The sequence below is a fragment of the Pocillopora verrucosa genome, chromosome 12 (assembly GCF_036669915.1).
Source record: "Pocillopora verrucosa isolate sample1 chromosome 12, ASM3666991v2, whole genome shotgun sequence".
NCBI classification, from domain to species: Eukaryota; Metazoa; Cnidaria; class Anthozoa; order Scleractinia; family Pocilloporidae; genus Pocillopora; species Pocillopora verrucosa.
The window spans coordinates 12,468,662-12,540,750 of NC_089323.1; the positions used below are offsets into that span (position 1 = coordinate 12,468,662).

General features: G+C 37.1%; 3 protein-coding genes and 2 long non-coding RNA genes across 7 annotated transcripts in view; 1 reads left to right on the forward strand and 4 right to left on the reverse strand.

Annotated features, from left to right (window-relative positions):
- Window positions 1–228: 228 nt before the first annotated feature.
- Window positions 229–11,096, reverse strand: LOC131778652 (uncharacterized). The gene is made up of 4 exons (XR_009339731.2): window positions 11,004–11,096; window positions 1,743–1,781; window positions 1,537–1,586; window positions 229–298 (listed from the first exon to the last, which is right to left on the reverse strand). It is a non-coding gene; the product is annotated as an uncharacterized lncRNA (long non-coding RNA).
- On the forward strand, window positions 2,648–9,447 carry LOC131778653 (uncharacterized). Its single transcript, XR_009339732.2, has 3 exons — window positions 2,648–2,684; window positions 8,820–8,886; window positions 9,362–9,447. It is a non-coding gene; the product is annotated as an uncharacterized lncRNA (long non-coding RNA).
- Window positions 11,097–20,927: 9,831 nt separating the features above from the next.
- LOC131800223 (angiopoietin-related protein 7-like) lies at window positions 20,928–25,373 on the reverse strand. Of its 2 annotated transcripts, none has more exons than XM_059117923.2 (4): window positions 25,227–25,373; window positions 22,438–22,593; window positions 21,936–22,316; window positions 20,928–21,373 (listed from the first exon to the last, which is right to left on the reverse strand). In XM_059117923.2, exons 1-4 carry the CDS (start codon window positions 25,249–25,251, stop codon window positions 21,096–21,098), a joined length of 840 nt encoding a protein of 279 aa, XP_058973906.2. In that variant the 5' UTR covers window positions 25,252–25,373; the 3' UTR covers window positions 20,928–21,095. The 2 variants fall into 2 exon arrangements, with proteins under 2 accessions (XP_058973906.2, XP_058973905.2); XM_059117922.2 differs by having other exon boundaries at window positions 20,928–21,376.
- A 19,348-nt stretch (window positions 25,374–44,721) lies between these two features.
- Window positions 44,722–51,436, reverse strand: LOC131787749 (angiopoietin-related protein 7-like). Its single transcript, XM_059104822.2, has 4 exons — window positions 51,334–51,436; window positions 46,459–46,614; window positions 45,957–46,337; window positions 44,722–45,397 (listed from the first exon to the last, which is right to left on the reverse strand). Exons 1-4 carry the CDS (start codon window positions 51,434–51,436, stop codon window positions 45,117–45,119), a joined length of 921 nt encoding a protein of 306 aa, XP_058960805.2. The 3' UTR covers window positions 44,722–45,116.
- Window positions 51,437–64,246: 12,810 nt separating this feature from the next.
- Window positions 64,247–72,089, reverse strand: part of LOC131800222 (microfibril-associated glycoprotein 4-like) — an 8,019-nt gene continuing 176 nt past the window's right edge. Inside the window, exons 2-4 of one of the 2 annotated variants that reach the window (XM_059117921.2) lie at window positions 65,935–66,111; window positions 65,433–65,813; window positions 64,247–64,879 (exon numbers count right to left, since the gene is read on the reverse strand). In XM_059117921.2, the coding sequence (XP_058973904.2) occupies window positions 64,569–64,879; window positions 65,433–65,813; window positions 65,935–66,111 (869 nt within the window). In that variant the 3' untranslated portion in view covers window positions 64,247–64,568. Of the gene's footprint in view, window positions 64,883–65,432; window positions 65,814–65,934; window positions 66,112–72,089 lie in introns of both variants that reach the window. The other variant, XM_059117920.2, reaches the window with a different exon arrangement.

Genomic DNA, 72,089 nt, shown 5'->3' on the forward strand with positions numbered 1-72,089 from the left:
TGACCTGAATAATGCCGTCATAAATGACATTTAGGCTCAAGGGGTGGCTTTTTATTCAGAGGAGGGGGCATTTATTAGGGCATGGGCACTTAATCAAGGAAATGCAGTAACCAAACACCAAAAATGATATTAAGCTTTTACATAAATTGTGTAGATCGCAAGCTAGTTTTACCATTAGGAGGAAATTAAATGATTTTTTTTCTGTTTCTAGCCATGCAGGCACTTGGTGGCCAAACTCTTGGTGCACCTCAGATTATTCTGTGTACACCATCCATGGGGGGGTCAAGCCAACCCACACCTGTGGAGAGATATGCAGGTAAAAAATTCAATTGAGTTTTGCTTTACTCTAAGATAACTTCTATTCTGGAAAAGCCTCAGCCATTAACTGAAAATTTGAAGGTTACTGTAGGAACTCTCTTGATGCAAAAGTATGGGTATTTCCTCATAGTGCATACAAAACAAGAAAATCAAAGCTAAAGCTATTATAATTAACTTTCTTTTTTGTTATTTTTACAGGGAGCTTTTTTGACTTTTCCCAAATAAGTGAGGCGGTGCAAAGGGCAGCAGAAGCCGTGGAAATTGCACATGCCAACTGGTAATAGATCTTTCTGGAGTCCCTTTCTTGTTGGATAAAGCTTTAATTTTATGTGCACCATGATATTCCAATATGGTACAATTTTGTCTGATACATGGGCAAAATTGATTAAAGACCTCATGTAATCAAAATAGTGCTCAAAAAATTGTTGTCAACAGTACTGAGCAACTAACTGGACATATTTTAATAGCCCAGGCTTGCATAATTGTCAGGCTGAAAAAAGTGTTCATTTTGCCTAAAAATGGCCATAACTTGGATCAAGTTGTAATCAAATAAATTAAACCAAGCTTGCATCGCAGAAAAAACTGTTAAGTCCTGAAATCAACTATACCTGTCACTCTGATGAAGGGCTAACACTCAAAAGGCAAGCGTAGAAACTCTTTACAGTGTCCAATTTGCATTTATTTAAGATTATCTTATTTTACCCTATAATGTGTCAATTGTCTCTAAACATATTTGATTACTGCTAGGAGGAAGATTTTGGAATCATGAGCTTTGCAGAATGAACAAGATGAGGTGTGCCATGCAGCTCAGGAAGCAGATGCTTCTAAAGTATGGTTATTTCAACAGATTTTTACCTTAAAACAAGGAGATTTCTTTAGCCTTCTTCTGCCTTAACCTTCATTATTACAGTGGTTGATACAGCCTTTATTTTCATACATACAAGTTATAGATTGATTGGCTAGTGGGCAACAGGTTAAATGTTTTTTGATAATTATATGCACCAAACTAGTCAGCAAGAAGGGGAAAAGGACTGAATGGTAATTTAGAATTTGATTGCATCAACCATTACAAATCATTTGAGGAAATTCATCATTCCAAATGATGAAAAAATTGATTTCTTTTTAGAACCAGCTGCAAACAAATATTTCTGTCAATAACACTTAAAGTTAGAGACTTAAATTTGGTATCAGCTACATCTTAATTATAAATGTTCTTACTTAACAACAGAGGAACCAACAACAAGGTGCAGCAAGGCCAACATTTCAACCTACAGAAAGAAAAGACAGAGAATTAAGCCTCCCCGTAAATGATATGGTAAGTGCTTCATATCTGAAATAATTAAGACTGTATTTGTGTTGTTTTAAAATGCTCTTTCACATAATGCAAACCCTTTTGCAGCTTACTTAAATGGGGTTATACATACATTTCAACTCTCACAGCCAGCAAACATGCTCAATGAGATCTGGAAAAACATAATTATAAGAAGAAATAGATAAAATATTTCAAAGGTATACATTTTCCATCATTATGTTGTCTTTTTCAAGATACAAGTAGCTCTTAAGATTTAATGAATGGAAAACAAATATGTTTCTGACACAGGCCGAAGAAATACGCAATTTGCGAGAAAATCGGATGAGAAAAGGACCAAAAGATGGTGTAAAGATTAAAGTTTACACACCCAGTTGTTTGTTCAAAAGAACGTTTCACAGAGGAGGTTGCTATCAAGTAAGTATGCATGATAACCTTGAAAGCAAATACAGCTTTAAAATAATGTACACAATAATCCAAATGTTTTGATATTTTAAGAAATTATAAGTGTTATAATAGCACCACAACATGAGAAAGGAGATTTGCTTTTAAAAAGTGCTGCTGCACATCCCCTCATGTAGCTCATATTATGCAATTTTTTATTAACTACTTGTAGGAGGTGTATGACTGGCTTGGGAGTAGCCAGATGCAGCCATTGTTCTTTTCCCTGGAGACACAGGAAAACAGGACAGTATTTCCAACAGAGGCTATTAAACCTCCTGGAGAGGTGCTGCGGCTAGTAGAAAAGGTATTGAATCAATTAACCAATTCAAGTATTGGTGTGTGGTATTTTTAACCCTTGAATTAGGTTCAAACCCCATGTTTCTTTTTTTGCAATCAAAAACTGCAGGTTATTTGATAATGCCATTCGGAGAACTTTGTTATCTTGTGAGCAATATTCAGTTTTCATCAATCACTGTATGTTGGGCAACACTCTAAAATGAACTACATGTTTGAACATTCTTTGCCAGTCAGACTAGAACTGAGTTGAAGTTTTTTTCTTTACTTTCAGTCTGAAGAGGAAATGGAAAAACTCATGTCAGAGTCCCCAGAAAAAGTAAGTACACATGTTGTACTTACAAGTTGAGGCTTTTTAACACTCTATTTCATCTCTCCTGACTTTTCATACTGCTTCATCCACATGGCCACATTTATCATAACATGTACCAGAACACCTCCATATGTGTGTATCATCTGTTGCCTGCAGATTGCAATTCTTTCTGTCTGTGTAATTTTAGCCAGACATATTCCAGTTTTTTTTTGTCTGGTTAAATGTTGGGATTAGGTGATATAGGAAACCTTAGCTAGGGTTAGATTTGCCAGCAGCTGCTTGGCTACAGATGCTTACACACACAAGCCTGGTTAATTTGATGACCATTATCTTGGTTATATTGTTAGTCACTAATTCCATATGTTCTCATCAAGATAATATAATTGAACATCATTATTATAAAATACTATTATAATAGATTACTTTTACTTTATAAGATCCTTTTAATGCCTATAATGTACATCCCTTGATATTTTGAAAGGTTATAGTGAACATTCATGTTATATTAAAGCATCTACAGTTAGTAATGAATTTCCTGAACACCTATGATGATAAAAAAAGACCCTGTCCTTGCTTAAATGACAGAAAACACAAGGGATGTTTTCAGAAAGTGTATAAAAGTGTTTAAGTATGAGATTGAACGTAAAGATTTTGCATTTAAGATTAAGTGGATTGGAGAAATTTAGCACGTTTAGTTATTTTTAATGCCCCAGTCTTCTATGTTTTTAACTTTTTTAAGTGCAAATTTTTTTTTCTTCTGGTCATTTTTCCCCCCTTCACACAGTTTTCAAAGTTTACGTGGTTAGTCTTTTAATGCATTTGGTGATTAAATTTTAATTTACTGTTGAGAACATCTACAGTGTTTTCTGTCAATGCCAAATCCAAGAGCAATTTTGCGAGCATTGCTTTAATAATAGGTTCACATGCACACATTTATAGATAACTGAAAAGGAAATAGGGAGGGCATTGACATCTGTCCCTTTACGTACTTTTGCAACTAGAGAAAAACACACCTGAAATTCCTCAACTCAATGTATTTCAGAAAATCTTACAGCTAGATTTAGTGTTGGAAGGTGCTTTTGTACCTGGAACTTGCAACCTGTACTATAGAGGTGGATGGTGTGTTTCTTTGCAAGGTCTCACCTAGAGCTCTATTGCTAGATTTGACAGCGGAAGGTGCTTTTGTACTCTGGAGCTTGCAACTTCTACTATAGAGGCCAAAGGTGTATTTGTCTGTAACGGCACAACTAGGGCAGGGGTTCACCTGGTGTTCTATTACTAGATTTAGCAGTGGAAGGTGCTCAAGTACTCTGGAGCTTGCTATTTCTACTATAGAGGCAGAAGGCGTGTTCCTCTGCGAGGTTTCACCTGGAGTTCTATGACTGGATTTAGCAACGGAAGGTGCTTTTGTACTCTGGAGCTTGCAACTTCTACTATAGAGGCAAAGGTGTGTTCCTCTGCAGCCCTGGGTGAGGACTCACCTGAAGTTCTATAGGTAGATTTTGTGGCGGAAGGTGCATAAGTACTCTGGAGCTTGCAACTTTGACTATAGAGACGGAAGGTGTATTCCCCTTGCGAAATGGCTTTTGGAATTCCTAGGAATTCCTAGGAAAATCCTAGGAATTCCTAGGAATAAAGGTGTGAATTTTCACGGTAAATTCGGACTGGGAATTCCTAGGAATTCTTAGGAATTCCCAACCATAGCAAGTCTGGTTCTAAAAACCTAGAAATTCCTAGAAATTCCCAGAAATTCCCAGAAATTCCCAGAAATTCCCAGAAATTCCAAGTTTATAGCCAACAGGACTTGGAATTCCTAGGAATTCCCAGGAATTCCATGGAATTCCTACTCAGAGAACCAATGACTTTCCCTGAAAAGCTGTAAATCTAAAAAATTCCTGGGAATTTCTGGGAATTTTTGGGAATTTTTGGGAATTTTTAGGAATGTTTAAGAATTACAGGGAATTTTAAGCAAAAATTTGAGGCTAATGATATAAAATAAATACTTTAAATTAAAAAAACCCAGCTAAAAATTCAAGTATTCAATGAAATTTATTTAGAAGCTTAATTAAGGCTTACATGTAAAATATTTTTGATTAATTATTAACATCAATGTGTGGTAATATTAGGATGGAATTTGATTTATTTTTCTTTTCTTGAAAATTTCATACGGATTAATCCTCAATTACAGCTATTCATATAAAATAGTTCTAATCAATCATTAAATTTGGTTTGACACAAATTTTGAATAAAATCTGTTGATTCTTTTCCATAAAATACAATATCTTAAGTTATATTTATATAGTTATATTCTTGGGAGTGAAGGGGCTAATTACAGACAAATAAAATTGATTTTTTGATTAAAATCTTGTTGTAACTGTAACAATAAATTAGAATGAAGTTATCCTAAACTGCAAACTTAGCTGCTGTTTGTACTGTTTGTATTTTTTTTCCTGGGCTCACAACGAGTTGGCCTTTTATATTGGAGTTAGTACATCTCTCTCATGGATTTTACTAAAAAAGGGCTGAATACATTATTGTGTTTTTACCAAGGAGGGCTTCTTTATGTACTAAGGTTTGTTATGAATCTTGAATGTTCCCAAACGTGACTAGAGGAATCTTGAAACCTTACTGATAGGTTTGTTTCATTGTAAAGCATAAGCTTAAGAAACTGCGGCATGCAAGTGACCGATTCGATTCTCAGAATTATTCTAGTTTCAGTTGCGCCGAGCGTTATGTAAGCTTAATTCAACCCGCTACATCTATTCTTTTATAAGATTTTGATCACAACGAATATCGCAATTTTTACTCACCACAAACTTTCAAAATCGTAGCTTTACAGATGGCCACTCGACCCTTGTTTGTACCGGTCCATATGTCAACTGTTGTCCCTTCTTCTAACTCCACGGCGCCAACGACTTTCTTCTCTTTTACAACACTCACGCTATTCTCGTTTTCCCATTGAACCACAATAAAAGCTATCTTTATAAATGTTATATCAAGCAAAACAGTTGAGAAAAGCGATCAACCGATGAAAAGTACATTCAAAGATGAGCGCCAAATGGAGTCTTCTTTGTTTCCGATCACGGGCATGATCACGTTGATCTTTTAGGACTTGTCATTGGCTAGCAAAGTGAATCCGCTGGCTTGCCGATTGCAGTGTTAAGAGAAGCGCCCAACATTATTCTGACTTCTCCGACCGGTTCTCTGCTTCTAGAAGATGGATAGCTTGGTGATATAAATAAAGATGTGAGCTCACTCTATGTAGAAATAATCGACAAGAATCGATCGTATTACAAATGCACGATTTGTGGCCGAAAGTTGTCGAGGAAACAAAGACTCGAAACTCACTTGAGTTGTGTTAATGGCAAAGGTGAGAAATAACACAAGCCAATCACAGTTTTGAATGCGACTACAAATCGTCTTTTACCCTCATATTTATAAAAGAAGGATACCACATTCGGAAGTGTAAGAGATACATAGATGATCCCAGTGTACCAGTACCTAAATCTACAAAGCTTGACCGTAACAAGCGTTCAGCAACACGTTCCAACACCGCCATCTCGATTCCTCAGTCAGTCGTTTCCACTGAACTTAAAGCAGTATTGATAACAGAGTAGAGTGCGTCTTACAAAGGAGAAACATTTGTACAAGAGACAGGAGTAGCTATATGCGATTACAGAGGTGCGTTGGAACTCTGGTCCACAAATAGTTATGCACTGCCCGAAGTAGAAAACAATTTTGTTGATAGCTGACAGATAGAGAAGAACAACAAGTAAACTTAAGAGCTGTTATTATTGAAGTGTGACTAGCACTTTTCATTTTTATATAAAGAAGGACTTGTAATTTGCATCAAAAATAAAAAGATGTAATATTTTTTTGGGAGATCCAGTGATTGGGACATTTAAGAAATTAAGTTATGAAAGGAAACTTGGTTGGTACTTCTCACTACTAACAAGTCTTGTTGACAAATATTTTCAGATCAGAGTTTCAAATAAAGTAAATTGAAGACGTCATATAAAAGGTGTTTTTCCTCAAAGGGTACATTGACTACCTCTGTCTTGTCTGCATGCCAAATGTTTGCAAAGTGTGTGGATGATCCACAAGTATTGGAACTCTTACAAAAATGTTTTGTAAGAATAAAAACAGCAAAACAAATTACAGCAATTAGTCATGAAAATAGAGCAAAAAACTGAAAAAAAAGCAGCAACAACAATCATGAAAAAAGAAAGATTAATTAGGTGTTGAATTTGTTTGTCTAAGGCATGAAATTTCTACTAAAAGTATTGTCAACAAAAAGTCTCTGACAGTGTTTGAGGCAACTGAGCTTGACTGTTCCAAGGTTTTCTAACAAAGGCAACCAGTAATGTAGGTTAGGGAAGTAAGATAACAATGTAATTATTGTTAATTATTGTGGAAGTTGGCAATTTCCATTTAACATAACTGACAGCTGGTTCATGAGAAAATCCATATTAATGTAAAGATTTACTAAAACTTAGTTTGAGTACTAAATTTCATGATCTTTAAGTTATAATCATGTACATGTATGTATATCTCTTGGTAAGTTTTGTATAGCATACCTTTTATTGAGCCAAAGTTTTAAGCCTCTGAAATTACTCTTTTTCTTAAAACCTTCACATTCAAGGTATTGAGAATTTCTTAGAATTTATGTGGACCTCAGGGTATTAAAATTGCCTCAAATTCAATTCCCAGAAATTCCACACTTCTTAAATTATAGGTAGTTTGTAAAACTGAGAATTCCTAGGAATTCCTAGGGATTCCAAGTCCTCACAAAACTGGAGTCTTCCTTTCCCAGAAATTCCCAGTAATTCCAAGCTTTTTAAATCAGAGTTAATTTGCATAGTTGGGAATTTTTGAGAATTCCTAGGAATTCCCAGAAATTCCCAGAAAACTGGGAATTCAGTTTGCAAGGGTCATTTGCATAATTGGAAATTTTTGAGAATTCCTAGGAATTCCTAGAAATTCCTAGGAATTCCCAGAAAACTGGGAATTCAGTTCGCAAGGGTCCTCTGTGGTGCTACAACTAGGGCGAGGTTTTACCTAAAGTTGAATAACTAGATTTGGTGGCGAAAGGTGCTTTTGTACTCTGGAGCTTGCAACTTCTACTATAGAGGCAATAGGTGTGTTCCTCTACAAGGTCTCACCTGGAGTTCTATAGCTAGATTTAGCAGCAGAAGGTGCTCAAGTACTCATTAGCTTACAAATTCTACTATAGAAGCGGAAGGTATTTCCTCTGTGGCACCGCAACTAGTGCGAGGTCTCACTTGGAGTTCTATCACTAGATTTGGCGGCAGAAGGTGCTTTTGTACTCTGGAGCTTGCAACTTCTACTATAGAGGCAAAGGGTGTGTTCCTCCGCAGCCCTGGGCGAGGACTCACCTGTAGTTCTATGGGTAGATTTTGTGGCGGAAGGTGCTCAAGTACTCTGGAGCTTGCAACTTCTACTATAGAGACGGAAGGTGTATTCCTCTGTGTCGGTACAAGTAGGGAGAGGTCTCACCTCAAGCTCTATCAGCAGATTTGGCGGTGGAAGGTGCTTAAGTACTCTAGAGCTTGCAACTTCTACTATAGAGGCAAAAGGTGTGTTCCTTTGCAAGGTCTCACCTGGAGTTCTATTGCTAGATTTGGCAGCAGAAGGTGCTTTTGTACTCTGGAACTTGCAACTTCTACTATAGAGGCTGAAGGTGTGTTCCTGTGCGGTAGTGTGACAAGAGCAAGGTCTCACCTGCAGTTCCAAGATTTGGTAGTGAAAGGTGTATTTGTACTCTGGAGCTTGCAACTTCTATTTCAGGGTTGCAAGGTGTTTTCCTTGGTAGGGGCTCTGCCATTGTCACTGTTAGTCCAGATTTACCCTTGTTTCATTGAATTAGGAATAAAGGGGTGTTTTTCTCACTTAAGTATCCTTATCAGTTGTAGTATTGTATCATTTCAAAGATATTTTATTTTAATATTAAAATAGAATTAAGGAACTGAAAGAAATGCTGAGAAGTCTTAACTTCCCATTTTTTAGACAAAACTTGGACGTTAAATTCTCCTAGAGAAAGACAAATGAAGATAATCTATTTCTGTAATCAATGATTCTTTGAGCCAGGGATGCTTCTACTCTTCTCCTATTTCCTTCCAGGTGTCATTCAAAGGAACTGGCCCTTTACAAACTGACAAAGATCTTAATTCAACCATTGAGACCAGAGGTATGTTTTGATTGGTTTTTGTTCTAGCCTTGCAAGTGCTTTTCACCTCTTATCTAACTTGAATGCTTTAGAGTAATGCAAACAACACCATTACTACTGAAAGTAAAGTAACCCGGAAAGTTTGTATACTAAATTAAATTAATAAAATTGTACACTAAAATGGTGTTAATGACCCATTTTTCATCTTTTTTAAAAAGAGTGAAAAATAGATGTGCTCCACCATTATAATTGGATAGTTACAAGTAGATGTACACAGAAAATATTAAGATTTTTTCCCAATATTGGAATATTATTTGACTTTGGTATACATTAAAGAATGTCCTCATCATTAAGAAGTTCAGGTCATCAGTTTTTCAAACTTCTATAATCAGGGTGACCACAAAAATAGTGTGGTCAATAGCCAGGACTTGATTGAAGAAATACAAGTAAATAACATTACATATTAGTTTAACAATACTTTAAAAGTTCAATTTAGCAGATGATAGTAACAAGAGCATTGGAAAGAAAGTTAAGAAGATGAACAAGAGAATAAAAGAACTGGACAAAAAGGCAACAAAAGGGGAATCAAAAGACACAGATGACAAAAAGAGGAAAAGAAAGAGAAAACCAGAAGACAATAACAAGTCAAACTTAAATGCAAAAAAAATGAAAGCCAAAGAAGATGACATTGAAATGAACAAAATAAGTAGACGTCAAATGAGAAGGCTAAGAGCTAAAGAAAAAAAGAAAAGTAAAACTAATAAGTAGGAAAATCTATGTTAGGTTTTATTGCAAGTGACCATCTATATATATGTATTTCCATTAAAACATTTTTTAGCTATTTTTCTCTAAAGTAAACTTGAAAAAAGGAAACTTTGTATGGACCTTAGCTAGTTGTACAACACAAATGTGAGAGAACGAGTCGTACTGCGACTTGCTCCCTCACATTTTGGCTACAACATTTAATGAACTGAAATCAAGAGTCTTAACCCTTTAAATCCCAAGATCTGATAGTTAATTTTCCCCTCTAGCTGCTACTCATTTCCTCGCTAATTAGTTATGAGAACTTGCTGCTAGATCAAGATAGCAGCTTCAACCTGACAATATTGAATATTCACATTATCTGTTTGCTGAATAATGTATGGATATTGTAGGGAGAAGTTTTGTGTTAATCACTTCCAGGAGTTAAAGGGTTAATGCATTGTTTTTATATCTCACTCGTAGGGAATTAATTTATTATCACCTCTCTAAAATACTGAATGTCATTGTACAATTTGTTTAGTTTGATTTCAAAGCAACAGGTGTAAATTAAGATTTTTTCACTGATGATGATGTTTAATGTCGTTCTTTTTATTTAAGATTTTTACCTGATGTCCGCTGAATTGTACTCTGTTTGCAAGACAACTTTTTGCTTTAAATACACAACCATTAATACAAAAGAAAGAGAGCCCATAACATGTCATTAACCTTGCTGTTTTAAAATAAAAGATGGGCTTTATACATTGAATTCCAGTTGAGTGGTTACTGATCCCTTGCTTAGTTTGAGCTGGTCAAGTGGTTAACCCTTTACACTCTTACATTGTCAGTCATATTCTGTACCCTGTCTTCTTTGCATCCCTTGGATCCCATTTCTTATAGTACAGACAAGGAGAATTTGTTTGACAATCAGGAGCTTCTTAAATTGGAGTTAATTTCCACCATTGTCTTGACTTTTACATTTGATCCAAGGGTGATACTGTAAGCAGAAAGGAGAAGCCAGTCGCAATTTGGGGGTTTTAAGGGTTCACTGATGGAAACAGTGAATGATAACCGAAATTTAGCATTTTCGTAGACCGTGCTTGAGATAGTGCTGTCAAATTACGCATTTACTGAGCAACAGCAACTGCATAATATTTAGTTTGACGTTCATTGAGCCGTAGAAGGCTAGATTTGTGAAAAATACGACAATTTTTTTGGTTTAAAACTAATGTACAAGCACACAATATTCGTACATTTTATGTGTTTCGGCTTTCAATTATCAGCTTATGTAACCGCGTGTGCCAGGTACACAAAGTTCAAGAGTTTGCTACACAAAGGTATAACATAACTAGTGGCTAGATTCTATGTGCATACTACGAGTAGAGATTTCATAACCCTACCTCAACAGTCATAACCTCCAAATCAGTGCTTGCTTCAACACTTGCGAAGAAGTGGTGCTTATCGTTTTTTGTAAACTAAGTGAACAACTACCCCTAGCCAACGGTGTACCGTGGGAGGTCTGGGACGGAGTCAACCCTGGATAATCCGACTCGTGATTGAGGAATTAATCAAACTCGATCAAACACTCGATTAGTGATGTAGGTTATTATAGGCCTCGATTCTCGATAAGTCTTAATATAAAGCACGGTGATAAGTCGAAATCCATTTAAATAGTAAATACAGACATGGGAAATAATATCAGACACGGAAAATAGCAGACAATGAGTAGGTCTGAAAGTGGCCAACAATAACGGACCCTGTTAATTGATTTCCGACACGAAAATTAATTTTTCGATAGGGAAAATACCCTGACTGAATTTTGAACGGTATGTTACGCCATAGATTATAAATCAGCTTTGATAAAGCGAGAGTGGATATCTTGTGACGATATATCATGGCTTACTCAGATTCTCATGGAGCGTATAAAATGAGTTTGACTCATTGATAGTCAGGCGGCCAAGCAGTCACATCATCAATCACTACTCACTCACCTACTCACTCACTCACTCACTCACTCGCCCAATTCATCAATCAATCAATCAATGGATAGGTCCAGAGATACGTTACACCCATTGAATATCACATTTGTGACCGCAGGGAAATTCACCGGCGGATTTGTGTGCGTGTTATCGGAAATACAATGTTATGACGCGATTGACGAAGGGCTAACGCTCGAAACGTCAGCTTTTTTACCCTTTACGGTGGCTAATTTACGTTTTCAACTCAGTTGTTAACACTAAATTACCTGCTATACTCTCCCACCGACCCAGCACCACAGTTTCTTTAGAAACTGACCTCTTTATTCATTTAGCTAATCAGTTGAGTATGATTTAATCCTTTCATGTATGAATTCGAATTCCGAAGTTATTTAGGTTTAAACTGGCGGGATGAGTTTCCGACTTCTGACAGCCTCGTCTAACTTCTTTAGGTGGATGTGCTTACTTTGAGTACTGACCTTGCATTGGACCTACACGAAAGTTCATGTTTTGGCTAACGCAATCAGAGGTTGATTCTGTTGAGCCGGCGTAAACATTGTGATTAAATACTTTGTTGTTCATTTCGAAAGTCTCGTGAAATTTTTTAGTCTAGTGTTCTAACAAAAAATGTTCAATCTCCCAGGGTCAGCTGGCATACCCGACCATATCTGTCAGTAGTGACTATTAAAGCTTGTTCTTTCTAGCTTACTTAGGAGAGTAGAGAGAAGAGAGAGGAAAGCTGACTGGAAGAATGTAGACAGTCTGCAAAATAGTAGAGTAAAACTTGCTTGGTTGAAGAAGAAGTGTGTCAAGATGTGAGAGCCGTAGAGATTAACAAAAGGGTCACACAGAATGAAATAAGCTTGAATGTTAGTAGAATTGTGTATTAGATCCAGAGAACTGAGTAATTAAAGTGCCTATGACACGAATTTTTAACAAACTCTATTGAGAGTTGTGATACATCGTATTCAAGTAGTAGATAAGAAATGGAAGTTGCGAGTACGAAGATTTCGACGAAAACCGACAAAGACAGTTTCTCGCCTGCGGTGTTCAGGTCAAGATTAGAACAAAAAATTCCATAGCATTTTATTCCTTCGCGCTCGGTCATTTCTCTAGAGTTTCGTTGCTGTAGGGAAATTCCTTTAATAAACCAAAAGCTAACTTTTGACGAAATAGTTAGCCGTATCTCGAGGCACCCAAAGTTTTCACCGAGAAGTCATCTGGTAGTTTCACTGCTAGTCGCTTCTTTCCTCAGAGATTGCAAAGGCAGAGGCTATTCTGGCGATTATCGAGCCGGCCTAACCAAACTGAAAACAAGTGAGTTTATAGTCATCTGATTCAAGTTAATGTCAAATAGGGATTGTTGAAAATCTATCAAAACATGTTTTATTTCAATCTGTCAAACGAGGAAGCGCCTACAGTTGGCTTTCTCTCCCAGCGGAGATAAAACCAGTTACTCTCGATTAACATTAAAGCCAACGATTTACACTAGGTAACAAAACTTAATTCTTGTTACCAAGCTTGTTCGGTCAAGATGGCAAGATATTAGCTTGGGTCTGTTGTTGTTGTTGTTTTTACGTTTTTATGGACCATCATAAACATGTTTGCGTTTTTATGGACTATCATGACTGTGGCAACCAATTAAGCGACCAATGCATCCCACATGAATGCCTTTGTAGGCCTTTTTACAATGCACGAGTCGTTAATAAAGAGATCCCAGTATTTTAGAAAGGATTTTTGGGATCGCCACTGGGTAAACATTGTGAGTTACCACAATTAAGGAAATACACGGGGAGAGGATGTTTCAACGTCCAGAGAGATAATATATGTTTTACCCACCCGCTTTTTCCAAAATGGATTAAGACAATAGCTATACGAGGGTATAGTGTGACCCCGAAAAATTCAAAGTGAGAAATGATTTTACCGACTCCTGTAAAACACGATTTTTTATGAGTGCGTTTTCGTTGGCCGATAGGTGAGTTTTAATTGAGAAGTCATGCCTTCTTCACTTGTCGTATGATATTTGAATCGTGAAAGAAAAGATAGAAAACTCTCAACGACCAAGTGCTTGAGGCACTCGCGGAGAAGGATAAAAACGTCTGCATACCCGCCTTAATGACTCATAGTAAAAAAATACAACAAATCACTAGGATTAAAATTGAACGTCTTCATTTACATTATTATTGTGCAATAGCATCCCATTTCGACATTCCTCTCCTAGCAGTACTCGGAGTTCTTTTTCCATTAATGCCTATGTAAATCACTGAAGAATATCATCTTGAAAAAAAAGAAAAAAAAAAAAAAACAGCAGATAACCTTTTCGGGCATCTATGAGTCGAGTCTTATAACTAACGCAAGTGCATTTTACTATTAGCAAGCATTTTCGCCCAGAACCTGCCTCCGAGGCTGGTGACAAAAGGCCAAATCTCATTATTCGCCATTTAAATCTTAATTGTTTCTAATTTCACATTCATTCAACCTATCGCACTTAACTTTACCCTACTCTAATCTCTGCATGCCGCTCATGCCTAAGTTAATCTTGACACTATCTGCGCGTTAAGGACTCGAAATCCTAATGACGGAAGATTGTAGTTACTCACGGTCCACTTTCTAATGCTCAATAGATTCTTTAGTGCAGTGATAGCCGTGATAATCCTTTTATCGGCCTTTTTCTCTCAAGATCTCATAAGAAATTCTCCTTACTGGCTGCCGTTCAATTATTATGATGTTATTTTGGGAAATTTTGTATTGGATCCTGCAATAAATAATTCCCTTATTGATATTTCTCGATATTGTCAACATTCGACTGGTATATATTGTGTTGATGCTGTTAGAAGAAATTCTACCTTGAAGCGACTTGAAGGTGGCAGTAACCCGTTTACGTAATTGATCAGTTATTCAACGACTTTATTATGGCAGCATTTCAATTCACAAAGGCGGTCCGACCGACAGGTTAAATCTAATAAACATGACAATCAAGATTTATGAAAGATTGCTTAAACTGTCTCAATTTCTTTCAACACGAAAGAGGTTGGGCAATAAAAAGTGAAAACAAAGTGTTTCTGCGCATTTTTAAACTAAACTATTGGCTTTGTATTTTAGAGATTTTAAATTGAGAGGGAAACAAATAATTTTGTATTGTATCAACTTCAGTATATAATTTCCTTATTGATATTTCTCGATATTCTAAAAACTCTAGTCTGCCTGATGTTGTGTTGATGCTGTTAGAAGAAATTTTGCCTTGAAGCGACTTAAAAGTGGCAGCAACCCGTTTACGCAATGGATTGGAAATTCAACGACTTCATTCTGGCCGCAGGTCAACCCGCAAAGGCGATCCGACCGAAAGGTTAAATGACATGACAGTTAAGATTTATCGAAGATTCTTTAAACTGTTTCGATTTCTCTCAACATGAATGACGTTAGTCAATTATAAGAAACGAAAAAAAGTGTTTCTGCGCATTTTTTAAACAAAACTATTGGATTTGTATTCTATAGATTTTAAATTGAGAGGGAAACAAATAAAAAACCTTACTTCAGTGTCTCTAAGTAGCTTAATGATCAGTCGCCATCTTTTTTGAAGAGTCCGACCACATAACACTTTGTGTAAGATTTATGACGAGTTTTCCATGTTCGGTATTCGCTATTCGTATCGCTTTTCCGTCTCTGCGTGCTCTCAGCAAGAACTGATAAAGGTTTGTGCGTAATGACGTTCTTTTAAATGTTTGCCAAAAGAAAAAAAATTATTAGACAAATTTCTATTATTTTAAGTCCTACGTGGGACTATAGACTTCCGCAATTATTTAAGTCTTATTAATTTTGCGGAAAATGCTCTACGTACTACGACCATCCTATTCCCTGGCTTGGTCTTGCTCTGAGTTCGTGCAAACTCGCCCGGAATCTGTCATGGTTAATTGCGGCGTCGTTGCAGGTAGTCTCTGTTCGGAGGTTCGAAGCATCAAAATAAGGTTATAATAGATATTTCCTGATGTTAAATATCATAAATGATATTCTGACCAGCGAATGAAAGGCTAATTAAGAAATGATTCTTGCACGTGGGATGCGATTAGAGAACCCGACGGAATTCAAACTCGTGGTGGTACCAAGATCCAAGCTAAGTAGCCACTGAAATGGTGGGAGAGACCAGTGTATGGCTGCATAGCAAATATTTTAAAGCAGTCATCACATGATAAGTCAATGGCCCAGGAATGACAAATCTTCTTTCGTTAGTTACACGATTAATGTCATGCGACTTATTGATAAATTTTTCCTCCTAGTGCGGTACGTTATTGTAGTAAATGGAAGCGATACACATTCTCTAAACTAATCGTATTAGTTTTTTTTTAACAATTTTGGACTACAAACTCTTGAATGCAGATGATTCAGCAAATAGCAAACGGCAGAAATCTTGTTAGAACTATCGCTTTGCTCGCCTTACGTCAAAGGAACTATTTCCAAAAATCACCGTTTGAGTGCGATTCGACAGTCGAATTCACTATTATTCCAAAGCAAGGAATGAATTTGCTGTTTTTGTAAAGTTTTTAAAACTTGACGAACAGATTTGGAATCTGGCACCTTGACAGCCTTTCAGCGGAGTATACAAGAGTGTAAAGAAGTTCGTAAAGACGCGTAAAGAGGATCTTAACGCTTACTTTACGCCATCTTTTATGGATTCGTAAATTTATAATTTCACGCTGTGGTAGACGACGGCAAAGGAAACAAACCAAACCATCCGGATTAAACTGTTTTGATTCAAAGCTGGATGTTTAATTACTTTTAAACTTGGATTTTGAAAAATCAAGCCATTTTAGTCACTCTTTGGCATTTAGTCTTTATTGGAATTTATTTCGTCCGGGGAAGTAGGTGTAAATTTCTGCTTTAAATCAAATCAAACGAGACTTTTGACGTTCACTTATCATTTTTGAAAGTCTATCGAAACATGTTATATTTCAATTTGTCAAAACGAGAAAGCGCCTTCACAGTTGGTTTTCTCTTCCAGCGGAGGTAAAACCAGTTACTCTTGATTAATGCTGAAACCAAAGATTTATTCTGGATAACAAAAATTAATCCTTTTTTACCAAGGTTGTTCGGTCAAGATGGCATTAATACAATGCTACGTCCAATGTAAACATATTTTCTTATTTACAACATATATCTTATTTACAAGTTCTCGCCGATCACCTGCTTCCCTGGCTACCTAGTTAATAAACCTATTGGCCAAAGGTCCAACCTCATCAGTTGAATTATAAATCTTCTTGTTCTTTTTTATTACACATCGACTAAATCCATCTTAACTTTATCTTTCTTTATCTTACTCTATTCTCTCCCTGTCGCCCACACCCAGGTTAATCCCGATATTGATTACTCGTCGAGGACTCGAAATATTCATTACAAATTAGAAGATTAGCTAGATTTATTTCACAGTCCACTTTCTCAATAGATTCTTCAGTTCAGCGTAAGCTTGCTTCCCGTTTTGTAATGGATCGGAAATTCGACATCTTTTTATCTAACGATGTTCAGCTCCTGAGGACACTATATGGAAAGGTTTTGTCCAATAAAACATGATCGTGCATGATTACTCTTAAAACGCAACGAAGTTAGTTAAAATAATTAAGTAAAAAGCTTCTTGTGGCTCTAATGCCAGCCGATTGTTAAACAACAACACGGAACACTGTGACAACTTTTTGACAGTAAATGTTTCCATTTTTAAATCTCTACTGACGAGAGTATTCTCACCTAACTATATTGAAAAATGCAACCCCATTATAGTTAATCCCGTCGTGAAAATGCGACCCAATCCAGCGAAAAAAGCCCGATTAGCCTCTCACTATGAAGTATTAACCCTCCGCCCCACGGGCATGCACACCGCAAGAAATGATACTGGCGGGTCTTGTCAAGCACAGCTTCCGCGCGATGACGTACTTCAAATTTCTAAAACGTTTATTTATCTCCTCGTTGCTTAGTCGCCACATAATCCTAGCCCTTGAGTATCAGAACAAACTTAATCTGGGAGTCCCAGTCAGTTCATTTTCACTCGAAAGGCTGTAACAATAACAGCCTAAGTTCCTCATATAGAAATAAGAAAATGCTTTTTAGATAATTGTATTTTGAAAACGTTGCAGAATTAAAGTTCTTTAAATTTTTGTTTTGTTTTTTTCTTTCCTTCTTTGGGTGGCATTGAGAGGCATTCTACAATAGTATATATCCTCCCACACCTCACCGGGCGGATATTGCAAAAGATCAGATATTAGATAGACAAACGGAAACTCGGATGATAACGGTAAAGACAAAACCCATAATCTTCCATTAGATCAGAAAAAAGATGTTTTTAGAGAACCAATAAAGCTATTGTTGTTTAATTAACGAAACGTTTATATGTAAATCGATTTTGTACTGTCTCTGTTGACCTCTAACTTTTGAAGAGCTCAACTTCTTTCTCAGTTCGGTCGGCCACTTCCTAATCCTCGTCGTCTACCAACTATGGGTCGTTTTTATACTTCCTATTTGCTTCTGGTAGGGCCTGAATCGTCGGTGCAGCACCAGAAAGAAAAATGACTGCTACAAACAACAGAATGTTCGAACGGCTCGACGAAATCGGCTATTTTCACTTGAACAAATTTCACAAATTGTCGCTTCAAATTAGCGTCATTTTGAAATATTTGCATTGTATGCCCAGTTTTGTTTCAATCAGTACAAAACTGGACGACACAAAACTTTACCATTATGAAAAAATTGAACGTACTGAAGCAAACCGTAAGTAAGAAAATCATGACGAGACCGGCAAACAACGGCTGTGGAAAAGACTCCTTCGTGTCTCACGCGATTATAAAACGAGACTTTGGAGGTTCCACCCGTGACGTCACAGGAAAGATAGCGCCATTCAAGATGGCGAATGTCTCGAATTTGGAAGAGCTTTTACAAATTGAAAATGGACTTTTGAAAAAAAAAAAACGAATGGTACCTTTAGTGTACTTGATATATTTACTAAAAATCTATGTGAAAATAAAATGATTGTTTTTTGGATTTACATGCCCTTTAAACAACTCAGCCTGTCACGAGTCTCCAGAAAATCTGAAAATCCGACTCGGAGTTCTTTTTCCACTAATGACTGTGTCAATTACTGATTTCTGGTTTCTGTCATTAATGATGTTACGCTCCTATGGACCACAATATTTGTCTGTGAACTAAGTGAATACATCTTGTAACTTGTAGCAAGATAGAATTCCGTGAGCTACATTGTTGCAGTCGCTGCGCGCTGGATAGAATCTTTGAAATTTACACTTTCGATCGCTGTCCACATGAGTGGTCTGGCCAAAAATGATTATTGGCTTGTGGCGACGCAAAAACAGAGAATTGGAGAACAACTAAACTATTTTTGAAACATGTGTCCTAAATCCTTTTCATGGGCAAAAAGTAAAATAAATCTTTTTTCCGACGGGAAGTCGAGAGGACCGCACTTAGCGAAGGCGTCACTTGACTTTATTCCATTCTATCCTCCACATCCTGCTCCTGCCTAAGCTAATCTTGTATTATTCGCGCGTTAAGGACTCGAAATCCTAATGACGGAAGATGGGAGTTGCTCACGGCCCACTTTCTAATGCTCGATAGATTCTTTAGTGCAGTGATAGCCGTGATAACCCCTTCACCGGCTTTTTACTCTCAAGATCTCATAAGAAATTCTCCTTACTGGCTGCCATTCTATTTTTATGGTGTTATTTTGGGAAATTTTGTATTGGATCCTGCAATAAATAATTCCCTTATTGATATTTCTCGATATTGTCAACATTCAACTGCTTGATATTGTGTTGATGCTGTGAGAAGAAATTCTACCTTGAAGCGACTTGAAGGTGGCAGTAACCCGTTTACGTAATTGATCAGTTATTCAACGACTTTATTCTGGCAGCATTTTAATTCACAAAGGCGGTCCGACCGACAGGTTAAATCCAATAAACATGACAATCAAGATGTATGAAAGATTACTTAAACTGTCTCAATTTCTTTCAACACGAAAAAGGTTAGGCAATAAAAAGTGAAAACAAAGTGTTTCTGCGCATTTTTAAACTAAACTATTGGCTTTGTATTTTAGAGATTTTAAATTGAGAGGGAAACAAATAAAAAAACATTATTTTAGTGTCTTGGACTTTTCATTCACAGAACGATAGCTAAGTAGCTTAATGATCTGTCTCCATCCATTTTGAAGATTCCGCCCATGTGACAGTTTGAGCAAAATTTATGGCGAATTTTCCAAGTTTGGTATTTGCTATTCATGCTACTCCGTGACTTTGGGAGAGAAATTTAAGACATTTTCATCGTTCATTTTGATCAATTTGCAGCTTCATCATCAGATGTTAGAACAATGCAGACAATTAAGGGTCAAAGTACGCTCATTTCCTTGCCATACCGTGACCGAAATCATATTTTAATCCTTCTTTATCCAGGGCTTCACTGACAATTCATAAGAGATTACAAATAGCGTTTTCCGTTCGTATCTATCCTAGTTTGTTTTGGTTAGTTTTTTTGTATTATCAAGATATGCAAAATAAAGTACTTGTGAAGTTGTTTACCAATTTGTGATAAAATTAGGTTCCCAACTTACACCCCATACCTTTACAGTCTTTACAGTCAATCGTGTGTAAGAAACTTCACTGGCAAATACGAAAATGAATAATCATTGAGGGCTTGAAAATCCTCGAGTATAGTAGGTTTGAAGCCTATTGGGTTATCATGACAACGCTATCGCATGGCTATTGACGTAAATGCATAAATAATGTACCACAGTCTTTATTTCTTCACACGGTAAAACTCACATATCCTAAGTTACATATTTTGTTATAATCTTAAATCGCTTGATTGATAGCTCTAAGATAGTGAAGCTTAAAAAATCATCAGAAAACGTAAACTCTATAGAAATAAGTAAAAACATTTAGGAACTCTAGCTAATAGCTTAGAACGTTCCATAAATATAAATCCTTCTGAATTAATCTTGATGTGATGAAAAGATTCTTTTCTGAAATCGCATTTCATCAACTCTATATGGTTGTGTATAATTTGGTCATTTCTTCTAATCTGCGTATTCTAAGCATTTTAAAATCTGCAATTAAAAGGCGTTGAAAAAAATACACGTTTTATTTCTTGTCGTGCAAATTACCTCTTAAAGTTTAAAAACAGCATCGATTGGTCCGGATTTATTTCTTTGTCGGATATTCAAAAACTGAATTCACAGATATTTTGGTTTAGTTTCGACAGCAAGCGAACTAATTTTCAATTGCAGCGTTTTCAAATCAACAATGAATAGTTCGTAAAAAAGAATCAAAATCACCATGCATGCAAATAAATGCACTTGATGCCTGATCGCGAGGGAAACAGTTAACGATGATGTTCCCTTGGCGAAATTCATTCAAATTCAAGGACAGCCACTCGATCACTAATCTGCCAGTCACAATTGTAATAAAAGCGAAGTCGACCGATCAGAGTACGCAGAAATCACTATATACATGAACACTTTACCGTCAGAAAATTTTAAAAAAGATCCACTGGTCTAATTTTCATTTCAGTTGATGTGGGGGCGCTGCCCTCGGGACTGTTTGGATCTAATTTTCCCCAATGGATATCGGCCCAGGTTTCCTTTCGACAATGCGGATAAATTCCGTTGAGATTCGACCAAACAGCACAAGCACTACTCTTGCCATACCACCAGCCTCCGCCTCTTTTTTGAGCACAATGGGCAGGATCTCTATCCCAGGTACCAAAAATGAGATCTTTGTGAGGATTGAGGGAGTCAGAGGAAACAGTTGAATCTGCTTAAAAAAAATAATAATAACAAATACCAAAATTCCATAATATTAGGATCAAGATAACACCTCAAACTCGATAGCTACGAATAGACGAAGTAGGGCAGATATCCAAATACAAAAACACCTGGCAAAATAATAAATACTCAAATTTTATGATTTTGCTAAAGCCGAGGTCAATGAATTTTCTATCTCAAGCAGCTTAGGAAAACTATCCAAGGAGGAGCGCGGACTCAACTTGGTATGGGCAGAATTAACAGCAAAACACAGTCAAACGGGCATACACTAGAACGAACCATTCTTTGCAGGTTACGTGGAGTTGGGAGAAGGGATTGAATTAAAAACCAGTTTTTCATAGGATTCAAGTTGTCACTAACTTGTTAATTTGCTAAATTTGCTCAGTTTAAAATGGACATACATCAGTCTAAGCAGCCTCTCTGAAGAAACACATTTTAAATGGTTTTAGCAAAACAGCTCTTAAGCTTTGGTGTGAATGGGGCGGTAGACGTCGATAGGGAAGTAACACATAAAATCGAACGATGAATGTTTAAAAAGACGGCTTACTTACTTGTCATATTGCCAATGTACAGGCGGTAGTCAGCTGTCGCATTCCCAATCCCAAACCATTCATACTCAGCGTGAACAGTTTGGCCCGTAGTTACCCCCAGATCTATTCGAAGCATGTTCTTTGTTTTGTTTTGTGTCAGACGGTTTATCTTGTCCAGTCCGAGCCAAAATTCACCGAGCAAGTTACCGAAGCCATATTTGTAGTTATTCCAGGTGCGGTTAAAATCAACGGAGCCATCCATTCTCTTCTGAAAGACTGTCCATCCCCCACCGGAAGTAGTTTGGTCACAATAGACATTAAAGGAACCTGAGCCATCTGGGTCGATTGTGTAAACACCGCTGATCCTTTGACCGGAATAGTAGAGCTCAACACAGTTCTTAGCTGTTGATAAAATACAAGGGAATAACAGTTTGTATTCTCTTGAAAAATAATAATAAAAATATAAATTAATAGATTTTAATAAAGGTAGTAACACACATGAACGAAGAGGAATCGTGCTTACATTTCGCCAATGTTTTGTTCTCCTGAACTTGAGTGACGTCCTTCGTTATTTTTTCTAAACAGACTGCAGTGTTCTTTTGGCAATCTATTGGGAATGCCCGCGTTGATGGTAGAATTTGATAAGTCACAGAGAGTGCCAGAAAAAGTAGAGCAGAACCTGAAGGATAGAAATCTTATTACATGATGTGAGTTCACTGCTTAGCGCCGATCGAGGATTGGTAAGGGGGGTCGGATTAATATTCGCTGAATAAATAAAGTCCTTGGAGGGGTAAATAGATAGCATGCTCCTCAGAAATTGTTGAAATTTAGATGGTCAGAAAGGTGATTTTTGGCGTTTTTAAGGATAACAGTCAAAAACTGCACTTTCTTGAAAAGTTTTTCATGGATGATAGAAGATGAAGGTAAAAGATGATAGAAAAAGGGAGATGAAGATGGTTGAAGGTGAATGACGGTAGATGAGGGGAGAATAAGGTAAGTGAACGGAAATTAGGGTAGATAAGGGTAGATGATGGTAAATAAAGTTAAATAAACGCAAAGTCTTGTACATTCAGGAAAATAAAATTAGATGAAGGTGCTTGAAGGTAGAATAGGGCCAATGAAGGTAAATGATGGTATATTTAGGAGATGAAAGTAAGTGAAGGGAGTTGAGGGTTAATTCATTCGAAGTTAGATAAAGTTAGAAGAAGGTAAATAAAGGTAGATGAAGATAAATGATGGTAAAAGAAGGAAAATGAAAGTGAAGTTAAGTGAAGGTAGATAAAGGTAAATGAAGATAGATGAAGGTGAATGAAGGTATAAAATGGTAGATAAGACATACGAAGGTAGCTGAAGGAAGATGAAGTTATCTGAAGGTGAATGTTGGCAGATGAAAATGGATGTAGGTAGATGAAGATAAAATATATAAGCTGAAGGAAGATGAGGATAGATGAAAGTAGCTGAAGAACAATGAGGGAAATAAAAGGAGAATGAAGATAGATCAGGGTATATAAAGACAGACATACAAAGGCAAATGAAGGTCTGAAAGTAAAGAATGGCAGATGAAAGTAGACCACGGTAGATAAAGGTAGATGAAAGGAGAGGCAGATAGATGAAGATCAATGATTGTAATTTTAGGTTGATGAAGGTAGATGAGGCCAAAAGAAGATAGATGAAGGACAAGGAAGAACAACGAAGGATATAAAGGTAAATGAGATAATAACATGGTAGATGAAGTGAGATGAAGACAATTAAGGTAGATTAGGGTAGATGAAGGTAAATAAAGGCAAAGGACATGGATAAAGGACAATGAGGCATAGTATGGCAAAAATTAAATATATATATAAATATATATATAAATATTTTAATTATTCATTGCATGATACGTTAGAGGCCTAAGAGTAAACTATTTAATTTTTTCAGTTGCATGAAAAGCTATGAATATATATATATATATATATATATATATATATATATATATATATATGTATTCCATACCCACACCAAAAACAAAGATATTTGACTCTGGTCCCAGTGAGACCAAATCCCCTTACTGCTGGTTTCTCCTTTTGGCAAATAAGATGAGTTGACGGACAGTGAATAGTTTTAGAATTAATTTTTAACCTTGTTCTGTTACATGCGAACATCTTTTGTCAGTGGCCAGCCCTAACAACAATTTTTTTTTAAATTGTGCATGTGTTTTCCTCAAATGACTAACTGACTCCGTCATCAAAAAACGACCAGAGATTCGTTTACATCATTCAATTAACTCGTACGATAGTGAGGTAAAACTTTCATTCAAAAGACTTAACAATCTGTAAATTACTTAAACAGCGTGTCTTCACGTATCCGCCATTAAGCAAATGCCGTAAGCCCTTTAGTGATCTCTTTGGCTTAAAAGAGATGTCCTTCGTTGATTTTTTTCAAAGAAACCTTATGCCTTTTTTACTCGATTATAAATCAGCTTTGATAAAGCGAGAGCGGATATCTTGTGGATATCAATAGACTGAAAAACTTAAACTACCAGGAAAACAAGATAAAAATACAACAATTTTGTAGATCCCCTTTTAAGCAGGTACTTTTGCTAGGGGGCAGTTCATCCGTGAAGTCAGTCCGAGGGAATCGAATTATGTTGATTGTCGACCATTTAATATAGTATATCCCCTACTCATAAAAATGCTATTTTGTGCTAAAAGCCCTGTTTGTGCTTATTTTCAGTTGCACTAAAAGTAAAAGATCCCACGAAAGCTGTTCAAACTGCCCAAGACACTTCGTTCTTCTTGTTTATAACGATTCTTTAGGTTTTATACTTAATGGCCAAGGATGTTTCTGTTTGTTGTGCGAAGCTACAAGAGTGGCTCCAAACTTTGCTCCCCATATTCCTTTGATACCTATCTCCTTAAAAATGCATCGATTCTGAGGCAAACAAAGAATGCAATAGTCTATCTCACATTAGGGTCTATTTAAGAGCCGAATACGAAAGAAATAGATGTTTAAGTTGTTTCCACCGAGTGTGGACAAATTCATTTTCAATTCTTGGAAAAGAAGAATTTTGGCACGACCGACGATAAATCAGCTAAAAGCTCAGGCATAATTCTAACTTGTTAGGGAGATATTGTCAAAAACTAAACGTAGCCGTCCACCGTGCCATTGACTCGACATTGGCAATCCATTTCCAGGGCAGCCAACTTGAAACTAAACCTTTATAAAAGGAGGTCATTCTATGTACTACGAAAATGTTTACGTTTGAAAAAGTAAGCATTAGTTCTAAGCTCTCCTTTTTACCTAAGTTTATATGCATCAGATGTTACATACCTATTCCTCGGCGATTGCCACTCATTGTAAATCCTCGAACAACTATTTGCTAACAAACAGTTAGTAAATAGACTATTAAAACCTCAACCTCTAAGTACTGTTAAGTGCACTTGCCTCTCCAATTTGATTGCTTTTCTGTCTCCTGTGTGCTCCTTGCAGGAAATGATCAAAGTTTGTGCATAATGACGGTCTTTTAAATCATTGTTAGAAGAAAAAACAAATTACCAAACAAATATCCTTTATTTTATGTCCTAGGTGGGACTTTAGACTTCCGAAGTTATTAAAGACTTACTAATTTGGCGGAAAATGCTCGTGTCAATACGTGCTACGACCCTATTATCCTTTTGGTTGGTCTTGCACAGATTTCGTGGAAACTGGCACGGAATCTGTCATGGTTAATGATTAAGGCGTCGTCTCAAGTAGTCTCTGTTCAGAGCGGCAAAGCAAGGTTATAATAGATATTTCCTGATGTTAAATATCATAAATGATATTCTGACCAGCGAATAAAAGGCTAATTAAGAAATGATTCTTGCACGTGGACTTCGATTAGAGAACTCGACGGAATTCAAACTCGGTACTAAGATCCAAGCTAAGAAGCCGGATGTTGGCAGAGACCAGCGTTTGGCTGCATAGCAAATATGGCCCAAAAATGACAGATTTCCTTTCGTCAGTTGCACGAATAATGTCATGCAACATACTGATAAATTTTCCCTTCTAGTACATTACGTTATTGCGGTAAACACGAGCGATACACACTCTCTGAACAAATCTCATTTGTTTTTTGCATTTCTGGACTAAAAACTCTTGAATGCAGGTAATTTGCAAATAACAAACGCCGGAAACCTTGTAACCCCTCTGCTCGCCTTACCTCAAACGTAAATAGCATCCAGGGGAAGAGTTTTAAACTCTGAAAGGAAGTTTTGAGTGTAAGACGCCGACAAGCTTATAGTAGACGACGGCAAAAGAAACAAACCAAATGATCGGATTGTACTGTTTTGATTCAAAGCTGGATGTTGAATTACTTTTAAATTTTGATTTTGAAAATCAAGCTATTTTGACCACTCTGGCCGTTTTTAAAAGTCTTTTATTAGCATTTATCTCGTCCGAAGAGATTAAATTTACTTTTTAGGTCTCCGTAAAAGTAGATGTAAATTTCTGCTTTAAATCATAGCAAGCGAGACTTTTGACGCCGGTTCAATTATCATTGTTGCAAATCTATCAAAACAGGTTATATTTCAATTTGTCAAAACACGAAAGCGCTTTCACAGTTGGCTTTCTCTCCCAGTGAGATAGATAAAACCAGTTACTCTTGATTAATATTAAATCCAAAGATTTATACTGGATAACAAAAATTAATCCTTCTTTACTAAGCATGTTCGGTCAAGATGGCTAGATATTAGCTTGGGTTTTGTTATTGCTGTTGCTGTTGCTGTTTTTTATAGCGTTTTTATGGACTATCATAAACATTTTTGCGTTTTTATAGACCATCATGAACATCATGACTGTGGCAACCGATTAAGGGATCAATGCATTCCATATGAATGCCTTTGTAGGTCTTTTTACAATGCACGAGTCGTCAGTAAAGCGATCCACGTATTTGAGAAAGGATTTCTTGGATCGCCATTGAGTAAACATTGCGAGTTGCCGCAAGGAAATAGACGGCGAGAGGCTATTTCAAAGTCCAGAGAGATAATACATGTTTTACCGCCCCTCCCCCCGCCCCCGCTTTTTCCGAAATGGATTAAGACAATATCTATACGAGAGTAAAGTGTGACCTCAAAAAATTCAAAGTGAGAAATGATTCTGCCGGTCTCTGTAGAACACGGTTTCCGCACATTAATATACTCATCATTTTTGAAATGTTTTATTATCTCCTTGTTGCTTAGTGGCCACCAAATCCTTGCCTGAGGCAATTACGCACCAAAGCTACAGAGAATTCCTTGAAAATCTGAGAAAAATTTATGAAAAAGTCCCAGTTAAGTCTTTTGCTCTCGAGAGGCTGTGAGAATCACGGTCAAGCAATAATTGGAAAATGCTAAAGAGATCATTTGCTAATATTGCTTAGTTCGTGGTCTACTGTTCACTGTATCTTACTTGAATTACCCTGACTTCTTAAGAAAAGATATATTTGTAAAAACTCATCTTTAAATTCAGTTTTTCTCAAAAAAAGAAATCATCAAAATGATAGATATACTTATACTGTTGGTTTTGTAACGTGATATTAACTCAGTTCTTGTCGCAGGAACTTACCATACCGTAGATGTTATCAAGTAATTGTCACTTTCGTGCACGGTCCTACTTACTTATTCAATCTGCCGTGGTTGACCAACCCTCTGCTGCTATTTCTGTTATAGGAAATTGTTATTGTCGCCAGGTTTGGCTTGCGTGTTCTTTGATTAGATATTTTCACGAGAGCAGGCTTGGCGTGTGTGTTCTTTGATTAGATACATTTACGAGGTTTTACCCGGTTAGTTCAGTTCTACTCGACATTGGGCCATAGTTTCTCTCTACACTGTTACTCATCTATTCTATCAAGTCAAATTCAGTGCGTGTGCAAACCAAGCAAGTAATCGATTCCTTGTTTTCGGGCTTAGTTCCTGGGCTTTTTCTATTGTTATTCGTTTCAGTTAAGTCTCACTTTATCGCCTATCAAATGGCCTATATCGTTACTAGATAGCTTAGTTATTTTTTTCTTTGTACGCTCGGAATCGTGCATGATTAGGTCCATATCTCCAATATAATATAAGGTTATTAAACATAAGGGTATCGTCCGAGTTAAACAACGTGTAGCTTATTAATCGTTTTCTTGCCTTCCTTACGTTCAATAAAGGTGCCGACTATATTTGACACTTTCATGTTACGGTCGTTATTGCAATGTTAGCGATAGTTCCTTCATTTGCATTATTTGAACTTCGATATGTTATTTACGTTAGCTTCTATTTTGGTTTTTGTATTTCAGTTCGAACTGGCATACGGTTGACATGATACGATTTACTACTACGCTTACAGCACGCGGTTCATTTTAACTGATTTTGCATCTGTCAGCATCGTAGTCAGAAATTCTTGTCGAGTTCGTTTAACACTAGGCACTATTCAACGCATGTGATTACTTGGATTTTGTCTGCCACATTCTATCCTTGTAATATACAATACGGACCGGACAGATTTTTAGAACGGCAGACTTAAACTTTTTTTTTCTTTTCAATTTGTAAGAGAGTACAAATAGCTTTTTCTGTTCGTATCTCTGATATCCTAGTTTGGGACACATATGCTTTTTCTTTTGTTATGTTTTGATTTGGTTAGTTTTTTTGTATTATCAAGATATGCAAAATAAAGTACTTGCGAAGTTCTTTCCCAATTCGTGATAAAATTAGGTTCCCAACTTACACCTCTATACCTCTACAGTCTTAAATGCTTGTTTATCGTGCGTAAGAAGCTTCACTAGCAAATATGAAAATGAATAACCATTGTAGGCTTGAAAACCCTCGAGTATGATAGGTTTTCGAATGACAACGCTATCGCATAGCTATTGACGTAAGTGCATAAATGATGTACCACAGTCTTTATTTCTTCACACGGTAAAACTTGCATATCCTAAGTTACATATTTTGATATAATCTTAAATCGCTTGATTGATAGCCCTAAGATAGTGAAGCTTTATAAAACATCAGAAAGCGTAAAAACTGTAGAAATAAGTGAAAACATTTAGGAACTGCAGCTAGTAGCTTAGAACGTTCCATAGATATAAATTCTTCTGAATTAATTTCGATGTGATGAAAAGATTATTTTCTAAAATCGCATTTGATCAACTACATATGGTCGAGTGTATAATTTGATAATTTCCTCTAATCTGCGAATTCTTAGCATTTTAAAATATAGAATTAAAAGGCGTTGAAAATAATACACGTTTTATTTCTTGTCGTGCAAATTACTTCTTAACGTTGCCAGCCGATTGTTAAACAACAAGACGGAACACTGTGACAACTTTTTGACAGTAAATGTTTCCATTTTTAAATCTCTACTGACGAGAGTATTCTCACCTAACTATATTGAAAAATGCAACCCCATTATAGTTAATCCCGTCGTGAAAATGCGACCCAATCCAGCGAAAAAAGCCCGATTAGCCTCTCACTATGAAGTATTAAACCTCCGCCCCACGGGCATGCACACCGCAAGAAATGATACTGGCGGGTCTTGTCAAGAACAGCTTCCGCGCGATGACTTACTTCAAATTTCTAAAACGTTTATTTATCTCCTCGTTGCTTAGTCGCCACATAATCCTAGCCCTTGAGTATCGGAACAAACTTAATCTGGGAGTCCCGGTCAGTTCATTTTCACTCGAAAGGCTGTAACAATAACAGCCTAAGTTCCTCATATAGAAATAAGAAAATGCTTTTTAGATAATTGTATTTTGAAAACGTTGCAGAATTAAAATTCTTTAAAGTTTTGTTTTGTTTTTTTCTTTCCTTCTTTGGGTGGCATTGAGAGGCATTCTACAATAGTATATATCCTCCCACACCTCACCGGGCGGATATTGCAAAAGATCAGATATTAGATAGACAAACGGAAACTCGGATGATAACGGTAAAGACAAAACCCATAATCTTCCATTAGATCAGAAAAAAAGATGTTTTTAGAGAACCAATAAAGCTATTGTTGTTTAATTAACGATACGTTTATATGTAAATCGATTTTGTACTGTTTCTGTTGACCTCTAACTTTTGAAGAGCTCAACTTCTTTCTCAGTTCGGTCGGCCACTTCCTAATCCTCGTCATCTACCAACTATGGGTCGTTATATACTTCTTATTTGCTTCTGGTAGGGTCTGAATCGTCGGTGCAGCACCAGAAAAAAAAATGACTGCTACAAACAACAGAATGTTCGAACGGCTCGACGAAATCGGCTATTTTCACTTGAACAAATTTCACAAATTGTCGCTTCAAATTAGCGTCATTTTGAAATATTTGCATTGTATGCCCAGTTTTGTTTCAATCAATACAAAACTGGACGACACAAAACTTTACCATTATGAAAAAATTGAATGTAGTGAAGCAAACCGTAAGTAAGAAAATCATGACGAGACCGGCAAACAACGGCTGTGGAAAAGACTCCTTCGTGTCTCACGCGATTATAAAACGAGACTTTGGAGGTTCCACCCGTGACGTCAGAGGAAAGATAGTGCCATTCAAGATGGCGAATGTCTCGAATTTGGAAGAGCTTTTACAAATTGAAAATGGACTTTTGAAAAAAAAAAAAAACCAATGGTACCTTTTAGTGTACTTGATATATTTACTAAAAATCTATGTGAAAATAAAATGAATGTTTTCTGGATTTACATGCCCTTTAAACAACTCAGCCTGTCACGAGTCTCCAGAAAATCTGAAAATCCGACTCGGAGTTCTTTTTCCACTAATGACTGTGTCAATTACTGATTTCTGGTTTCTGTCATTAATGATGTTACGCTCTTATGGACCACAACGGTTTGAGCGACAAGTCGACATTTCCCTGCGACCATCGAAATCAACTGGACTGTAATATTTCAGCTGAAGTTTCCATATTTGTCTGTGAACTAAGTGAATACATCTTGTAACTTGTAGCAAGAAAGAATTCCGTGAGCTACATTGTTGCAGTCGCTGCGCGCTGGATAGAATCTTTGAAATTTACACTTTCGATCGCTGTCCACATGAGTGGTCTGGCCAAAAATGATTTTTGGCTTGTGGCGACGCAAAAACAGAGAATTGGAGAACAACTAAACTATTTTTGAGACATGTGTCCTAAATCCTTTTCATGGGCAAAAAGTAAAATAAATCTTTTTTCCGACGGGAAGTCGAGAGGACCGCACTTAGCGAAGGCGTCACTTAACTTTATCCCATTCTATCCTCCTCATCCCGCTCCTGCCTAAGCTAATCTTGTATTATTCCCGCGTTAAGGACTCGAAATCCTAATGACGGAAGATGGGAGTTGGTCACGGTCCACTTTCTAATGCTCGATAGATTCTTTAGTGCAGTGATAGCCGTGATAACCCCTTCACCGGCTTTTTACTCTCAAGATCTCATAAGAAATTCTCCTTACTAGCTGCCATTCTATTTTTATGGTGTTATTTTGGGAAATTTTGTATTGGATCCTGCAATAAATAATTCCCTTATTAATATTTCTCGATATTGTCAACATTCGACTGCTTGATATTGTGTTGATGCTGTGAGAAAAAATTCTACCTTGAAGCGACTTGAAGGTGGCAGTAACCCGTTTAAGTAATTGATCAGTTATTCAACGACTTTATTCTGGCAGCATTTCACTTCACAAAGGCGGTCCGACCGACAGGTTAAATCCAATAAACATGACAATCAAGATTTATGAAAGATTACTTAAACTGTCTCAATTTCTTTCAACACGAAAGAGGTTAGGCAATAAAAAATGAAAACAAAGTGTTTCTGCGCATTTTTAAACTAAACTCTTGGCTTTGTATTTTAGAGATTTTAAATTGAGAGGGAAACAAATAAAAAAAACATTATTTTAGTGTCTTGGACTTTTCATTCACAGAACGATAGCTAAGTAGCTTAATGATCTGTCTCCATCCATTTTGAAGATTCCGACCATGTGACAGTTTGAGCAAAATTTATGGCGAATTTTCCAAGTTTGGTATTTGCTATTCATACTACTCCGTGACTTTGGGAGAGAAATTTAAGACATTTTCATCGTTCATTTTGATCAATTTGCAGTTTCATCAGATGTTAGAACAGTGCAGACAATTAAGGGTCAAAGTACGCTCATTTCCTTGCCACACCGTGACCGAAATCATATTTTAATCCTTCTTTATCCAGGGCTTCACTGAAAATTCATAAGAGATTACAAATAGCGTTTTCCGTTCGTATCTATCCTAGTTTGTTTTGGTTAGTTTTTTTGTATTATCAAGATATGCAAAATAAAGTACTTGTGAAGTTGTTTACCAATTTGTGATAAAATTAGGTTCCCAACTTACACCTCCATACCTTTACAGTCTTTACAGTCAATCGTGTGTAAGAAACTTCACTGGCAAATACGAAAATGAATAATCATTGAGGGCTTGAAAATCCTCGAGTAGAGTATGTTTGCAGCCTATTAGGTTATCATGACAACGCTATCGCATAGCTATTGACGTAAATGCATAAATAATGTACCACAGTCTTTATTTCTTCACCTTCTTTATTTCTTCTTCTGACCGCAAAATGGACCGGGGAGGTCACCGCGGCCTATTTTGTAATGATTACTGCAATATGATTTGGATTGAGGTATTCAATATTATACTATTATGAAGAGAAAATTGCTGACGTGTGTCTCTTTATAACTTTGGTTGCGACACGCACAAAAAAATCTAGCATGTTATTCCAATAAATTTGAAGAGTTTGGCTAGATGATAATTACTTCGTCATTTAGTTAATCAGGTTAGTCAGCGTCAGAGCGATTGACGAAGGGCTAACGCTCGAAACGTCAACTTTTTTACCCTTTACGGTGGCTAATTTACGTTTTCAACTCAGTTGTTAACACTAAATTACCTGCTATACTCTCCCACCGACGCAGCACCACAGTTTCTTTAGAAACTGACCTCTTTATTCATTTAACTAATCAGTTGAGTATGATTTAAGCCTTTCATGTATGAATTCGGATTCCGAAGTTATTTAGGTTTAAGTTGGCGGGATGAGTTTCCGACTTCTGACAGCCTCGTCTAACTTCTTTAGGTGGATGTGCTTACTTTGAGTACTGACCTTGCTTTGGACCTACACGAAAGTTCATGTTTTGGCTAACGCAATCAGAGGTTGATTCTGTTGAACCGGCGTAAACATTGTGATTAAATACTTTGTTGTTCATTTCGAAAGTCTCGTGAAATTTTTTGGTCTAGTGTTCTAACAAAAAATGTTCAATCTCCCAGGGTCAGCTGGCATACCCAACCATATCTGTCAGTTGTGACTATTAAAGCTTGTTCTTTCTAGCTTACTTAGGAGAGTAGAGGGAAGAGAGAGGAAAGCTGACTGGAAGAATGTAGACAGTCTGCAAAATAGTAGAGTAAAACTTTCTCGGTTGAAGAAGAAGTGAGTATCAAGATGTGAGAGCCGTAGAGTTTAATAAAAGGGTCACACAGAATGAAATAAGCTTGAATGTTAGTAGAATTGTGTATTAGATCCAGAGAACTGAGTAATTCAATTGCCTATGACACGAATTTTCAAACTCTATTGAGAGTTGTGATACATCGTATTCTGCGGTGTTCAGGTCAAGATTAGAGCAAAAAATTCCATAGCATTTTATTCCTTTGCACTATGTGCGGCGAAGGTTCCCTTCGGTCATTGTTCTAGAGTTTTTTAACGAAAGAATTAGCTGTGTCACGAGGCATCCTAAGTTTTCACCAAGAAGTCATCGGGTGGTTTCACTGCAAGTCGCTCCTTTCCCCAGAGATTGCAAAGGCAGAGGCTATCGTCACGATTGTCAAGCTGGCCAAACCGAACGGAAAACAAGTGAGTTTATAGTCATCTGATTCAAGTTAATGTCAAATAGGGATTGTTGAAAATCTATCAAAACATGTTTTATTTCAATTTGTCAAAACAAGAAAGCGCCTTCACAGTCTGCTTTCTCTGATCTCCCAGCGGAGATCAAACCAGTTACTCTCGATTAATATTAAAGCCAACGATTCATACCGGATAGCAAAACTTAATTCTTTGTTACCAAGCTTGTTCAACACGACACGAATTTTCAAAAAACTCTATTTAGAGTTGTGATACATCGTACTCAAGTTGTAGATAGGAAATGAAAGTTGCGAGTACGAAGATTTCGGCGAAGATTGACAAAGATGGTCTCTCGCTGCGGTGAACGGCAAAAAATTTCACAGCATTTTATTCCATCGCACTATGTGCGGCGAAGGTTCCCCTCCTTCATTGCTCTAGAGTTTCCTTGCAGTAGAGAAGTTTCTTTAGTAAATCAAAAGCTAACTTTTGACGAAAGAATCAGCTGAATCACGAGGCACCATAATTTTTCACCGAGAAGACATCCGGTAGTTTCATTGCAAGTCGCTCCTTTCCTCAGAGATTGCAAAGGCAGAGGCTATTCTCGCGATCATCGAGCCGACCGAACCGAACTGAAAACAAGTGAGTTTATAGCCATCGGATTCGAGTTAATCTCAAATAGGGATTGTCAAAAATCTATCAAAACATGTTATATTTCAATTTGTTAAAAGAAGAAAGCGCCCTCACAGTTGGCTTTCTCTCGTAGCGGAGATAAAATCAGTTACTCTCGATTAATATTTAATTCAAAGATTTATACTAGATAACAATACTTAATCCTTTGTTACCAAGTTTGTTCGGTCAAGATGGCTAGACATTAGCTTAGGTTTTTTTGTTGTTGTTTTTTTACGTTTTTATGGACCATCATGATCATGGTAACCAATTAAGCGACCAATGCATCCCACATGAATGCCCACTAGGAAGAACTGTCAGTAGAATTGTATATTGGATCCAGAGAACCGAGTAACGAAAGTGCCTATGACACGAATTATCAACAAACTCTATTGAGAGCTGTGATACATCGTAATCAAGTAGTAGAGAACAAATAGAAGTTGCGAGTATGAAGATTTCAACGAAGACTGGCAAAGACGGTTTCTCGCCCGCGGTTTTCAGGTCAAGATTAGAGCAAAAAATTCCATAGCATTTTATTCCTTCGCACTCGGTCATTTCTCTAGAGTTTCGTTGCTGTAGAGAAATTCCTTTAGTAAACCAAAAGCTAATTTTAGACGAAATAATTAGCCGTATCTCGAGGCACCCAAAGTTTTCACCGAGAAGTCATCTGGTAGTTTCACTGCTAGTCGCTTCTTTCCTCAGAGATTGCAAAGGCAGAGGCTATTCTCGCGATCATCGAGCCGGCCGAACCGAACTGAAAACAAGTGAGTTAATAGTCATCTGATTCAAGTTAATGTCAAATAGGGATTGTTGAAAATCTATCAAAACATGTTTTATTTCAATCTGTCAAAACGAGGAAGCGCTTCCACAGTTGGCTTTCTCTCCCAGCGGAGATAAAACCAGTTACTCTCGATTAATATTAAAGCCAACGATTTACACTGGGTAACAAAACTTAATTCTTGTTACCAAGCTTGTTCGGTCAAGATGGCAAGATATTAGCTTGGGTTTGTTGTTATTGTTGTTGTTGTTTTTACGTTTTTATGGACCATCATAAACATGTTTGCGTTTTTATGGACCATCATGACTGTGGCAACCAATTAAGCGATCAATGCATCCCACATGAATGCCTTTGTAGGCCTTTTTACAATGCACGAGTCGTTAGTAAAGAGATCCCAATATTTTAGAAAGGATTTCTGGGATCGCCACTGGGTAAACATTGTGAGTTACCACAATTAAGGAAATACACGGGGAGAGGATGTTTCAACGTCCAGAGAGATAATATATGTTTTACCCACCCGCTTTTTCCGAAATGGATTAAGACAACATCTTTACGAGGGAGCAGTGATAGCCGTGATAATCCTTTTTATCGGCCTTTTCCTCTCAAGATCTCATAAGAAATTCTCCTTACTGGCTGCTGTTCAAGTATTATGATGTTTTTAAAGAATTTTGTATTGTATCAACTTCAGTAGATAATTCCCTTATTGATATTTCTCGATATTCTCAAAACTCTAGTCTGCTTAATGTTGCGTTGATGCTGTTAGAAGAAATTTTGCCTTGAAGCGACTTAAAAGTGGCAGCAACCCGTTTACGTAATGGATCGGAAATTCAACGACTTCACTCTGGCCACAAGTCAACCAACGAAGGCGATCCGACCGAAAGGTTAAATCCAATAAACATGACAGTTCAGTTACTTCAGTGTCTCTAAGTAGCTTAATGATCAGTCGCCATCTTTTTTGAAGAGTCCGACCATATAACACTTTGTGTAAGATTTATGACGAGTTTTCCATGATCGGTATTCGCTATTCGTACTACTCCGTGACTTTTAGAGAGAAATTTAAGACTTTTTCACCCTCGAGTTTGATCGATTTGCAGCTTCATCAGATGTTAGAACAATGCACAGATAATTAAGGGTCAAAGTACATACTTTTCCTTGCCATACCGAAATCAAATTTTAATCCTTCTTTATCCAGGGTTTCATTGACAATTCGTAAAAGGTTACAAATTGCATTTTCCGTTCATATCTATCCAAGTTTGGGACATATATGCTTTTCGTTTTGTTTTTCTCTGTTTTGTTTTGTTTGTTTGTTTTTTTTGTTTTAACAAGATATGCAAAATAACGTACTTGTGAAGTTGGGATAAAATTATGTTCCCAACTTACATTAGTCTGGAGCATGGACCTGGATACCTTTACAGTCTTGTCAATCGAACATTTTTTCTTGAGCAGCTACTTTTGCTAGGGGCAGTTTATCCTTGAAGTCAGTCCGAGGGAATCGAATTATGTCGATTGTCGATCAGTTACATTGAATTGTTACCAGCTATGCTGGCGCTAGTTTCTTCCCATTTTCGGTAATGACATTTTCCTGGATGTTGCCGTGTGACGTTCCTACAGATTTTTATCTTTACTCTTTGCAATTTTGAATGAACACCATACACAGAATAAGACCTTGTTTGTGCTTATTTTCAGTTGCACTAAAAGTAAATGATCCCATGAAAGGTGTTCAAACTGCCCAAGACACTCTTTTTTTCTTGTTTATAGCGATTCTTTAGGTTTAATATTTAATAGCCAAGGGTGTTTCTGTTTGTCGAGCGAAGCTACAAGAATGGCTCGAAATTTTGCCCCCCACATTCCGTTGATACATGTTTTCTTAAAAATGCATCGATTTTGAGGCAAACAGAGAATACAATAGTTTGTCTTGAATTAAGGTCTATCTAAGAGCCGAATACGAAACAAATGGATGTTTAAGTTGTTACCACCGAATGTATGACAAATTCGTTTAGAATTCTTGGAAAAGACAAATTTTGGCGCGAACGACGATGAATCGGCAAAAAGCTCAGGCATAATTCTGACTTGTTAGGGAGACATTTTCAAAAACTAAACGTAGCTGTCGACCGTGCCACTTACTCGACATTGACAAGCCATTTCCAGGGCAGCCAACTTGAAACTAAACCCATGTAAAAGGAGTTTACTCTATGTGCTACGAAAATGTTTTCGTTTGAAAAAATAAGCATTGGGTCTAAGTTCCCTTTTTTACCTAAGTTTATATGCACCAGATGTTACATTCCTATTCCTCAGGGATTGCCCTTAATTTAAATCTTCGGGTATTGTCCGAAACGTTAGTTAGAAAGGCTTCAGAGGAACAACTATTTCCTAACAACCAGTTAGGAAATAGACTAAAAGAACCTCTAAGCACTGTTAAGTGCACTTACCTCTCCAATTTGATTGCTTCTCCGTCTCTGCGTGCTCCCTGCAAGAACTGTTAAAAGTTTGTGCATGATGAAGGTATTTTAAATGTTTGCCAAAAGAAAAAAAAATACCAGACAAATTTCCTTTATTTTAAGTCCTACGTGGGACTCTAGACTTCCGCAATTATTTAAGACTTAATTTTGCGGAAAATGCTCTACGTACTATGATCATCCTATCCCCTGGCTTGGTCTTGCTCAGAAACGTTAATTAGAAAGGCTTCAGAGGAACAACTACTACCTAACAACCAGTTAGCAAATAGACTAAAAGAACCTCTAAGTACTGTCAAGTGCACTGGCCTCTCCAATTTGATCGCTTTTCCGTCTCTGCGTGCTCCCAGCAAGAACTGATAAAGGTTTGTGCGTAATGACGTTCTTTTAAATGTTTGCCAAAAGAAAAACAATTATTAGACAAATTTCTATTATTTTAAGTCCTACGTGGGACTATAGACTTCCGCAATTATTTAAGTCTTATTAATTTTGCGGAAAATGCTCTACGTACTACGACCATCCTATTTCCTGGCTTGGTCTTGCTCTGAGTTCGTGCAAACTCGCCCGGAATCTGTCATGGTTAATTGCGGCGTCGTTGCAGGTAGTCTCTGTTCGGAGGTTCGAAGCATCAAAATAAGGTTATAATAGATATTTCCTGATGTTAAATATCATAAATGATATTCTGACCAGCGAATGAAAGGCTAATTAAGAAATGATTCTTGCACGTGGGCTGCGATTAGAGAACCCGACGGAATTCAAACTTGTGGTGGTACCAAGATCCAAGCTAAGTAGCCACTGAAATGGTGGGAGAGACCAGTGTATGGCTGCATAGCAATTATTTTAAAGCAGTCATCACATGATAAGTCAGTGGCCCAAGAATGACAAATCTTCTTTCGTTAGTTACACGATTAATGTCATGCGACTTATTGATAAATTTTTCCTTCTAGTGCGGTACGTTATTGTAGTAAACGGAAGCGATACACATTCTCTAAACTAATCGTATTAGTTTTTTTTTACAATTTTGGACTACAAACTCTTGAATGCAGATGATTTAGCAAATAGCAAACGGCAGAAATCTTGTTAGAACTATCGCTTTGCTCGCCTTACGTCAAAGGAACTATTTCCAAAAATCACCGTTTGAGTGCGATTCGACAGTCGAATTCACTATTATTCCAAAGCAAGGACTGAATTTGCTGTTTTTGTAAAGTTTTTAAAACTTGACGAACAGATTTGGAATCTGGCACCTTGACAGCCTTTCAGCGGAGTATTCAGCGTTCCTCGAACAAAGCTGAATCAAACGTAAACACCGTCTAAGGGAAGGGAAGAGCTTTTAACTCTGGAAGGAAGTTTTAGGTGCAAGGCGCCGACAAGCTTATCGTATGAAATCGCAAATTTACGCATCTTTAACTCTTGCGTAAAGAAACGTAAATATAGAGCCTCTTCCTAACAGACAAGTTCCGCCTTCCGTAAAGATAGCGCATTACGTTGATGTTGTCACGAGCTCACATTTGTTATGGCCTGATTAGCAAAGGGAATGTTGCCAAAAAATTCAGAAAGCTGCAAAATGACAAATGGGCATGTAAATATTGCCTATTTACGATAGTTTAATAACGCGCAAAGATCGCCTTTCTGATCGCTTTTCAGTCGCCGTAAAATATCGTAAATATTCTCTATACGAGTTTTTACAAGGCACATAAAGACAACGTTTTTAGTCTCTCTCCGTGATCTTTACGCACTATCGTTTTCAACGTGTGAAGAAATTCTTTACAAGAGTGTAAAGAAGTTCGTAAAGACGCGTAAAGAGGATCTTAACGCTTACTTTACGCCATCTTTATGGATTCGTAAATTTATAATTTCACGCTGTGGTAGACGACGGCAAAGGAAACAAACCAAACCATCCGGATTAAACTGTTTTGATTCAAAGCTGGATGTTTAATTACTTTTAAACTTGGATTTTGAAAAATCAAGCCATTTTAGTCACTCTTTGGCATTTAGTCTTTATTGGAATTTATTTCGTCCGGGGAAGTAGGTGTAAATTTCTGCTTTAAATCAAATCAAACGAGACTTTTGACGTTCACTTATCATTTTTGAAAGTCTATCGAAACATGTTATATTTCAATTTGTCAAAACGAGAAAGCGCCTTCACAGTTGGTTTTCTCTTCCAGCGGAGGTAAAACCAGTTACTCTTGATTAATGCTGAAACCAAAGATTTATTCTGGATAACAAAAATTAATCCTTTTTTACCAAGGTTGTTCGGTCAAGATGGCATTAATACAATGCTACGTCCAATGTAAACATATTTTCTTATTTACAACATATATCTTATTTACAAGTTCTCGCCGATCACCTGCTTCCCTGGCTACCTAGTTAATAAACCTATTGGCCAAAGGTCCAACCTCATCAGTTGAATTATAAATCTTCTTGTTCTTTTTTATTACACATCGACTAAATCCATCTTAACTTTATCTTTCTTTATCTTACTCTATTCTCTCCCTGTCGCCCACACCCAGGTTAATCCCGATATTGATTACTCGTCGAGGACTCGAAATATTCATTACAAATTAGAAGATTAGCTAGATTTATTTCACAGTCCACTTTCTCAATAGATTCTTCAGTTCAGCGTAAGCTTGCTTCCCGTTTTGTAATGGATCGGAAATTCGACATCTTTTTATCTAACGATGTTCAGGTCCTGAGGACACTATATGGAAAGGTTTTGTCCAATAAAACATGATCGTGCATAATTACTCTTAAAACGCAACGAAGTTAGTTAAAATAATTAAGTAAAAAGCTTCTTGTGGCTCTAATGCCAGCCGATTGTTAAATAACAACACGGAACACTGTGACAACTTTTTGACAGTAAATGTTTCCATTTTTAGTTTGGGACACATATGCTTTTTCTTTTGTTATGTTTTGATTTGGTTAGTTTTTTTGTATTATCAAGATATGCAAAATAAAGTACTTGCGAAGTTCTTTCCCAATTCGTGATAAAATTAGGTTCCCAACTTACACCTCTATACCTCTACAGTCATAAATGCTTGTTTATCGTGCGTAAGAAGCTTCACTAGCAAATATGAAAATGAATAACCATTGTAGGCTTGAAAACCCTCGAGTATGATAGGTTTTCGAATGACAAAGCTATCGCATAGCTATTGACGTAAGTGCATAAATGATGTACCACAGTCTTTATTTCTTCACACGGTAAAACTTGCATATCCTAAGTTACATATTTTGATATAATCTTAAATCGCTTGATTGATAGCCCTAAGATAGTGAAGCTTTATAAAACATCAGAAAGCGTAAAAACTGTAGAAATAAGTGAAAACATTTAGGAACTGCAGCTAGTAGCTTAGAACGTTCCATAGATATAAATTCTTCTGAATTAATTTCGATGTGATGAAAAGATTATTTTCTAAAATCGCATTTGATCAACTATATATGGTCGAGTGTATAATTTGATCATTTCCTCTAATCTGCGAATTCTTAGCATTTTAAAATATAGAATTAAAAGGCGTTGAAAATAATACACGTTTTATTTCTTGTCGTGCAAATTACTTCTTAACGTTGCCAGCCGATTGTTAAACAACAAGACGGAACACTGTGACAACTTTTTGACAGTAAATGTTTCCATTTTTAAATCTCTACTGACGAGAGTATTCTCACCTAACTATATTGAAAAATGCAACCCCATTATAGTTAATCCCGTCGTGAAAATGCGACCCAATCCAGCGAAAAAAGCCCGATTAGCCTCTCACTATGAAGTATTAAACCTCCGCCCCACGGGCATGCACACCGCAAGAAATGATACTGGCGGGTCTTGTCAAGAACAGCTTCCGCGCGATGACGTACTTCAAATTTCTAAAACGTTTATTTATCTCCTCGTTGCTTAGTCGCCACATAATCCTAGCCCTTGAGTATCGGAACAAACTTAATTTGGGAGTCCCGGTCAGTTCATTTTCACTCGAAAGGCTGTAACAATAACAGCCTAAGTTCCTCATATAGAAATAAGAAAATGCTTTTTAGATAATTGTATTTTGAAAACGTTGCAGAATTAAAGTTCTTTAAATTTTTGTTTTGTTTTTTTCTTTCCTTCTTTGGGTGGCATTGAGAGGCATTCTACAATAGTATATATCCTCCCACACCTCACCGGGCAGATATTGCAAAAGATCAGATATTAGATAGACAAACGGAAACTCGGATGATAACGGTAAAGACAAAACCCATAATCTTCCATTAGATCAGAAAAAAGATGTTTTTAGAGAACCAATAAAGCTATTGTTGTTTAATTAACGATACGTTTATATGTAAATCGATTTTGTACTGTCTCTGTTGACCTCTAACTTTTGAAGAGCTCAACTTCTTTCTCAGTTCGGTCGGCCACTTCCGAATCCTCGTCGTCTACCAACTATGGGTCGTTTTTATACTTCCTATTTGCTTCTGGTAGGGCCTGAATCGTCGGTGCAGCACCAGAAAGAAAAATGACTGCTACAAACAACAGAATGTTCGAACGGCTCGACGAAATCGGCTATTTTCACTTGAACAAATTTCACAAATTGTCGCTTCAAATTAGCGTCATTTTGAAATATTTGCATTGTATGCCCAGTTTTGTTTCAATCAGTGCAAAACTGGACGACACAAACCTTTACCATTATGAAAAAATTGAATGTACTGAAGCAAACCGTAAGTAAGAAAATCATGACGAGACCGGCAAACAACGGCTGTGGAAAAGACTCCTTCGTGTCTCACGCGATTATAAAACGAGACTTTGGAGGTTCCACCCGTGACGTCACAGGAAAGATAGCGCCATTCAAGATGGTGAATGTCTCGAATTTGGAAGAGCTTTTACAAATTGAAAATGGTTTTTTGATAAAAAAAAACGAATGGTACCTTTAGTGTACTTGATATATTTACTAAAAATCTATTTGAAAATAAAATGAATGTTTTCTGGATTTACATGTCCTTTAAACAACTCAGCCTGTCACGAGTCTCCAGAAAATCTGAAAATCCGACTCGGAGTTCTTTTTCCACTAATGACTGTGTCAATTACTGATTTCTGGTTTCTGTCATTAATGATGTTACGCTCTTATGGACCACAACGGTTTGAGCGACAAGTCGACATTTCCCTGCGACCATCAAAATCAACTGGACGGTAATATTTCAGCTGAAGTTTCCATATTTGTCTGTGAACTATGTGAATACATCTTGTAACTTGTAGCAAGAAAGAATTCCGTGAGCTACATTGTTGCAGTCGCTGCGCTCTGGATAGAATCTTTGAAATTTACACTTTCGGTCGCTGTCCACATGAGTGGTCTGGCCAAAAATCATTTTTAGCTTGTGGCGACGCAAAAACAGAGAATTGGAGAACAACTAAACTATTTTTGAAACATGTGTCCTAAATCCTTTTCATGGGCAAAAAGTAAAATAAATCTTTTTTTCCGACGGGAAGTTGAGAGGACCGCACTTAGCGAGAGCGTCACTTAACTTTATTCCATTCTATCCTCCGCATCCCGCTCCTGCCTAAGCTAATCTTGTATTATTCGCGTGTTAAGGACTCGAAATCCTAATGACGGAAGATGGGAGTTGCTCACGGCCCACTTTCTAATGCTCGATAGATTTTTTAGTGCAGTGATAGCCGTGATAACCCCTTCACTGGCTTTTTACTCTCAAGATCTCATAAGAAATTCTCCTTACTAGCTGCCATTCTATTTTTATGGTGTTATTTTGGGAAATTTTGTATTGGATCCTGCAATAAATAATTCCCTTATTGATATTTCTCGATATTGTCAACATTCGACTGCTTGACATTGTGTTGATGCTGTGAGAAGAAATTCTACCTTGAAGCGACTTGAAGGTGGCAGTAACCCGTTTACGTAATTGATCAGTTATTCAACGACTTTATTCTGGCAGCATTTCAATTCACAAAGGCGGTCCGACCGACAGGTTAAATCCAATAAACATGACAATCAAGATTTATGAAAGATTACTTAAACTGTCTCAATTTCTTTCAACACGAAAGAGGTTAGGCAATAAAAAATGAAAACAAAGTGTTTCTGCGCATTTTTAAACTAAACTATTGGCTTTGTATTTTAGAGATTTTAAATTGAGAGGGAAACAAATAAAAAAACATTATTTTAGTGTCTTGGACTTTTCATTCACAGAACGATAGCTAAGTAGCTTAATGATCTGTCTCCATCCATTTTGAAGATTCCGACCATGTGACAGTTTGAGCAAAATTTATGGCGAATTTTCCAAGTTTGGTATTTGCTATTCATGCTACTCCGTGACTTTGGGAGAGAAATTTAAGACATTTTCATCGTTCATTTTGATCAATTTGCAGTTTCATCATCAGATGTTAGAACAGTGCAGACAATTAAGGGTCAAAGTACGCTCATTTCCTTGCCACACCGTGACCAAAATCATATTTTAATCCTTCTTTATCCAGGGCTTCACTGACAATTCATAAGAGGTTTCAAATAGCGTTTTCCGTTCGTATCTATCCTAGTTTGTTTTGGTTAGTTTTTTTGTATTATCAAGATATGCAAAATAAAGTACTTGTGAAGTTGTTTACCAATTTGTGATAAAATTAGGTTCCCAACTTACACCCCATACCTTTACAGTCTTTACAGTCAATCGTGTGTAAGAAACTTCACTGGCAAATACGAAAATGAATAATCATTGAGGGCTTGAAAATCCTCGAGTATAGTAGGTTAGAAGCCTATTGGGTTATCATGACAACGCTATCGCATAGCTATTGACGTAGATGCATAAATAATGTACCACAGTCTTTATTTCTTCACACGGTAAAACTCACATATCCTAAGTTACATATTTTGTTATAATCTTAAATCGCTTGATTGATAGCTCTAAGATAGTGAAACTTAAAAAATCATCAGAAAACGTAAACTCTATAGAAATAAGTAAAAACATTTAGGAACTTTAGCTAATAGCTTAAAATGTTCCATAAATAGAAATCCTTCTGAATTAATCTTGATGTGATGAAAAGATTCTTTTCTGAAATCGCATTTGATCAACTATATATGGTTGTGTATAATTTGGTCATTTCTTCTAATCTGCGTATTCTAAGCATTTTAAAATCTGCAATTAAAAGGCGTTGAAAAAAATACACCTTTTATTTCTTGTCGTGCAAATTACCTCTTAAAGTTTAAAAACAGCATCGATTGGTCCGGATTTATTTCTTTGTCGGATATTCAAAAACTGAATTCACAGATATTTTGGTTTAATTTCGAAAGCAAGCGAACTAATTTTTAATTGCTGCGTTTTCAAATCAACAATGAATAGTTCGTAAAAAAGAATCAAAATCACCATGCATGCAAATAAATGCACTTGATGCCTGATCGCGAGGGAAACAGTTAACGATGATGTTCCCTTGGCGGAATTCATTCAAATTCAAGGACGGCCACTCGATCACTAATCTGCCAATCACAATTGTAATAAAAGCGAAGTCGACCGATCAGAGGACGCAGAAATCACTATATACATGAACACTTTACCGTCAGAAAATTTTAAAAAAGATCCACTGGTCTAATTTTCATTTCAGTTGATATGGGGGCGCTACCCGCGGGACTGTTTGGATCTAATTTTCCCCAATGGATATCGGCCCAGGTTTCCTTTCGACAATGCGGATAAATTCCGTTGAGATTCGACCAAACAGCACAAGCACTACTCTTGCCATACCACCAGCCTCCGCCTCTTTTTTGAGCACAATGGGCAGGATCTCTATCCCAGGTACCAAAAATGAGATCTTTGTGAGGATTGAGGGAGTCAGAGGAAACAGTTGAATCTGCTTAAAAAAAATAATAATAATAAATACCAAAATTCCATAATATTAGGATCAAGAAAACACCTCAAACTCGATAGCTACGAATCGACGAAGTAGGGCAGATATCCAAATACAAAAACACCTGGCAAAATAATAAATACTCAAATTTTATGATTTTGCTAAAGCCAAGGTCAATGAATTTTCTATGTCAAGCAGCTTAAGAAAACTATCCAAGGAGGAGCGCGGACTCAACTTGCTATGGGCAGAATTAACAGCAAAACACAGTCAAACGGGCATACACTAGAACGAACCATTCTTTGCAGGTTACGTGGAGTTGGGAGAAGGGATTGAATTAAGAACCAGTTTTTCATAGGATTCAAGCTGTCACTAACTTGTTAATTTGCTAAATTTGCTCAGTTTAAAATGGACATACATCAGTTTAAGCAGCCTCTCTGAAGAAACACATTTTAAATGGTTTTAGCAAAACAGCTCTTAAGCTTTGGTGTGAATGGGGCGGTAGACGTCGATAGGGAAGTAACACATAAAATCGAACGATAAATGTTTAAAAAGACGGCTTACTTACTTGTCATATTGCCAATGTACAGGCGGTAGTCAGCCGTGGCATTCCCAATCCCAAACCATTCATACTCAGCGTGAACAGTTTGGCGCGTAGTTACCCCCAGATCTATTCGAAGCATGTTCTTTGTTTTGTTTTGTGTCAGACGGTTTATCTTGTCCAGTCCGAGCCAAAATTCACCGAGCAAGTTACCGAAGCCATATTTGTAGTTATTCCAGGTGCGGTTAAAATCAACGGAGCCATCCATTCTCTTCTGAAAGACTGTCCATCCCCCACCGGAAGTAGTTTGGTCACAATAGACATTAAAGGCACCTGAGCCATCTGGGTCGATTGTGTAAACACCGCTGATCCTTTGACCGGAATAGTAGAGCTCAACACAGTTCTTAGCTGTTGATAAAATACAAGGGAATAACAGTTTGTATTCTCTTGAAAAATAATAATAAAAATATAAATTAATAGATTTTAATAAAGGTAGTAACACACATGAACGAAGAGGAATCGTGCTTACATTTCGCCAATGTTTTGTTCTCCTGAACTTGAGTGACGTCCCTCGTTATTTTTTCTAAACAGACTGCAGTGTTCTTTTGGCAATCTATCGGGAATGCCCGCGTTGATGGTAGAATTTGATAAGTCACAGAGAGTGCCAGAAAAAGTAGAGCAGAACCTGAAGGATAGAAATCTTATTACATGATGTGAGTTCACTGCTTAGCGCCAATCGAGGATTAGTAAGGGGGGTCGGATTAATATTCGCTGAATAAATAAAGGGGTAAATAGATAGCATGCTCCTCAGAAATTGTTGAAATTTAGATGGTCAGAAAGGTGATTTTTGGCGTTTTAAAGGATAACTGTCAAAACTGCACTTTCTTGAAAAGTTTTTCATGGATGATAGAAGATGAAGGTAAAATATGATAGAAAAAGGGAGATGAAGATGGTTGAAGGTGAATGACGGTAGATGAGGGGAGGATAAGGTAAGTGAACGGAAAATAGGGTAGATAAGGGTAGATGATGGTAGATAAAGTGAAATAAACGCAAAGTCTTGTACATTCAGGGAAATGAAATTAGATGAAGGTGCTTGAAGGTAGAATAGGGCCAATGAAGGTAAATGATGGTATATTTAGGAGATGAAAGTAAATGAAGGGAGTTGAGGGTTAATTCATTCGAGGTTAGATAAAGTTAGAAGAGGGGAAATAAAGGTAGATGAAGGTAAATGATGGTAAAAGAAGGAAAATGAAAATGAAGATAAGTGAAGGTAGATAAAGGTAAATGAAGATAGATGAAGGTGAATGAAGGTATAAGATGGTAGATAAGGTAGATGAAGGTAGATGAAGGAAGATGAAGTTATCTGAAGGTGAATGTTGGCAGATGAAAATGGATGTAGGTAGATGAAGATAAAAGATATAAGCTGAAGGAGGATGAGGATAAATGAAAGTAGCTAAAGGACAATGAAGGAGATAAAAGGGGAAGGAAGATAGATCAGGGTATATAAAGATAGAAATGCAAAGGCCAATGAAGGTCTGAAAGTAAAGAATGGTAGATGAAAGTAGACGACAGTAAATGAAGGAAGATGAAGGCAGAGGAAGGTAGATGAAGATAAATGATTGTAATTTTTAGGTTGATGAAGGTGGATGAGGCCAAAAGAAGATAGATGAAGGACAAGGAAGGGCATTGAAGGATAAAAAGTTAAATGAGATAATAACACGGTGAATTAAGGTAGATAAAGTTAGCTGAAGAAAATTAAGGTAGATTAGGGTAGATGAAGGTAAATAAAGGCAAAGGACGTGGATAAAGGACAATGAGGCAGTGTGTGGTAAAATAAGTGAGACGAAGATATATTCAAACCGAAATGAAGGCAATGAAGTTCAACGATGACAGATGAAGGTAAATAATTGTAGTTGAAGGTAAATGGAGGTTGATGAAGGACGATGAATGTCAATGGTGGAAAGTAAAGGACAATGAAGGCCAATGATGATAGATTAAGGAAGATGAAGGTAGAAAAAGGAAGATGAATATAAATGAAAGTAAATACGGGTCAATGAAATATAAGCAAAGTATAAAGATAAGTACATAGTTTATAGAGGCTTTAACATGAATTCGATGACACCTATTCTCACAAGCTTACGCACCAAATCAATCAAAGGCTTGGGTAAAAAAAATAAGAACAACGGTAATAATAATTTGCATTACCAAAGACCTTCCATTCAAGGCGCTCAAAGCTCTTTTTTTCAGCAAAATGGTGGAAGTTAATTCTCATATCTAACCACAACAGACCAGTCCCAAACAAAAACACATGCCTTATGAAGCAGTATTCGTATAGGAAGGGATGGATTGAAAAGCTAGGGACTGAAACATTCTTTTTTTAAAATCACAGACTAATAATATTTGTTTATCTTTTTTCTAGAAGAGCATCGAAAAAAAAATTGCGAAACGTTTGAAGGCGATTTCTTTTCCATGCAACGCTATTGATAATATAAAGTAGGCTCTTCGAGTGTTCTTGTTGTCTTGCAAGATGAGCGTTGCATATAAACCCCATAGGTTAGTTAGTTGCTGGAAGAACTCTGATCCCCTCCAAGTAAAAAATGTTTCATAAGAAGTCCTACATTCGGATAAGTGAGAATTGGATCTAAGCACCATAAGTTTCTAGCTTGATGTCACATACCTATTCTTTGTTGAATGCCTCTCATGATCATTCTATTGGTGGTGTATGCACCACGCTGCCTAAACGTAATATTTGAAGAGAAATGGAGAAACTCTACCGAAGATACGGCAGGCAAGGTTTCCTAAAGACTAACTGAGTCTCTATCTGCCCCTGAGTTTTTAATTACCTGAGTGCATGCGCACATGTTTTATGCCCAAAACTCGTGAGAGTAAAGTACTTCTGTCATTGCTAGAGACAGCTCTAATGGAATTAATTCTATCGAGAATTTTCGTCATGAACTTCAAATTAATGAAAACGCCCACTGGTTGAGGTAGCCTTTCAAAAGTCATGCTGAGCTAAGGAAACTGAGTTGGAAATGACACTGCACTTTCGCGACATTGAAAGAGCACATGTTTTTAAGGACCAATCTTTGTATGAAGATGCGCGAGTTCATAACAATCGATGCTGAAATTGTAGTAGTTAATATTTCACATACCGTAGTGTAAACGGGTAAACCATTGATTCTTCTTGTTAGATATTTTAAATATTCATTGCATAATACGTTAGAGGCCTAAAAGTAAACAATTTCATTTTTTTCAGGTGCACGAAAAGCTATGAATATTACAATGGAATTAGATTCCTTCTATGACAGTTCGTGATTGAAATGGGAAGGAGTGATATCACCGTCTTATCAATTTCAGTTGACCACAAGAAATTCCATGAACGGGGTAGCATTCTAAAGAAACCGCGGTGCTGCCTCGGTGGGAGAGAATAACAAGGTAATTTGGTATTATTAACTAAGTTGATTACCTAATATATCCTGTTTGTTATCAAACAAAACCCTTAAATACGTATGAAAAGCACCAGCTGCGCTTTCCAATTCGTTGGCGATATTTAACACGGTTAAGCGAATGACAACCTGAAATCTTCTGAAAACAGTTGCTTTCTTAAATCACTTAAAGGTGAGTGAGTGAGAAATGCCCGCACAAGGATGTCAACCTCTGGAAATTTGTAATCTCACTAGCCCCCACTTTCGAACCAGTCTGATTTGACCCACCCCACGAAGGGGTTCTATAATTTGAATTGCAAAAGCACAAATTTAGTTTACCTTAGGTCGCCAAAATCAGAAAGTTTAAGTGAGTCACGAAACATTTTCCGCCAGTAAGGGAGAATTCCATGACAAGGCTTTTGAATCAGAAACAGTCCGCTCGCACTTTTTAAAAAACGTTCGAAATGGTTTAACCGCTAGCCGTTTAATGGTAGAAAAAAAAAAAAAAGAAAAAAAGAAAACTATTGGAAAATTTCAAATCTTGTCTTGCCTTGTGGCCAATGCGGTTACGACTGTATTCCATACCGACACCAAAAACAAAGATATTTGGCTCTGGTCCCAATGAGACCAAATCCCCTTACGGGTGGTTTCTCCTTTTTGAACGTAGGATGAGTTGACGAACAGCTAATAGCTTTAGAATTAATTTTTATCCTTGTTCTGTTACATGCGACCATCTTTTGCCAGTGGCCAGCCCTAACAACAAATTGCTTTTAATTGCGCATGTGTTTTTCTCAAATGACTAACTGACTGCGTCATCAAAAAAACGACCACAGATTCGTTTGCATCATTCAATTAACTCGTACGATAGTGAGATAAAACTGTCATTCAAAACACTTTACAATTTGTCAATTACTTAAACAGCGTCTCTTCACTTATCCGCCATTAAGCAAATGTTGAAAACTCTTTGGTGATCTCTTTGGTTTTAAAGAGATGTCCTCCGTTGATTTGTTTTCAAAGAAACCTTATGCCTTTTTACTCGATTATAAATCAGCTTTGATAAAGCGAGAGTGGATATCTTGTGACGATATATCATGGCTTACTCAGATTCTGATGGAGCGTATAAAATGAGTTTGACTCATTGATAGTCAGGCGGCTAAGCAATCACATCATCAATCACTACTCACTCATCTGCTCACTCGCTCACTCACTCGCTCAATTAATCAATCAACAAATCAATCAATGGATGGATCCAGAGATACGTTACACGTATTGAATATCACATTTGTAACCGCCGCTTTCTCGGCACGCATAAAGGCGATAAGCCAATTAAGTTCTTATTAGATAAATGAATTAGAAACATCGCGAAAGTAGGAATTAATATTTCTACTCGGTAAATAACTTAAAATTATCGTCAAATAACGCGAGCGGAGCTATGAACATCGCCATAACGTCGCCATTATCTAGAAAATCAACATAACTTTTGGGAACCCTCTGAATCACTACAGATTATATTTGATACTCTCAGCATGCTCGAAATAACTTCTTATTTAAAATTCTGCAAAAAAATTCTGACCGCAAAGCATTTATTCCAGTTAAGTCCGCACTTGGACTGAGAAGATCACCGTGTCCTATTTTTTAATGATTACTGCAGTGTGATTTGGATTGAGGTATTCAATATAATACTATAATTCAGAAAAAATTGCTGACGTGTGTCTCTTTTTAACTTTGGTGGCAACACCCAAAAAAAGAATCTAGCATGTTCTTCCAATAAATTTGTGAAGTGTTTGGCTAGATGGTAATTAGTGGGTCATTTAGTTAATCAGTTTAGTATGATTTAATCCTTCATTTATATTTAGAAATAATTTTATTTATGAATTCAAATTCAGGCGTTATTTAGATTTAAGCTGACGGGATGAATTTCCGACTCGTGACAGCCTTTGTAACTTCTCTAGGTGGACGTGCTTAATTTGTGTACTGACCGTGCTTTGGACCCACACGAAAGTTCATGTTTAGGCCAACGCAATCAGAGGTTGATTCTGTTGAACCGGCGTAAACATTGTGATTAAATACTTCGTTACTCATTTCGAAAGTCTCGTGAAATTGTTTGGTTTAGTGTTCTAACAAAAATGTTCAATCTCCCAGGGTCAGCTGGCTGGCATACCTGCCCATATCTGTCAGTAGTGACTATTAAAGCTTGTTCTTTATAGCTTATTCAGGAGAGTAGAGAGAGGAGAGAGGAAAGCAGACTAGAAAAATGCAGACATTGTGCAAAATAGTACGGTCAAACTTTCTTGGTTGAAGAAGAAGTGAGTATCAAAGTGTGAGAGCCATAGAGATTAACAAGAGGGTCACACAGAATGAAATATGCTTGAATATTAGTAGAATTGTGTATTGCATCCAGAGAACCGAGTAATTAAAGTGCCTATGACACAAATTATCAACAAACTCTATTGAGAGTTGTGATACATCGTACTCAAGTAGTAGAGAAGAAATGAAAGTTGCGAGTACGAAGATTTCGGCGAAGATTGACAAAGATGGTCTCTCGCTGCGGTGTTCAGGTCAAGATTAGGGCAAAAAATTTCACAGCATGTTATTCCATCGCACTATGTGCGGCGAAGGTTCCCCTCCTTCATTGCTCTATAGTAGAGAAATTTCTTTAGTAAATCGAAAGCTAACTTTTGACGAAAGAATCAGCTGTATCACGAGGCACCGTAATTTTTCACCGATAAGACATCCGGTAGTTTCACTGCAAGTCACTCCTTTCCTCAGAGATTGCAAAGGCAGAGGCTATCGTGGCGATCGTCGAGCCGGCCAAACCGAATGGAAAACGAGTAAGTTTATGGTCATCTGATTCAAGTTAATCTCAAATAGGGATTGTTGAAAATCTATCAAAACATTTTATATTTCAATTTGTGAAAACGAGAAAGCGCCTTCACAGTTAGCTTTCTTTCCCAGCGGAGATAAAACCAGTTACTCTTGATTAATATTAAAGCCAAAGATTTATACTGGATAATAAAACTTAATCATATTTTACCAAGCTTATTCGGTCAAGATGGCTAGATATTAACTTGGGTTTGTTGTTGCTGTTGTTGTTTGACGTTTTCATGGACCATCATAAACATTTTTGCGTTTTTATGGACTATCATGAATGTGGCAACCAATTAAGCGACCGATGCATCCCAAATGAATGCCTTTGTAGGTCTTTTCTTATTTACGTTAATAAAGAGATCTCGTATTTGAGAAAGGACTTCTGGGATCGCCACTGGGTAGAATTGTTAGTAGAACTGTGTATTGGATCCAGAGAACCGAGTAAATTAAAGTGCCTATGACACAAATTTTCAACAAACTCTGTTGAGAGTTGTGATACATCGTATTCAAGTAATAGAGAAGAAATGGAAGTTGCGAGTACGAAGATTTCGACGAAGACTGACAAAGATAGTTTCTCGCGTGCGGTGTTCAAGTCAAGATTAGGGCAAAAAATTCCATAGCTTTTTATTCCTTCGCACTATGTGCGGCAAAGGTTCCCCTCGGTCTGTGCTCTAGAATTTCATTGCAGTAGAGAAATTTCTTTTGTAAATAAAAAGCTAACTTTTGACGAAATAATCAGCTGTATCACGAGGCACCATAATTTTTCACCGAGAAGTCATCCGATAGGTTCACTGCAAGTCGTTCCTTTCCTCAGAGATTGTAAAGGCAGAGGCTATCGTCGCGATCGTCGAGCCAGCCAAACCGAACGGAAAACGAGTAAGTTTATAGTCATCTGATTCAAGTTAATCTCAAATAGGGATTGTCAAAAATCTATCAAAACATGTTATATTTCAATTTGTGAAAACGAGGAAGCACCTTCACAATTGGCTTTCTCTCCCAGCAGAGATAAAACCAGTTACTCTTGATTAATATTAAAGCCAAAGATTTATACTGGATAAAAAAAAACTTAATCATTTTTTACCAAGCTTGTTCGGTGAAGATAGCTAGATATTAGCTTGGGTTTGTTGTTGTTGTTGTTGTTTTTTTTTTTTACGTTTTTATGGAACATCATAAGCATTTTTGCATTTTCAATAGACCATCATGACTGTGGCAACCAATTAAGCGACCAATGCATCCCACATGAATGCCTTTTGTAGGTACTCAATGTACGAGTCGTTAGTAAAGAGATTCTCGTATTTGAGAAAGGATTTCTGGTAGAAATGTTAGTAGAATTGTGTATTGGATCCAGAGAACCGAGTAGTTAAAGTGCCTATGACACAAATTTTCAGCAAACTCTATTGAGGGTTGTGATACATCGTACTCAAGTTGTAGAGAAGAAATGAAAGTTGCGAGTACGAAGATTTCGGCGAAGATTGACAAAGATGGTCTCTTGCTGTGGTGTTCAGGTCAAGATTAGGGCAAAAAATTTCACAGCATTTTATTCCATCGCACTATGTGCGGCGAAGGTTCCCCTCCTTCATTGCTCTAGAGTAGAGAAATTTCTTTAGTAAATCGAAAGCTAAATTTTGACGAAAGAATCAGCTGTATCACGAGGCACCGTAATTTTTCACCGAGAAGACATCCGGTAGTTTCACTGCAAGTCACTCCTTTCCTCAGAGATTGCAAAGGCAGAGGCTATCGTGGCGATCGTCGAGCCGGCCAAACCGAATGGAAAACGAGTAAGTTTATAGTCATCTGATTCAAGTTAATCTCAAATAGGGATTGTTGAAAATCTATCAAAACATGTTATATTTCAATAGACCTTTTTACAGTTCCCAGAGCCATATTGGAAATGCAACCGCGCACACGTGAGAACGAGGCTGGGGTTGACTCGCGTTAAATCTCTGTGAGCGCTTTGGTGAAATTCGTACGTGGGCAGTAGCATTGTTCGATTTTTAAGGAAAATGGATGGTCCTAGCCGAAATCTCGATAAAGCTAGATTTTCTCCCAAAAAGAAAAGAAAGCAGTGTGCCGCTTTTGGTTGTTCAAATACATTTTATGGCCCCAATGGTTTGCCTACGAGCTTTCACTTCTTCAAGTTTATGCACGGAGGCATGTATTTTTGCTAAGTATTTATCGTTCTACACTTATCTTATTCTCTGTGAATTATGGATGAGGGTAGCTATTGTTGCAAAATTAGTAAAAATTTTCTAGTAGGCACCTGAATTGTTTTAAGTTCAATATGCAATAAGAACTGGTATAGCAAACCTTTGCGTCAGAAGGCCTCTGAGTGCTAAGAATGGGAATATCAATTCACTGAATGTTTATCATTGAAGGAAACTTAAATGTGTGTAAAGGACTGGCATTGTTGAGATCAGTAGCTGAGAGGAAGTATTTCTGTTCTCTTCCGTTAACCCTAAAATACCCAAGATCTGATTGTCAATTCTCCCTTCTAGTTGCTACACATTTACTTGTAAATAAGTTATGAGAATTTGATGTAAGATCAAGATAACTTATGCCTGATAAGTTTCAGTATTAACATTATCTGTTTGCTGGATAGTGTTTGGAGAAGTTACATGAATCAGTCACTTCTGTGAGTTTTTAAATTGTCTAATATTTTGGTCTAATTATTACCATGAGTCGTGGACTGAAATAGTTTTCAATGTATCACGAGCATAAGTTGTCCTGGGCAAAATGGGTATGAAAATATTATGACATCTGTTAGTTACAGTTTTCCTCATGGGTTGATAGAAACAAGGGTTATAATCAAGTGGTTCTACAGGCTCTATTGTATAGTTTCCCATAAGATAAAATGTACAAATGGCAAACTTAAAGACATCTTGGTAAACAAAATGGGAACAACTTTTACTGAAGAATATGGTACAACAACAAGTACCACATCAACAACAGCAGCAGTAACAAATCTCCTCTACCTAGAGGGCTACAGCCTTTGCCTCGCTTTCTAAGCCATACTGAACAGCTTCTGTGGTACTTTCTGTAATGTGTTCCTCTCAACACGATGTGGCGAGATTCTCGTGAAACAACGGTGCAATCGTAAAGCTGACTGAAATTCATCTCAGGGAAATTATGGAGATTACTCGCTCCCTTCAAGGGCTGAAATCCTTACCATAGTCGCTTCGTATCTGGAGTCGCTCTGATTTTGTTCTAGGTCCTGGCCATCTGTAAGAAGTTCTCGGTTTCCTCCTCTAGTCGATGGAAGGACGTGTCACATCAGCAAAGCATAAACTTTCAACACTAAATCGGCTCTAATTCAGCCCGTCGATTTTAAATTAAATTTTAAAATCTCCCTAAGATCTTTTGCGTCGAGTTTCTGGATGTCATTTAATGACGAAATTTTCATATTGTTGTTTTAAAGAACTATTTTGAAGGGAGAAATCGCATTGAAAAGTGCATTAGATCGTGAAATGTCAGCAGATCAGCTGTTTGAAAGAACCACCGGGTCAACCCCAGCCTCGTTATCGTATCACGGTGCGCGGTTACTAATCCAATATGGCGCCTGTAACTTTAAAAAGGTCTATTTGTGAAAACGAGAAAGCGCCTTCACAGTTTGCTTTCTCTCCCAGCGGAGATAAAACCAGTTACTCTTGATTAATATTAAAGCCAAAGATTTATACCGGATAACAAATCCAAGATCCTCGTACTTGTGAAAGGATTTCGGGGATCGCCACTGGGTAAACATTGCGAGTTACCGCAATTAAGGAAATACACGGCGAGAGGTTGTTTCAACGTCCAGAGAGATAATACATGTTTTACCCGCCCGCTTTTTCCGAAATGGATTAAGACAATATCTATAGGAGGGTATAGTGTTATCCCGAAAATTTGTGTGAAGTGGGAAAAGATTTTACCGGTTCATGTAAAACACACTTCTCGCATATGATGAACTTATCATTTTTTAAACGTTTTATTATCTTCTCGTTGCTTAGTGGCCACCAAATCCTTGCCTGGGGCAATCACGCATAAACACTGGAGCGAATTCCTTGAAAATCTAAACAAAATTTATGAAAAAGTCCTAGTCAATTATTTTTCTCTCGAAATGCCGTGAGAATCACGGTCAAGCGACAATCATAAAACGCTAAAGAGATCATTTGCCAATGTTGCTTATTTCGTGATTTACCGTTCACTGTATCTTACTTGAATTACCCTGCCGCCTGAAAAAAAGATATGACTGCAAAAAAAATCATTTTTAAATTCATCTCTTTCTCTAAAAAAAATCAGCAATGTGATAAATATACTTAGAAAGACCGGACAGATTTTAAGAACAGCAGACTTAAAAGCTTTTTTTTTTCTTTCTCCTTGATTTTTGTTTTGTTTTGTTTTACTTATCAAATTCGCGAGTTATTTAACGGGGAATCGACCCTTGACATAAAACGCATTCCAAGGAGGCAGCGATCTTCTTATACACGAACTATTTTTCATGTCATCACTCAAAGGCGCTAATACGGGATTCGCAAAAGGAGAAGCCTTACGCCTCCTGAGGCCAAACTCGTCACGCTCAACGTTTAATAAATAAACGTACAGAGTTTCAGATATGCTTAAAGAATAGAGAATAGCTAGAACGAGGTTTTGAGAAACGTATCTCTGGAGTTATTTTCTGCGGGAGAGACTGATTCTTGAAAAAAAAAAAAAAATACTCCATCTTAACTTTATCTTTCTTTATCTTACTCTATGCTCTCCCTGCCGCCCATATCCAGGTTAATCTCGATCTTGATTGCTTGCCGAGGACTCGAAATACTCATTACATACCAGAAGATTAGCTAGAGTAATTTCACAGTCCACTTTCTCAATAGATTCTTTAGTTCAGCGTCAGCCGTGACTGACCCGTAATAAGGCTTAGAGCTTGTTTCCCGTTTTCGTAATGGATCGGAAATTCGACATCTTTATACCTAAGGATGTTCAACCCCTGAGGACACTGTACGGAAAGGTTTTGTCCAATAAAACATGACCGTGCAAAATTATTCTTAAAACAAAACGAAGTTAGTTAAATGATTAAGGATTATTAACTTTGACAACTTTTTGACGGTAAATGTTCCCATTTTTAAATCCCGAAAGACCTGCGACCCCATTCTGATAACGACGTTGAAAAATGCATCCCCATTATAGTCAATCCCGTCGTGAAAATGCGCCCAAACCAGCGGAAAAGCCCGATTAGCCTCTCCCTATGAAGCACTTAACCCACGCCTCACGGGCATGCACGCCGCAAGAAATGATACTGGCGGGTCTTGTCAAGCACAGCTTCCGCGCAATGACGTACTTCAAATTTCTAAAACGTTTATTTATCTCCTCGTTGCTTAGTCGCCACATAATCCTAGCCCTGGCAATCAAGCACTATCACTAAGCTGAATTCTTTGAGTATTGGAACAAACTTAGTTTGGGAGTCCCGGTCAGTTCATTTTCACTCGAAAGGCTGTAACAATAACAGCCAAATTTCCTCATGTAGAAATTAGAAAATGCTATTCAGATAATTTTATTTTGAAAACTTTGCAGAATTAAAGTTCTTTAAATTTTTTTTTTCTTTCTTTGGGTGGCACTGAGTATAAGTGGATACCTATTTCATTAAAAATGCATTGAGGCAAACAAAGAATGCAATAGTCTATCTCACATTAAGGTCTATCTAAGAGCCGAATACGAAAGAAATGGATGTTTAAGTTCTTACCACCGGATGTATGACAAATTCGTTTTCAATTTCTTACAACCGGAGAAGCGGTCAAAATACCTCAGTAATTCTACTATTTCTCCAAATAGAAAGTGGTTAATTATATCCATCTTGATCCTTCCCTTTACGAACATTTAATATCCTTTACGCAGTCTTTACTATTTCTCTGCAATTACGCATCTTTAGGGAACGCGGAACTTGTTCATAAAGAAGAGGCTTTATATTTAAGCTTCTTTACGCAAAAGTTAAAGATGAGTAAATTTGCGATTTCATGCTATGAAAGGGCAAAAAAGCTGACGTTTCGAGCGTTAGCACGTAAAACGTTTTCCGCAAAATTAGTAAGTCTTAAATAATGCCGAAGTCTAAAGTCCCACGTAGGACTTAAAACAAAGGAAATTTGTCAGATAACTGGTTTTTTCTTTTGGCAAACATTTAAAAGACCGTCATCAATGTCGAGTCAGTGGCACGGTGGACAGCTACGTCTAGTTTTTGATTCTGGTTCATTGTCGTTCGTGCCAAAATTCGTCTATTCCAAGAACTCTAAAACCCTAAGGAGTTCGTAAAAACGCGTAAAGAGGATCTTAACGCTTACTTTACGGCATATTTACGGATTCGTAAAATTATAATTTCATGCTGAGTTTACGGTGGCTAATTTACGTTTTCAACTCAGTTATTAACACTAAATTACCTGTTACACTCTAGATCTCTCAACGACGTAGCACCACAGTTTCTTTAGAAACCTACCCCTTTATTCATTTTCAAGGCAGCCAACTTGAAACTAAATCTTTGTAAAAGGAGGTTACTCTATGTGCTACGAAAATTTTTACATTTGAAAAAGTAAGCATAAGTAATAGTAAGTAGTAAGCAAGCAGCTCCCTTTTTACCTAAGTTTATAGGCACCAGATGTTACATACCTATTCCTCAACGATTGGCACTTCGGGTGTTGCCCGAAACGTTAGTTAGAAAGGCTTCAAAGGAACAACTATTTGCCAACAACCAGTTGCCTCTCCAGTTTGATTGCTTTTCCGTCTCCTGTGTGCTCCCTGCAAGAACTGATAAAGGTTTGTGCGTAATGACGGTCTTTTAAATGTTTGCCAAAAGAAAAAACCAGTTATCTGACAAATTTCCTTTGTTTTAAGTCCTACGTGGGACGTTAGACTTCCGCAGTTATTTAAGACTAACTAATTTTGCGGAAAATGCTCTACGTGGTATGACCAGCCTATACCCTGGCTTGGTCTTGCTCAGAGTTCGTGCAAACTCGCACGGAATCTGTCACGGTTAATGTTTAAGGCGTCGCAGGTTACAATTGATATTTCCCGATGTTAAACATCATAAATGATATTCTGACCATCGAATGAAATACTAATTAAGAAACGATTTTTGCGCGTGGCCTGCGATTAGAGAACTCGACGGAATTCAAACTCGTGGCGGTACTAAGACCCAAGCTAAGAAGCCACTGAAATGGTGGGAGAGACCAGCGTATGGCTGCATGGCAAATATATTAGAGCAGTCATTGCATGATAAGTCAGTGGCCCAAAAATGACAAATATCAAATTTAAATATGAAAAGCTCTCATGAAGCTTAAGCCTCTATTGTTATGGAGAACAAAAAACCAAGTTGGAACCAGTCATTTGATAAAAATCTCGATCCATCCACGGGCTTCGATTGCTGTAATAGGGGAAAGCGTAATTCATTTAACATAAATAGTTTTAATCATCGCACACAGAACCAAAATGGAAGACATCATTGAAGAAAAACTCGTTTAAGTAAAGTGGAGCCGAGGTCAGTATTCTGAAGTGTCTCGATCGGACATAGCTATAAAAGTTATGCTAAAGAAAGCTTGTTATTTTACTTCGATGAAATGTATAATGTTCTCCAGGCAGATTGTTTATATGTTGTGTTGTTTTGTTTTGTTTTGCTTTTATGATTTGTATGTTGTACTAGTGAGAAAGACCCTCCGCTCCCCCTTGCGCTGCGACAATTAATAATTTGTTTTTCTCAGGTTTTTTTCTGTTTTTCCTAGGTTTTTTCCTGTTTTACTTAGGTTTTTTTCTGTTTTTCTTAGGTTTTTTTCTGTTTTTCTTAGGTTTTTTTCTGTTTTTCTTTTCTTTTTTTTGGCTGAGGTGATCAAGGCCTATTCTTACCAGTGCCGCAGTACTGACGAAACGAGTCGCATGTGAGATACATGCAAGGTTAGCATCAGAAAATGCTTTTAGCATTTGCGAAAAAATGAAAAAGAAAAGCGCCCAAACTAAGTTGATCTTGATTTACCAATTTTTCGAATATTAAATCTAAATATTTCCCTTGTGGCCTACCTCCTTTCACAATGCTGCAACGCGCTTCAAATAAAGCCCCATTTTAAACTGGCTGCATTTACTATAATTACATGTACCTATTGACTACGCTGTCATTGAATGTTAGCTTTGCTGACGCACTAAAATAACATTAACAACTTACATATACCAAAACATAATGGGGGAGGAATAAGAAATAACTTATAATTATTTCGCTTGAACGAGATATAGTAGACAAGCATTTCTCGCCATAAGAAAACTCGCTGAGGCGATATATCACGAGAACGATATATCGCAATGAGTCTTTCCTGATTCAACGACAAATCGCTGGAACGATATTTCACTGAAGCGATATATTGTAATGATGTTCTGCACGCTCTACGATATACCGTTTTAGCGATATATCGCCGGAACGATGTATCATTGGAACGATTTATCGTCGGAACGAGATATCGCAGGAAAGCTCCGATATCTCGTCGACTTATCGTTCTTAAGGTGTCAAGAAAATGAACGATATATCGGAAGAATAAAGCGCGATAAACGACGATAATCGTTTGCATTACTTTTGCACAATACTGTATATTTCAATTTGTCAAAACGAGAAAGCTACTTCACAGTTGGTTTTCTCTCCTAGCGGAGATAAAACTAGTTACTCTCGATTAATATTAAAGCAAAAGATTTATTCTGAATAACAACAATTAATCCTTTTTTGCCAAGCTTGTTCGGTCAATGTGGCATTCATATAATGCTACGTCTAATGTAAACATTTTTTTTTCTTTTTTACAGCATATGTCTTGTGGATATGAAAGCGACCTTCGCGGTAATGAACACTAGTTAAGCAGTAGCGAAAAGAAGGCCTGAAAAAAAATTCAGGCTTGTCAGTACAGGATTTGAACCCATAAACTCTGCGATACCGGTGCAGTGCTCTACCAACTACCGGGAGCTGGTCACTGTGTTGGTTCCAAATAAACCCATGAAGTGGTAAATAAACGGCTGTAAATATACGAGTCATACGCTCAAATATACGACTTTCATTTATTTACAGCCGTTTAACATATTTCTTATTTACAAGTTCTCGCCGATCATCTGCTACCCTGGCTACCAAGTTAATAAACCCATTGGCCAAAGGTCCAACCTCATCGGCCGAATTCTAAATCTTCTTATTTTTTTTTTTTATTACAGATTGATCAAATCCATCTTAACTTTATCTTTCTTTATCTTTCTCTATTCTCTCCCTGTCGCCCACACCCAGGTTAATCTCGATGTTTATTACACGTCGAGGACTCGTAATACTCATTACAAACCAGAAGATTAGCTAGAGTTATTTCACAGTCCACTTTCTCAATAGATCCTTCAGTTCAGCGTCAGCCGTGACTGACCCATGATAATGCTTAAAGCTTGCTTCCCGTTTTCGTAATGGATCGGAAATTCGATATCTTTGTACCCAAGGATGTTCAACCCCTGAGGACACTGTACGGAAAGGTTTTGTCCAATAAAACATGACCGTGCAAGATTATTTTTAAAACGAAACGAAGTTAGTTAAAATGATTATGGGAAAAAAAAAAAACTTCTTCTGGCTCTAATGCCAGCCGATTGTTAAACAACAGCACGAAATACTTTGACAACTTTTTGACAGTAAATGTTCCCATTTTTAAATCCCGAGAGACCTGCGACCCCATTCTGATAACTATATTGAAAAATGCAACTCCATTATAGTCAATCCCGTCGTGAAAATGCGCCCAATCCTGCGGAAAAGCCCGATTAGCCTCTTCCTATGAAGCACTTCCCCACCGCCCCACGGGCATGCACACCGCAAGAAATGATACTTGCGGGGTCTTGTCAAACACCGCTTCTGGACAATGACGTACTTCAAAATTTCTAAAACGTTTATTTATCTCCACGTTGCTTAATCGCCACGTAATCCTAGCCCTGGCAATCAAGCACTACCACTAAGTTGAATTCTTTGAGTGTCGGAACAAGCTTAATTTGGGAGTCCTGATCAGTTCATGTTCTCTCGAAAGACTGTAACAGTAACAGCCAAAGTTCCCCATACAGAGATTAGAAAATGCCATTCAGATAATTTTATTTTGAAGAATTTAAATTCTTGTTTTGTTTTTTTCTTTCTTTCTTTCGGTGGCATTGAGAGGCATTCTACAATAGTATATATGCTGCTACACCTCACCGGGCGGATACTGCGGAAGATTAGGTATAAGATAGACAAACGGAAACTCAGATGCTAACGGTAAAGAAAAAAAAAAAAAAAAACGTCTGCATACTCGCCTTAATAACTCATAGTGAAAAAATTTAAGATAGCGCGTGCGCTCTCGTTGGCAGATAGGTAAGTTTTAATAGAGACTTCATGCCTTCTTCATTTGTCGTATCATGTTTGAGACGTTAAAGAAAAGACAGGAAACTCTAACCGACCAAATGCCTGAGGCATTCGTGGAGAGTCTGTGAGACAAAACAAAAACAAAACAAAAAACAAATCACTAGGATTTAAAATTAAACGTCTTCATTTACAACACTATTGTGCAATAGCATCGCATTTCAACATTCCTATCCTCGCAGTATAGAGGAAGATTGTCGCCATGGACCTAGTTGAACAACTCAGCCTGTCACGAGTCTCCCGAAAATCCGACATAAGAGTTCTTTTTCCACTTATGCCTGTGTCAACCACTAAAAAACATCATCTTTAAAAACAAACAAACAAGCAAGCAAACAAATAGCTAATCTTGATATTATTCGCGCGTAAGGGACTTGAAATCCTAATGATGGAAGATTGGAGTTGCTCACGGTCCTCTTTCTAATCAGTGCAGTGATAGCCGTGATAATCCCTTTACCGGCTTTTTACTTTCAAGATCTCATAAGAAATTCTCGATACTGGCTGCGATTCAATTATTTTGATGTTATTTTGGAGAACTTTGTATTGGATCCTGCAATAAATAATTCCCTTATTGATATTTCTCGATATTCTCAACACTTGACTGCTTGATATTGTGTTGATGCTGTAAGAAGAAATTCTGCCTTGAGGCTACTTGAAGGTGGCAGCAACCCGTTTACGTAATGGATCAGAAATTCAACGACTTTATTCTGGCAGCATTTCAACCCGCAAAGCCGATCCGACCGATAAGTTAAATCCAATTTATCGAAGATTACTTAAACTGTCTCAATTTCTCTGAATACGAAAGAGGCTAGTCCATAAAAAGCGAAAACGTAGCGTTTCTGCGCATTTATAAACAAAACTATTGGCATTTTATTTTAGAGATTTTAAATTGAGAGGGAAACGAATAATAAACATTATCTCAGTGTCTCGGACTTTTCCTTCACAGACTGATAGCTAAATAGCTTAATGATCAGTCGCCATCTGTTTTGAAGATTCCGACCATGTGACAGTTTAAGCGAAAATTTATGACGAATTTTCCAAGTTCGGTATTTGCTATTTGTGCTACTCCGTGACTTTGAGAGAGAAATTTATGACTTTTTCATCGTTCATTTTGATCAATTTCCAGTTTCATCAGATGTTAGAACAATGCACAGACAATCAAGGGTCAAAGTACGTACGTTTCCTTGCCATGCCGTGACCAAAATAAAATTTTAATCCTTCTTTATGCAGGGTTTCACAGATAATTCCTTAGAGATTACAAATAGCGTTTTCCGTTCGTATCTATCCTAGTTTGGGACACATATGTCTTTTTCTTTTGTTATGTTTTGTTTCGTTTTGGTTTTATTTGTATCAACAAGATATGCAAAACAAAGTATTTGTGAAGTTGTTTAACAACTTGTGATTATTGATAGCGCTAAGAAGATGAAGCTTTAAAAATCATTAGAAAACGAAAAACTAAAAATAAGTTAAAAACATCAAATTTTATGAGCTCCAGCTGGTAGCTTAGAACGTTCCATAGATATAAATCTTCCTGAATTAATTTCAATGTGATGAAAATATTCTTTTCTAAAATCGCATTTTATCAACTATATATGGTTAAGTCTATGATTTCGTCTTTTTTTTCTAATCTGTATATTCTAAATACTTTAAAATCTAGAATTAAAAGGCGTTTTATTTCTTGTTATGCAAATTTCTTCTTAACGTTTCAAAACAGCATCGATTGGTCCGGATAAATTTCTTTGACAGATATTAGAAAACTGAATTCACAGATATTTTTGTTTAATTTCGACAGCAAACAAACTATTTTTTTTTAAATTATAGCGTTTTCAAATCAACAATGAATAGAGCGTAAAAAAGGATCAACATCACCATGCATGCAAAGGCCACTCGATCATTAATGTGCCAATCACAATTGCAATAAAAGCGAAGTCAACCGATCAGAGGAGGGAGAAATCACTAATTACATGAACGCTTTACCGTCAGAAAGTTTAAAAAAAAATCCACTAGTCTAATTTTCATTTCAGTTGATGTGGGGGCGCTGTCTTTGGGACTGTTTTGATCTAATTTATCCCAATGGATATTGGCCCAGGTCTTCTTTCGACAATGCGGGTAAATTCCGTTGAGATTCGACGAAACAGCACAATCACTACTGCTGCCATACCACCAGCCTCCGCCTCTTTTTGGAGTACAATTAGCAGCATCTCTATCCCAGGTACCAAAAATGAGATCTTTGTGAGGATTGAGAGAATCAGAGGAAACAGTTGAATCTGCTTAAAAAAAAAAAAAAGAAAGAAAATTCCATAATATTAGGATAAACTTGAGATAACACTTTCGACACCTCAAACTCGATAGCTACTATTGTCGAAATACAAAAATATCGGGCAAAATTATAAATGCTAAAATTCTATGATTTTGCTATAGTCGAGTTCAATGAATTTTCTATCTCAAGCAACTTCGAGAGCAAACTATCCACGGAAGAGCGTGGACTGAGCTAACTACGGGCAGAATTAATAGCAAAACACAGTCAGGCGGGTATACGCCAGAACAAACCATTGTTTGCAGGTTACGAGGAATTGGGGAAAGGGATTGAATTTAAAATCAGTTTTCCTTAGGATTCAAGTTGTCATTGATTTGTATTTTCAATTTGCTAAATTTGAAGTGGACGAACATCAGTTTAAGCAGCCTTTCTGAAGAAACAAACTTAAAATCATTTTTAGCAAAACAGCTTTTAAGCTTTGGCGTGAATGGGGCAGTAGACGTTGATAGGGAAGTAACACATAAAAATCGAACGATGAATGTTTAAAAAGATGGTTTACTTACTTGTCATATTGCCAATGTATAGCCGGTAGTGAGCCGTCCCGTTCCCAATCCCAAACCATTCATACTCAGCGTGAACAGTTTGGCAGGTAGTTACCCCCAGATCTACTCGAAGCATGTTCTTTGTCTTGTTTTGTGTTAGACGGTTTATCTTGTCCAGTCCGAGCCAAAATTCACCGACCAAGTTACCGAAGCCATGTTTGTAGTCATTCCAGGTGCGATTAAAATCAACGGAGCCATTCATTCTCTTCTGGAAGACTGTCCATCCCCCACCGGAAGTAGTTTGGTCACAATAGACATTAAAGGCACCTGAGCCATCTGGGTCGATTGTGTAAACACCGCTGATCCTTTGACCGGAATGGTAGAGCTCAACACAGTTCTTAGCTGTTGATAAAATACAAGGGAATAACAGTCGATATTCTCTTGAAAAATAACGATTAAAAATTGAATGAATACGTGTTACTAAAGGTAGTAACACGCATGAACGAAGAGGAATCGTGCTTACGTCTCGCCGATGTTTTGTTCTCCGTGAGAATTTTAACCTCAAATCGAACTTGGGTGATTTCCTTCATTATTTCTTCTAAACAGACGGCAGTGTTCTCTTGGCAATCTATTGGGAATGCCCGCGTTGATGGTAGAATTTGAAAATTCACAGATAGTGCCAGAAAAAGCAGAGCAGAACCTGAAGAAAAGAAACCTCATTATATGGTGTGAATTCACTGCTTAGGGCTGATCCAGGTTTAATAAGGGGGTTGGATTAACATATGCTGAAGAACTAAAGGTCTTGGAGGGGTGAATAGATAGCATGCTCACACACAAAAATATTAAATTTTAGGTCACCCGAAAGGCTACTTTTAGCGTTTTAAGGGATAATTGTCAAAAACTGCACTTTCTTGAAAGTTTTTCATGGATGATGGTAGATGAAGGCAAAAGATGATAGAAAAAGTGAGATGAAGGTGGTTCAAGAAGAATGACGGTAGATGAGGTTGAAATAAGGCAAGTGAACGTAATCTGTGGTAGGTAAGAGTAGATGACGGTAGATAAAAGCAAATAAATGCAAAATATTGTTTGTACCTTCAGGGAAATGAAATTAGATGAAGGTTCTTGAAGGTAGAATAGGGCCGATGAAGGTAAATAGAGGTAGATGATGGTATATTTAGGAGATGAAAGTAAATAAAAGAAGTTGAAGGTTAATTAATTCGAAGTTAAATGAAGGTAGAAGATGGTAAATAAAGGTAGATGTAGGTAAATGGCGGTAAAAGAAGGAAAATGTAAACGAAGATAAGTGAAGGTAGATAAAGGTAAATAAAGATAGATGAAGGTGAATGAAGATATAAGATGGTAGATAAGGTAGATGACAGTAGACGAAGTTAGATGAAGGAGGATGAAAGAGGATGAAGGTATGTGAAGCTAAATTATGGTAGATGAGAATGGATGTAGGTAGATGAAGATAAAAGATATAAGCTGAAGGAGGATGAGGATAAATGAAAGTAGCTGAAGAACAATGAGGGAAATAAAAGGAGAAGGAAGATAGATCAGGGTACATAAAGATAGCTAAAGGCAAATGAAGGTCTCTGAAGTTAAAGAATGATAGATGAAAGTAGACGACAGTAAATGAAGGTAGATGAAAGCAGAGGAAGGCAGATGAAGATAAATAATAGTAATGGAGGGTGATCAAGGCAAATGATGGCAGATGAAGAAATCTGAACGCAGTTGAAGGCAGATGAAGGCAAATGATTATAATTTTAGGTTGATGAAGGTAGGTGAGGCTGAAGGAAGATAGATGAAGGACAAGGAAGAGCAATGAAGGATAGAAAGGTAAACGAAATAATAACGTAGTGAAATAAGGTAGATATAGTTAGCTGAAGAAAATTAAGGTAGATGAAGGTAAATTAAGGCAAAGGAAGTCGATAAAGGACAATTAGGCATATTATGATAAAATATTTGAGACAAAGATATATTAAAGCCAAGATGAAGATAATGAAGTAAAACGATGAGATGAAGATAAATAATTGTAGCTTAAGGTAAATGGAGATAGATAAAGGACGTTGAATGTCAGTGATGGTAGAAAAAAGGACAATGAAGGGCAATGATGGTAGCTTAAGAAAGCTGAAGGTAGACAAAGGAAGATGAATAGAAATGGAAGTAAATATAGGTCAATGAAAGTGGATGAAGAAAAAAAGATGAGGTAGATGGTGGGGAGTGAATATTGCTGAATAGATAATTGAAACAGATGAAGGTATTTTAAGGTAAATGCTGGGCGATGAAAGTAAACGAAGGCACAAAGGTAAATTTCGATGAAGGCAGATGTCGATGAAGGTAAATGAAGGTAGAATATGTCAGGTGAAGGAAGATGAAAGTGGATGAAGGTCAATGAACGGAAATGAAAGTAGATAATGGTAGATGAAAGCAGAGGAAGGTAGATGAGAGGAATGTGGATAAAGAAATATGACCGTAGATGAGGGTAAATAAAGGAAAATAATTGTGGTTGAAGGTAAATGCAGGCAGCTGAATGATTTTTTTTTGTAGCGAAGATGCGTTGTTAGAACTAAATTATAATGCTTCTTATTAGAAAATTGCAAATGAAATACCCCATTTGGGAGAGAAAACAGACGTAGCAACGTTGCGGCTTTTCCTAAAGGATCAAGGCTATCACGTAAAGTGTAGATGTGTCGTCTGGTAACTTTCAGCATCAAATAAACGAATTTCGGAGGATATTTTTTCGAAATTAATGTACTTCGTCACATTGTACGTTTTGTTTACCCTCTTCAGGTCTAAAGGAAATTCTCAGCCTTATCTTTTGTGAATCATAGGTACATACGCACGTAAACGAAGAAATCTGAATGAAACAGTTCGCTTAAGTATCATACTTGAAGTAGGTAAGCAAAACACACTAGGTAAAGATGTCTCTTAAAGTCAAAGCCTTAGTGCTTCATTTACTGCATCGCCGCCGAGAAAAAGGTCAATTTTTTTCACCATCAAGACCAGTAACAAAGAAGGAACTACCATTTAGTGCGGATAATACATTCTCGCATACCTTTTTAGGAATTTTAAAGCCCAGCCAACTTGAGAAACAGCATATGTAACATTACCCTTTTGTGTTCGCTTATACCGCAAACATAAATTGGTTAGTTATTATAGAGGCTTCAACATTAATTCGATGACAACTTTTCTCACAAGCTCATGCGCCAAATCAATCAGAGGCTCGGGTAATTTGAATGTGCAAATAAGAAATTACAGACCACGCTTTAGTGGAATACTTAGACCTTTGACACTGAGAAACTACGCTATCTCTATTTTGCTCTACTACTGGAACAAGCAAGCATCAGGAGACCAAAGCAAGATCAATCAATATTTTCTTCACAATTGGTGATTAATTTAGCTGGTGTAGATGTCACCAATCTTGATTTAGAGTTCGCACTCGGAAATATTTTAAAGCTATTTTATCAGTAGTTCAAACCAACAACAATCTTCAAAACTCGCTACAGCTGTTTGCCTCTTCAGACTAAGGAGCTCTAACATTAAATGACGTACTTGTTTCACTAAAAGTCCTATACTTGAAAAAAAAAGAAAAATTGGCACAGTGTTTGCGGTATCAGATACCTATTCCTCGTTAGGGAAATCTCATCGTAATGATTTAGGTGCAACTCTTTAGAGGTATGTAGCACGCATATACGACCGAAAAGAAAATGAAAAACTCTACAGAAAATGTGACGGCAAGCTTTATAACCTGATGCGACTCTACCTACCGCTGAGTTCGTATTACCGGACAGGAAGCCTTCACCTATTTTTTCCTGCCACTAATCTCTTTCCTCTGCATGATACTTCGCTTATTGTCAGAGACACCACTACTTGTATCAATTTTATCGAGAATGACCGTCTCGAATTTTCCTGAAATCGCTTATTGTGATATACTTAGGAGATTAAGAAATTGCGCGTGACGGTTTTGATGTCATCTCCGATCTTAGCAACACTCAACAAAACATTTCCGGAAACAAATATTAAGGTAATAGGAAAAATTTGCAAATTTTGATTTTGTGGTTGGCCATCATAATCCCTCCGAGCCCGAGGATAAAGGAAAAAGAAAGAAGAACTTCATCGCTTTGCCTGCCCCGATGATCGTGAGCTGGACGACATCGTCGAGGGAACTGAGGTAAACTGCGTCTCGGGTTTGCCTAAATTATCAAATTCTTCTAACTCCTCTAGAGTTAAGATGAGGCCATGTAAACACTGATAAAGCTCTTCATTGTGTAGTTGTCCAGAGAAAGGCCTTATATGTTTCACGATCTCAGAGGCTTTCCTTTTTTAAAATTATCCATCGGCAATCGTATCAAAAAGAATATCCTTCCATTCAAGCTAGGAAATTGAAAGTGTTCTGCTATGTGCGAATAACGCATGCACCTTCCGCTGTCTAACTAAAACTTGATTTATTTGCGCAAGTGCCCCTCTCCAATTGATACCATAACGAACTACCAGGTCATTATCCGGTGACGTGAAAACACAGTCACTGCGGGTGATTGTTTAACCGATTAAATTAGATTGCTGATTACGAAAAGTAACAAATGATTTAAAATAAGTTACTTGTAATGACCTTGGCGCCATAAAACGGATAAAGTTTCTACGTTTGACTCCAGCGAAGTCTTCCGTTGAATTGCTCATTAGGGAATCTTACTCCTTGCCTTTTGATTTTTATCTATGATATACGCCATAACATAAACGTGTAATGGTGCATGGAAGTATAAAATGAATTTAATTGCAATGATAGTCAGAACACAGTGACATCATCAGTCAATCATCAATTAATGCGATCGATTGGTAGATATACCGATCAATTTTTTGGGTCGGGTATTTCCATTTTTGACATAAAATATAACAAGTTCTCGTCGTAGGTAACATTATTACAGAGCTAGTGAACTCGTATAATCAAATTCAAATGCGCGAGCATGCGTCATGATCCTATTTTGCACGTTTCTAGCGTCAGCCACCAAATGCATCGAGATTGAAAATTTCCCCCCGTGACCCATTGAAAAGTTTCCGCCCAGCTTGGCTGCGAATTTTTTTATTTCCGAGATGCATTTCTCCTTTCCATACTGATTAAGAAATACCTTTAGGAACTCTAAATGGTAAACAAATTTATGGAAGCAAGTGTACAATTTAAGGAGGTGCATCATCATACAATCCGCCAAGAATTACAACTTAAGAAGCCGATTTGTGTTTCTCTTCAAAAGCTTGGCCGAACGATTTTTTGGGGAAATATCCGATGCGATATAATCGAAGTTTACAGCTAACTCAACAGGCTAAGTGTGCAATACAAAGTGGTTGTTTGAAATAGCCTCAATTGCACTCAAGCCCACCGAAATTCAACAGCAGTCCTTTAAGAGTTAAATAATTTAAAAATTTAAAAGCAATTTGATTTATTTTCACAAATCGCTAACCTTTTTGTTGTTTTCAACATGAGAGCTTTCGCACTGAATTCGAAGTCGTGGCATCTTCATACTTACTTACTGAATCGGCTTTCATGGGATATGAGAGCGAAACGTGATGTTTGGTTAAGTTGTTACTAGCAGCTGACTTTTACTTTCAAAACTTCAGTTGATAATGAGTATGACTGTAACCGAAAAGCCAAAAAATGGGAAACCGAAATGATATCACTGCTAGCCTGTTCTAAGCCATTTCTCCGGTTTCAGTCTGTGCGGGTCAAAAGACAAACTTGACGTAATATATATCTTCCCCGCCGAGAGACTTACATTCACCGAACATATGTCAATATCATTGCACAAAAGTTGATATCATCGTCATCAAACATTCGAAATAATATTTCGTATGGCCAGACCAGCTTTCTCCTGGTTTTGATCGGATTCAAGTTTGAAACTGAATTTACATTATTGTGTAGATGTTGATAAAATAGCGCAATTTCTCTTGTTTCGAAAACATGATAGTTTCACAGCGTGCGGTGACTAAGCGACATTATCTTTATCGTCTATATCGTCGTGAGTGGTCTTTCATAAAACTGATAGACAAAGGCCTTTGTTTGTCAGCGTGTTACGCGATGCACGAGATTTTCACTCTGAGAAGGGGCAACTAGGCTAATTGTTTCTACTGTAGTCAATTCCGCGTAGAGAATAATTTTCTTGAAAATTAGATCAACGGTAATACTAATTTGGCATTGCCAATGGCAACCAAAGACCTACCATTTAAGGCGCTTAATGCTCGCGATTTCAGCAAAATGGTGGAAGATAATTCCCACATCTAACCTCAACAAACCACTCCCAAACAAAAATACATGCCTTATGAAGGTAGTATTCTTATGAGTAAAAATGGGTTGAAAACTACTGAAACATTCTTTTTTTATCTTAGACAAGAACTGATCATATTTGTTTATCTATTTTGCCATCAACTCGACTTTGACTTGCCATTAAGGTAAAAGCGAATTTAGAACTGACATCTTTCCAATTAAAGGATTAAACTAGCCGAACGAGTTTGGAAATTGTACAGTTAGAGGTTGCCAAGAACGTGAAAGTTCGACTGCACTAGATAAACTGACTTTTCTTTTTTCTAGACCAGCATCGAAAAACACTTAGTTATGTTTGAAGGCGACTTCTTTTGTTTATTTGTTTATATTTTAGTCCTATATTCGGATAGGTAAGAATTGAATCTAAG

What these genes read in the sequence shown, in the direction of transcription:
- LOC131800223 (XM_059117922.2), bottom strand. Translation starts at nt 25,251, where the DNA reads ATGAGTGGCAATCGCCGAGGAATAG. An exon ending in TGGCAATCGCCGAGGAATAG is followed by an intron (nt 22,594 to 25,226) that starts GTATGTAACATC and finishes TCTATCCTTCAG; the next exon opens with GTTCTGCTCTACTTTTTCTG. An exon ending in GAACAAAACATTGGCGAAAT is followed by an intron (nt 22,317 to 22,437) that starts GTAAGCACGATT and finishes TTTTATCAACAG; the next exon opens with CTAAGAACTGTGTTGAGCTC.
- LOC131787749 (XM_059104822.2), bottom strand. Translation starts at nt 51,436, where the DNA reads ATGAGTAACGAAGTATTTAATCACAATGTTTACGCCGGTTCAACAGAA. An exon ending in TCGTGTGGGTCCAAAGCACG is followed by an intron (nt 46,615 to 51,333) that starts GTCAGTACACAA and finishes TCTATCCTTCAG; the next exon opens with GTTCTGCTCTACTTTTTCTG. An exon ending in GTACATTGGCAATATGACAA is followed by an intron (nt 45,398 to 45,956) that starts GTAAGTAAGCCG and finishes ATTTTTTTTAAG; the next exon opens with CAGATTCAACTGTTTCCTCT.